Source organism: Lygodium microphyllum, chromosome 16 (assembly GCF_053477565.2).
Source record: "Lygodium microphyllum isolate KBCC chromosome 16, Lygodium_microphyllum_v1.1.10, whole genome shotgun sequence".
NCBI classification, from domain to species: Eukaryota; Viridiplantae; Streptophyta; class Polypodiopsida; order Schizaeales; family Lygodiaceae; genus Lygodium; species Lygodium microphyllum.
The window spans coordinates 131,816,480-131,888,568 of NC_141150.1; the positions used below are offsets into that span (position 1 = coordinate 131,816,480).

Here is a 72,089-nt window from a genome sequence, read left to right on the forward strand (position 1 = left end):
CTTGCACACTCAAAATTTCGATTTGTTAAAACTTTTAACATAAAGCTTAAAGCTAAAGCTTATTAAAGCTTTAAAATTTCAATTTTCAATTCCCATAGTGGTTGTTCACACTGAACCAACCCTGAACCACTTTTGCAACTCCAACAAGCCCATGTCCGTACGTGCACTCTGACAGAGATAGTTTCCAGCAAGCAAATTGACACGCACAATCTATTTCCCATTTGGAAGAAAACCTTTATCAATTACCGTACCCGCAAAAGAAGAAAGATCGTAAAAAGTCATATTTTTTTATAAAAAAAGCAAACCTTGTAAATCCAAACTTGAGCTACGCTCATCCCTCTAACAAGATTTCGAGCGTGTGAGGTTGTTTGAAATTTTGCAAGATGTTCGATCAAACCATAGAAGATTTTATGGACCAAATGTGATTTATTGCAACCAACGATGGAGCAAAATTTGGACCTAATTATGATGTAGCTTCAAGAGGAATGAAGAGCACATCAACCTTTGCAAGCTCAACTGGTTACTCTTCAATGATATATTGTCAATCAAGATGGACCGCAACCCGAAGATGTTATACGATGTACGATCGATGCGACACTTGAAGCATAAACTATCAGGAAAGAAGCCAAGATAAGTAAAAGAAATTTCAAATTCCGTACTTTTAATGGGCTACATGACGGAAAAACTATTCTCACTTTTATTAGTCAGTTTGATGATTATTTCCATGAAGAACAGTATGCCGAAAAAAAAGGCAAACTCAAATGTGTCACTAACCATTTATTAGACAAAGTATCATTATGGTGGATTGTTATCTGCAAGAGTATTGATTGTCCTACTACTTGGGAGGCTTTTCAAAAGAAATTTTTGCAGAATTTTCTTTCACCTCAAATCCATGAAAAAGCAATCAAACAGTAGAATCTTCTGCAACAAAGAGATCGTGAGCCTATTCCGCAATACAGTGAGCATTTCTGGAATGCCTTATTGCAACTTCGAATGCTTGAAGATATACCTGAGGCAATCCACAAGTGCAAGTATATCTCTACTTTGCTTGGTCACTTCTATGGAGGTGAACATGTTCAAGCCAACGACTCTGGAGGATGCAATTTATTTGGCCCATGATGCTAAAGACAAAATTCGTGGACGAGAGAAGTGACCACAACAATTTCCAACTAACAATAACTTCGGTACAAAGCATTTCAATTCTAACTTTCGAAGATTCAATCAAAATCGCTTTGTTCCTTTTTCTTTCCATAAATCCTGGACATGATCCCTTGCTTAACTGACCAACAAAGTATCAAACATCTTCTTAGTCAGCCACAAATCTCCGACCATCATATCAAACGGGCTGCTTTTATTCAAAGTTTTCATCCACTTATCCAATATCAACCCGGAAAAGAGAATGTTGTTACTAATGCATTGAGTAGAATACCAAATATCCATAATATCTCCGTTGTATCTTTTGATTCCCTTATCCCTATGAAAGATACCTATGACCAAGATCCCAATTTTCAAGCTGATTGAAATAAATTAGTTGCTAATAACTAGATTCCAATTGATTCATTGTCTTATTCTAATGGATTTATGTTTTACGAGAAAAGGTTATGTGTAAATGTTCCATTTAGATCATTTGTGTTGCACGAAATTCATTGTTCCCCATATCAAGGCCATAGAGGTATTATTTCTACTTTACGTACATTGGTTGAAGATTTTTACTGGCCACTGATGAAATCTGATGTTTCTAACTTTGTATCTGAGTGTTTAATTTGTCAAAGAGTTAAGCAACACCATGGTAAGCAATATGGTTTCTTAATGCCTTTATCAATTCTAGAACAGCCATGGAAACATATTTCAATGGATTTTATAACTGGTTTGCCTAACACCCAAGCTAATCATGATATGATTTGGACTATTGTAGATCGATTTAACAAACAAGCATATTTCATTTCATGCAAGAAAATATTAACTACATCTCAAGCTGCACAATTGTTTTTAAAGATTGTTTTCACTGACCATGGTTTGCCAATAGTTATTATTTCAGATCGTGCTTCTAGATTCTATAATAACTTTTAGACTACATTGTTTGCTATTTTAGGTACAAAGATTGATTTCTCATCTGTATTTCATCCTGAAACTAATGGGCAAACAAAAGCTACCAATAGTACAATATTAGATCTTTTGAGTGCATACACAATTTCAAAACCACAAACATGGGATACACACTTGCATTTATTTCAATTTGCATACAATAATACACCATATACAGCTACAGAAAAAGCACCTTTTGAAATCATTTATGGACATAGATTGCCTACACCTATTACATCATTGTCAAACAAAGTTAAAGCTATTGATGATATTGCCAATATGCATGCTACTATTTTTACTGAAGTCAAAGACATGATTGTGAAAGGCCAGCAATCATACACTAAACAAGCTAATAAGAAAAGAAAAGCCATGAGTTTGAAAGGTGATGATTATGCTTGGTTACATATTGAAAAGCAAAGATTACAAAGTGTTGAGAGATACCCTATTGTTAAGATAGCCCCTAGATTTTATGGACCTTTCAAGATTGTTCACAAAATCAATGACATTGCATTTAAATTAAAACTACCCCAACACTGGAAAATCCACAATACTTTTCATATCAGTTTGTTACGACCTTTTAAAGTCCAATTACATGTTCACCCTGTTTATGAAAACCCTCCTTTGTTAAAAGAAGAAACTAAAATCCTTGAACCTGAAATTATTCTAGATATTTATTTTATGACCACTAGAACTGGCCTTCGATACTCTAGATATTTGGTTAAATTTAAAAATCATCCTATCGAAGAGGCCCAATGGATGCACGCTCGTGACCTATGTGCTTATCCCTCACTGCTCGCTCCACATTGAGCTAATAGCAAGTGAGGACAATTGCTATCCCACCTCGGGGGTATGATGCCAGAAGGCATATTCCAAGGTGGATTCTGTGAGGTTTTACGATGGATTCTGTAAAACTATATTTATTTGTTGGGGCCCATACACAAGGTGGTTTCCTTGTGTGAGAAGTTAATGGGGATGCTTGTCCTTTTTGGGTGTCATGTTAATTTAATGTGCACGTGGGTGATTCCACAGCAGGTGATTCTACAAAATACATATTTAAATTAATGGATGTTTATGAGTTTAGAGTGCACTCATATTAAATTAAGGTTAGGATAGAGTTCCAACCTATTTATTTATTTTGTAACTGAAGACTGCTAGGTATTCACTTTTTTCGATTTAATTTTATTATTTTTTAACAATTGTGAATGCTTCAATTTATATGCAGAGCAGGCAGTGGTGGCATTGGGAAGCACTGGGTGATAGCATGTGTTCAAATTACCTAGAAAACATTATCATTTTTTATGGGCACACGGCTTATCATTAAAGGCGTGGTGCTAATATTTATTTAGGCATGCTTATTTATTGAAGCGCTTGACAAGCATTTATTATTTTGTATGCGCATGGGTGTACGGTTTAAACATTTCATTATTGGATATTGTATTTGGGCATAGCCCGACTTTTGGGACGCCCAACTGCTTTATTCTTTATTTGGACAAAAGCAAACACAAAAGCCAAAGCATGCTAATTGTAAAATGGGTTATTTTTTAACTTTGAGATGAATAAATTTATAAATACATGCCTTGTGAAGAGCTCACACAAGGCAAGGGGGGAGATTGTACCCAATTTGTATTTTTGCCTCATGTCATGCAGATTCTTTGTTCTTGGAACCTTCCGGCGCTCGCTACGTATGCATTCAGCATCCGATTTGTGCACCAGGTAGGGAAGGAGGCATATAGCTTCCTAGATGGGTTTTCAGGCTATAATCATGCAAGTTTACCTTGACAATATGCACAAAATAGCATTCGCCACTAAATGGGGATATTCGCTTATATAGCCATGCCATTTGGGCTGACTAATGTCCCAGCCACCTTCCAAAGCCTCATGTGTGTGATCTTCAAAGACATGCTCAAGAAGTGGTTAGAAGTATTTATTGATGACTTGAGTGTTCATACCAATTGGATAGAACACCTAGAAAAGTTCTAACAATCTTTGAAGGGTGTAAGGCAATATGATCTCTCATTGAACACTTTGAAGTGTGAGTTTTGGGTAAAACACGGTTGATGGAATTGCCACAAACTTCTCAAAAGTTATGCCCTAATTTTTAGACCATTATACAAACTATTGATTGTATTTGAATGGACAAAGAAGTGCCAACAAGCCTATTAATGGCTTAAAGAGGCTCTAACATCGACATGGATTTCCCAATGAGCTTCACAAGCAAGCAGTTCACTAATGCAAAGATAAATTACTCAACCTTGTGCAACTAGATGCATTGCCAAATGGTTGCTACTCTTGTTAGAGTTTGACTTTTCAATGGTTGTGCACAAGGGGAAACAACAATACATGGCAAATCACATATACCGCATAGCCACAAAAGAGTCTATTGCAGAAGACATCATGGATGATTTGCTTGATGCTCACTTTTTCAATGTATCTAGCAAAAAAGAACTTTATAAAACAAACCTCACACTATACTAGGAAGATGATATAGTGTAGATTTTGGAGAATGGGATCCTTGATCACCCCAGTGAAAAAGCTAGATTGAGATGGCTCATCTTAAAGATTCAATTAAACCAGATGATTGTAGGACAGCTTTATTGTTAAGGGCAAGACGGGTTGTTAAGATGGTGTGTCAACAAGAATGAAATACACGATGTGCTCACTAAAGCACATGGTAGAATTGCAGGAATTGTGGTGGCCCACACCATTTGAAAAGTGAGGCCTTGACTTCATCAGACCGTTAGTCTTGCTACTTAGTACCCACAAGCAAAATACATCATAGTAGCCCACAAACTACCTCACAAAGTGGGTAGAGGCTAGGGCAACAAGGAAAAACCATGCAAGAACCAGTGTCAAGTTCCTTTGGCAGTAGGTCATCTCTAGGTTTGGCTACCCCATTGAGTTGGTTAGTGGCCAAGGCACTCATTTCATCAAAGAAGTAATCAAGAACCTATTGTCCACCTTCTTGGTCATCCATAGAAAGCCATTACCATACTATCCCCAAGCCAACGATCAAGCGGAAGCTACAAACAAAATCTTGGTCAATGTGTTGACAAAAACTCTCTACTTCGTGAAGCAATTGGGACAATAAGCTAATGGTAGCCTTGTGGGCATGCGGTATCGCACGGCCTATAGAACAACGATTGGACAAATGCCATTTAAGCTAACCTATGGAATGAAAATGATCTTGTTGATCGAGTTCTTGTTCCAAGCTTGTGGATAGCTGCTCAAAAGAGATGGGAAGGCCAGGTGGCATAGATTGAACATTTAAATGAATTGGAAAGACTATTTGAAACTCAATTTATTGCCGCACGTGCTCATTTGCGAAAAGAAATGGAGGAAGGCCCAGTTTGACAAGCATGTCAAACAACGCGACTTTGAAAAAGGCGACTTGATCTTGCTATATTTGACTTGATCTTTCTATATTCGATCAAGGGTCATAAGCAAAAAATGAAGTTTCGTGGATTAGGGCTATTCAGGGTCTGTCAAATCAGTAGAACTAGCAATGTGGAGCTTGAAACACTAGATGGGGGGGGATTGGCTTCTTCAATGGAAGTTGCATCAAGAAATACTATCCATTTGCACACCCACTGCACGAGCCCCCTATGCTGCTGCCACCTATCAATATACGAGATGTGTCAATCGTTGAAATTGACTTGGAAGATGAGGAACCTATTGCACTAGCTTATCTACAAAGCTAGTGTTATGAGTGCATCAGGCCACGTTCCTAATGCACTAGTTGATGAGAGAGTTGACAACAACATGCTCGCATATTAGGATTATTGGCCAACCATAGTTGATCCCCCGACCAATGCAAAAATCAACCCGTATGGGAAAAAGCCATACTTATTGCTAGGAAAGTGCAGGATTGTGATTACTATCAAGACTGGATGCCTTCCTGCTATCTTTTATGTGCCTTAGCTAGACCTATACCACCGCTGAGGTTTTCATATATCACCAATTCTAGTGAGGGGTAAACACATACTACATGAATTAAAACAAGCTTAGACAACCAAATGGAGGCCTGTAAGTGAGCTAACCATTGGTCAACACATCCACACACTATTAAACAGTAACATGAGCTATGGAACTCTAATCTCTAGACCACCTAAGCCTTGCACACACTCTTGGAAAAAACAACATAGAGGGTGGTGCTATGGTCTAAGGACACCTATAAGGCCACGTTGGGTTCCCAAGACCTTGTTGCGTGCAAAGGATACTATGAAGGTAACTAGTGGCTATGGCTGCCAAAGCACCCCATCATGAACAAGACCATAACTTCCACTCCTCCATCTGCCAAAAAAACTACTAGTGACCTATTGGATTGAACTTTACGCTTCCTTGTAGCCAGCAAGGCACCAAGACCCCACAACCAAAGCCAAAATGAAACGACTCCACGACACCGTAAGCAAGAGCCAAAAACTCCCCATGCCACCCACTGCCGCCATCTCCTCACAAGTGGAGGCCTAAGTGTTTGAAGGCTACAACCCTCCCACACACATCCATGTAAGCTACACCACCAGACTCCAACTAACAGACTTTGGAGACAACTACGCCTTCACCTCCAAAAAGTGCACCAAACACCACTATTCCCAATTCACCTACGAAAACCACATCACCTCTAAATGTACCAACACTAGATGCAAATCCTCCAGCAAGGTCAGGTAAAGGTACATCATTGGTAAGTAATGTAAAACCCAACCACCTCTGTTGAGTTATTTCCCCCTTACCTCAAACCTTCCATTGTAGAGCTTGTTGTAGACATGGCTACTAATATTGGTGAGAATATTGTCGACGGCATTTGCCGTCTTGACAATACCTTCATCTTATTCACTTGCAACTATGACCGCTTAGACCTCGGCTTATTAGATGAAGACACTTCAATGGCAGTAAGAGGCTTGCCTTGCTATTGGAAAGAATATGAATTCATCTTCACCAAGCATGATTCTACTCTCGAAAAGCTCATCGCCACTGAAGTTAGTAAGGAACAAGCTATACTGTCGAAGAGCTCTTCACATCTTTCAAAGGTAGCTGCATGGAAGCCTCCAAGACAGAAATAGTAGACCTAGAGAAGCTAGCCGCATCAAAACATGAATTTCTTCAAAAGTGGTTCACCTTACATGCACAGTGAGAATGACCCAACTGTCAAATAATGACAAATGTGGAGCAATGATGAGCCATCAAGACCACTGAGTACAATCACTGACACTGCACCCACTTCTTACTATGTGCTAGCCATCACATGTAACACTCCTTTGGAAGATCATGTACTGCTACATCCATACTTAGATAGAGTTCTATGTGAGAAGGAACTACACATTGCCATCCACATAAACAATGGGCGATTTTCACATACATGCTCACTTATATCACACATGTGAGCATTAGATTAAGTGACATGGACCACTATGCTGCTATGGAATACAATCCAAATTTCTATAATTGGCTTTTGTAGAAAGGTTGAACAAAATCTCCTTCGTATACATATCGTGTGTCTCTCACCCATTCACTTGTACAAACTTCATTTCCTTCTAATTTTTCTTTTTTGTTTGTTTCTTTTTGTTAGTCTCTAATAACATGCTATATTCAATGTTCCACTACCCTACCATCCTCTCCCTTGCAAATTAGGAAGCATTGCTAATTTTCTCGGGAGGGGAGGGAGTGTTCAAATGCAAATATAATCATTTCAATTTTACCCATTCCATAGCTCTATTGAAAATTCTTAAATTCTGACAAGTAAAAGATGTAAGGTTATGTATAATAGTTGAAATCTTCTTAACCATGATTTTTTCAATTTCTTATAGGCATATCGAAAATCGCCGAAGTCAACAAAAAGGTGATCCTCGAGAGATGTGGAAAGCCCCAAAACCCTTTCACATATGCAGAACAGGCAAAGTGCAATATGAATGCAGACATCTTGCAAAACAGAGACCTCGGGTACATGCAAATACAAAATCTCAGACAGGTGGTGGACAATGAACAAAAGACAAAGGAATTGGTGGAACTGTGGTCCTTAACAAAGTATGTGGAAAAATTTGGAGCCAATGTCAACCACCCGAAGTGCACTAAGTTCCTTGCAAATTACAATGGACAAAAGAAAATAGGGACCCCCATCACGATGTAGACTATTAAAGGGCTACAAAAGGTGAAGATTCCACTTTCATCGGGTTTGGTGCACAGGGCCCTAGGATTGCCACAACGCCCTTTCAAACCAAAGACAAAGAAAGATGTGGTGGCCTAGTTCAATCTCATGAAGTAGCAGATGGGCAATGATGGAATCAAGTTCGAGGCTATATGTTGAGTGTTGAAATGACTTGTTTTTTGGCTGATTTTTGTTGTTTTTGAGAGCTGAATGGTTGATTTTATGAGATGATTGATTGGTTTGGAAGTGGTTTGAGAGTGTTTTGGATGATATTGATTGTGTTTTGGAAGTTCATGATGTTTATTAGTAGAGATATGAGGTTTTGTGATGTTCTGATAGGTTTTGATTGGTTCTGTATACCTTCTATATAGCTTCTGTTTTGTTTTGTTTTGTTCTGATTGTCTTCTGTAAGGAGGGATGGAGTATTGATTGATGAAGATTGAGATATTGTGAAAGCTTATTGAATAGTTTATGAGAGTTTGGAATGGTTTGAGTATGAGTTATGAGGTTTTGATGACCTTCTGTAGGTCTTCTGTAGAGCTTCTGTCTCTATTATGTTCTGTACTGTAGCTGTTCTGGTACTGTTCTGTATGCTTCTGTATGTGTTCTGTTGAATGAGAGTGTAGCTTGGGAAAGTTTTCTAGCCTTAGAAAGAGGTGAATACAAGTGTAAAAGAGCTGAAAGAAGTGAAAGAAGTAGCTGCTGAAGACTCAAGTAAAGACTGGAGTGAAGTGACAGTAGTGAGCTATGAAAGGACACTGTAGTGGCTCTGGTGACTCTTCATATCAGACATACCTCTTGGGAGGGGTATCCACGACCTAAGAAGGATTATTGAGAGTGATTTTGAGAGATTGTAGTGAGGATATGATGTATTATTGATGGAGAGAGAGAGAGAGAGAGTCAGAGATAGTCAATTCTACTAAAACAGAGTGATTGTATGTAAGAGATTGAGAGAGAAGACTATGAAGATATTGAAGATGAATACTATGTGATGTATTTCCATTCAAAGATGGTGTATTCCTTTTCTTTCTTTGTTATATTGATGGATTTTGTGAAGATATTGAAGAATATGGTTGATTCTATTAAATCCGTGGGAGATCTACATGATACTGCATGAAGATTTGTTGTGCTTGGTGTTCTTTTCTTCATTGTGATCATATAAAACATAATAAAAAATCTTGTTGATGTTACAAGATAGATTTTCTTGCAAGAGAATTCCCTTTTCCTTGGTGTTCCTCTTGGGGCTCCATGTTTTTGGTGCGTAGCCGGGGAAACTTGCCATCAACAAGCACCAGAAGAGGCTGAAAATGAAGGAAATGGCATTGCCCAGAAGAGAAGAATTCAGTGGATGTTTGTAAAGTTCCTTCTTCCACTGAAGAGTGGAATTTCTCATAATCATAGCCACTTTCCACAAGAAGTTTATCCCACAATGGCGGAAACATATCACCATCATGATGCATGCTCTATGTGGTGGACAATTTCCTCTTTCTGTTGAAGTAACAGAAACTTGCATCTTGGTGGAAAACTGTTTGGGAACAAACTGAAGAGCAGAAACAGAGAGAATGACCATCCATGGAAGATTTGGCATTCATTGAGAAGTTTCTAGACATCATCAAGTGGGAGATTGTGAAGAAGCTTCAGGAGTCTTGGTCTGTAGAGGTTCACAGAGACAAGAAGGAAAAGAGTTGGAATTTGTTCGTGGATGCTCAACAGCAAGATACGTGGGATGCTTGGTGCACTGATAATCTTCTGTTTGTTCAATTAGCAACCCACTGGAAGTTGGTAGACAGAGTGTTCTTCACAACATACACTGTTGAAACCATCAGAAGCTGGCATTACTATGATGATGGCACCACTACAATGCTCAGACATATGCATTTTGACACCTTCAGAACCGAATACCTTCCTCTGTGCAATGGCATGAAAGCAGAATTCAGAAACGTTGAAAATGAAGAAGTAGAATAAATGTTGGCAAGAGAGTCCTCCAGAGACTGAAGCCTTCTGTTAACCCTCTGTGGAGCACTAACAACATAGTGGAGCCAACCCCCTGATGAATGACGCAATAAAGAGGCAAGCATTAGAACGAGTCCAGAGGTACGTGAGAAGAGAGAAAGCAAAAATCAGAGCCGAGAACGAGCTCATCATGAATATATGTATATATAACGTGAGTTCAAAATAAGGGGTTTTTAAAACACCATTTTTAACATACAGAAGGGTATTATATAAAGGGATTACTTACAGATTGAATAGAAAAGGATTGTATTTTATTCAAGAAAAATTTATACATAAACAGGAGAAGGCTGAAGCGCGACAGGAGAAAGCCACTAAGAGCCTCGTTGAACTTGAACAAAGGTTGAAAGAGCAAGATTAGCAAATTGTGCAACTACAAAAGGATGAGGAAGAAGTAAAGCAACTGAAAGAGAGGATACTCAAGTTGGTAGAATGGTGGGAGGAATCCACCAAAGGGTAGGAGGACCTTAAGAAGATCATAACCACACCCACCCATGAGAAGGAATGGCTTCAACGAAGCAAGGAAGAGCATGTTTCCATTATAGAAGCTCTAATGAAGTGCTAAGAGCAAGGGCTAGAGTAAGCTAGGAAAAATATTGATAATTGGGGGATAGAAAGCTCAGGACTCATGCAAGACCTTGCTCGCAAATTGGCAAAGGTAAAGCATGACAAAAATATGGCAAAGGGTAGATTCCAACTGGTTGAGAAAATGATGAAAATCCAGTAGAAGAGCTTTGTGAAGACCCTCACTAAGGTCACCAACCCAAGAGAGGAGGACTTGATGGAGAAACTAAAGAGAAAGCTCTAGTTGGCTAGGGAAGGCCTATAGAACACCTTGGTGCCACTTTCATAGCTACCAGAATATGAGCCCACTCGAGACAAAGTGGTTCAACAACTTGAACAAGAATGCCTTACAAGGGAGCAACTAGTTAGATTGGGCTTTGTGATTCCTGAGGAGCCTACTTTCCCATTGCCGCTAATGGATTGGGATGTGGAGGACGTTGCTGAACCATCCCAGAGACAACAAGAGCCTGAGGAATCATCCTCTTCAAGTGCTCGCACAAAGACCCAAACAATGAAGGCAAAAACAATTGAGTGAGACAAAACTAAAGTTGAGGGCCAAACCACAAGTGCCTGAGGTGACCTTTCTAAGGGAGCCCTAAGAGGTTAGCATACACATTGGGAGGAAGAGCTTTTAGCCCTAGAAAGATTGGGGGCTTGGAATGCACTAATGACCTACGTCTTCAATAGGGCAATCAAGCTCAAGTAGGTAATGCTAGCGAATGTCATGAGGCAAGTGATTGAGATTGGGGCCATACTAGTTCTGGACCAAAAGTTGCAAGACCCAAACTATCTTAGGGGAGAAGAAGCAGGATATTGGTAGAAAAAGGTATTTGAAAAACATAGACTAGTGCTTGGTTTCGATTCACAGCCACCCTGGAGATAAGCTATATTGGAGGAACATGATGAGGCTTGGATGGCCTTCTATGGAGCATTGCCTAAAGAACAAGGACACCCTATGTACCTACCCTATCCACGAAGGCATGGAGTTTACTACAACCTAGTTCATGGGAAACAATGTAAAAGCTAGAAACCTTGAAGATATCCTCAAGTTCAAAGAGCAAGATCAAGCTCCCTTATTCAAAAAGTTTGTAGACACATTCCGAATTTGCCTAGACCGAGCTTTTATGGAAACTTGTAAGTATTTGAAGCTCATGATGTTATTGCTAAGTCAAAAGAGAGCAACAGAGGAAGAGGGTCTACATCCCTTGTTTTTTAATGTGAATGCGAGTATAGACAAGTATGTTCATACTCAGAATTACTACACTACTTGCCTTCTCCCTGAATCTTCTGGAGGATATGAACGAGAGCCTATTCACTAGTTGTAACCACCCCTTCTTGCCTTCAATAATGGTGAATATCCACCGATCTGTTAAGGGATACACAATGAGCAAATCTTTCTTGGAAAAATCCATGAGACCCTTACTCCTATCAGCCCAATATCAAAGGAGGGGCAAGGAATAGTTATGTAATATTACTCCCACAAAAAGAAGAAGAAAATAAAATCTTTACTTTCCCCACTTTCCCTCATATTCATTTAGGGTCCTCAAGGGCAGGACATCCAAAGAAATTGGCAAACGTGTCTCCTTGAATACCACCCATTGCACCAAAATTTCTCACCAATTGGGTCCTCAAGTGTGGGATGGATCTAGGGAATCTCGATTCTCCCAGGACCAACCCATCTCCCAATCGATATCTGCCCACTAACACCCTGTCACCCCATAACTTTTCCCTATGGGTATCTTGAAGATCTAGAAACATAATCAACAACCACCCTTTCCTTTAATAGCAAGTAACCTCTTACCTCCCCATGTAGGTCCCACAAGCACCTTCGCCAGTGCCAAGGGACTGGCACTTGTCTAGGTGGGGGTAATGTTAACCTTTTTGCAAAGAATCCATAAGAAGTGGGAAATAGCAAGCTACTTGAGTACATCGAGGGAAGCTAAAGATTAAAAAAGCAAGAGGTACAAAAGTTGAGGAGCATTCAAGAATCACAACCTCAAGGAATAATGATTGCATCTAATTGGGGAAAATACAAAGCCCGGAAGAAGAGTGCTCATCAAGCTGGAAAAAAGAGAGAGACAAAACTAACATAAAAGTATTAGGCGCTCTAGAAAAAATAGGAATTAAGAAAGAGGATCAAATAAAATTTTGTAAAATTATTTTTGAGTGCCGGGCTCACTCCTATGCAAATTGTAATTAATGCACATTTAATGGCATGCGAGTGAGTGACTTTGGACAATGAGACAGAACACTAGGTTCAAAGAGTGGGCATCAAGAGATTACAGGAGATGGGCACCTTGAGATAAGAGGTCGAGCCCAAGTTTAAATTCAAAGGCCAAATATGTATGATGGGAAACCTTATTGTAAATCATTGCTATGACTAATGCAAAGCAGGCTTATCTTATTATTCTCCACTATCTTTGCTTCCATCCCTGTGTAGCCATCTCACACTTGCAGAAGTTCTGAGAGATAGGAGAGCTTGTGAGCTTGCTCTTGGTCTTTGCTACATTACTCCATTGCATCCCCTCACCTTCTTGGGATCTTCCCAAATTGTAGGGTGGAAAGGTAGAGACTATGTTGCAAATATAGAGAGCTAGAGGGGTTTGGGAGAGGGAGAGGGAGAGAGAGGAGATGAACTTGCAGAAACTTGGAGGAATAAGCGACAGAGGCTGTATCCTTGCTCACGAAGGACGAAGGGCAAGAAGTGTGGAGCTTGTCACAATGTGTGCTAGTGGAGTCGTTGAAGCTTGGAAGCTCGCACGGATTTCTAAACTACATGAGGTGAGTTCTCTTGTACTGACTAATATTCATGAGTTGTCTTCTTGCTTGACAGGTTGCGAATCCATATTTGTGGCAAGTCAAGATGGTAGGAAACCTCGCAGGGTGAGAGACCATGAGCGAACTTGATATAAGGGAGCGCATGATTGATATGCATCATTCCATCTAGATCTGGCACATAGGTGAAGTGGTCCTACACTAAAGAAGTTAACCTTCAATGAACATGTAAAATAAAATAATGAAGGGTTATAAAACACAGCTGCGAGACTCTGAATTCTAAAAAAGTGTTTCAATATAAGATCTAAAGAAAAATAGTAGGAAAATAAACCTTGAACTTAAAACCAACCTTGGATTTAAGTAAAAAGAATGGCTTAGAACCTCACAAATGAGTTAAGATTCAATGCACACAATATAATTCTTGTAATAATAAATCTTGCTAGCTACTGTGACAACTAGAGTGTCATTGCCCTTAAGGGCAATCCGATCATCACACCACATATACGGCATGTGAGAGACCACTTTCACTTTTCCAAAGAGCAAGTTAAGCTAGACACTCTCTGCCTAAAGTTTGTGCCTTCATTAGACAATTTACAAACATTTTGACCAAAGCAGTCAACCGAACGATGCTTCAGTACCTTCTATCCATGATCGGATTGGATACACCCTCCCCTACTTCTTCAGATTGATTGACGAGGAGAGGATGCTTCCCACTTGCTTTCCCTTCCAGTTTGAGAGGGGACGACTACTTCTCTTGATAGTGACAATGATGATGCTTATAGTTTTTGGACATTCATTCATTCATTTATTCTTTTGTATTGTACTTATGGACATTTGTAACTTCATCTGCATTGTCAGGATGACATGATTGTAAAAGGGCACTTGGGCAAGCGAACAATTCCCTTGCAAGGACACTATCCAAGTGGCACCATTACATTGCATTTTGCATGAGCATGACATCTTGGATCTCTTTTTGCATTACCCCATGCATTGGCATTCTGTCCATGTAAACATGCATCTGTGCACATCTATCCATTTTCAGTCTTTTGGAGTGGTCGACTTTGTATCCACCATATTCATGGCATTGAATATGGCAATCTCCAAGGCAATTCTCCCTAGCTTGCTTGCTTGCATTGCTTTTCTTACTTGCTTCACATCTTTGATATATTTGTGTCGCCCACACCTTAGGCATTTTTGCAACACTGCATTCAACTTAACTAGATTTTCATTTTCAAAGCAAGGTAAGATATCATTGATCATATATTGAATTGTGTAAATATTAATACCAAGACACAAGGCTCTCACTACCGTCTCTATGCCTTTAACCTTTTGAGTGCTCAGCCTCTATAATACCTTGATTGCAAAAGCTTTAGATATACCTCAACTATGTTGGCTTCAATATCTCAATTTGCTATGGAAAACTTCAACTTTATAGCTTTGTGTGTTACACATTCATATAATAAACTTCTGTCAGCATTTTCATTCACAAGTAATCTAATCATCAGCATGGTTTTGCTTGTAGCAACACTATTTTCAAAATTAGGCAATGAAGCATCTTTATCTTAACATTGTATACATACGATGAACTCACAAAAATATGGCGTAACTTGCAAGTGCAATCACCCATGATCCTAAGTGTCCATACTTAATTAAATTGCATTAAAACTTCACTTTTATGTTTACAGATTTAAGGATTCACACCAATAGACATCATTACATGTGAATCCAGCTCTTCTTGAATCATTTGTAGATTAAAATGAGGCCCTTTAAGTTCAAATGCCTTCACCTTTTATGACCTTACTAGAAAAGTGCATGCCCACATATTGAGCATGCAAGGCTAGTTCATAACATATTCTTTACTCTTTATTTTCTCTCCCTATATATGGTAGGACCATAATCTAACATTGGTTCTCCTCTCTCTTCTCTTTTCATTTTCTTTTGAGGATCTTATGTAGTGCTCAAAAAAACCAAGCAAATTGGTACCTTTGGAAAAGATCATTGAAAGTTTTGGAGAGATGATTTTAAGCCCCATCCCACCTAGTGTCCAGGGGGAAACTTGAAAAATTGCCATGATTTGGAGGTGGATGGTTCCACCACTAACAAGCTTCTAACCCCAACTCATTAATTTGCTCAAATTATTAGTAGGACTCATGCTGTGCATTCTTAAGCATCACACAAAAGATCTCATCGATTAACAATGGTAGGCCATGTGAAAAGCTATGAAATCCTTGCAATTCCACACGTATTTGTAAGGCAATTTTCCCCTTCCTACTTTGTGAAATGTTGCGAGTGCTTGTGGTGTAACTATTATACAATAGGTTTAGGGTTGGGATACGCCCAAGTTCATTGTTTGCACAAGTCAACATGATATGTACTCATGGATGGGCTAGTTCACAAGAACATAACTTGGCGATACATTTGATGGAAACTTGGAGAGATTATGTAGTACCCTAAAAAATCAGAATCATATGTAAACTCCGATTTAAGTCATTCCATGTGGCCTTCCAAAAACGGGATAAAATCTCTCTATGGAGCCACTCAAAGCTCTCTCTCTCTCTCTCTCTCTCTCTCTCTAATCTCCTTATTGGGTGTTTATTGGGATCCGCCTCAAGCTTCAACTGGCATGCGTATTTGGGAATTTACAAGTAATCACTTTCTCTCTCCTAAGTTGATAAAACTTGCAGGTGACGAGGGTCATAGTAGAGCATTCTATTGACCCTGCTCGTAGATGAGGAGGGACGGGGACGATGGTAAAAGATCTAGTATTTTGGGGAACAATGATAAAAGGTTATTTGTTTCCGGCTTTTGTTTTTTCCCTCCCGTCTTGCGCTGCTAGAGAGAAAGGGGGGCTCGAGGGGGAGGCGGGGGGTGGTGCGCGGAGAGGATGTTTTGCGAACTGCAGGTTCGTCCGGCCTGCAACACCTCTTTGCATCCTTGGAGGTAGCCTAGGGATTCCTCTCTGGAGCTTCCTGTGCGCAGGATCCATGGACCAGCTCACCTTCTCCCTCGATGTCGCCACCGAAGGCGCAGAGTCCTTGCGGAGGATTGTCGTGAAGAAGATCTCCGAGCTTACGGGCAGCTCCGCGGATGATGTCCTTGCGGTTAGTTTCTCTGCAATTCGTTCCGTTTGGTTTTCCTTCTTTATTATGCCTTAAGCAGAGCGCATAAATCCAGGCAATAGATAGAATTGCAAATCCAATCATAAGCCGCAGAAGTGCTCAAGTGCTCTAGAAACGTGATAGCTTCGTCGTGAATCGATTCACTGGCAAGAGCAACATTGCTTAACGAGCTTAACAGTGCTGAGATATGCATGAAGTGCAACTTTCCTGCCAAATGCTGTGGCATCCTTCAGCAGATTATGAGCTTACTGGAAAGTCATGGGTAGCATCCTTGCAGATCAACTTAGGGTAGAATGCATCAATGCTGTAAATCAATGCCATTTCTGCAGTAAGAATATCAGATTGGTCTGAGAGGCTGTTGACCTGCAACATCGAAGAGGAGGAATTCAAAATATGGGTGTTTGGCCGCCAATGATGCACTGTACAGTATAAGAACTTTTTAGAGCTAAAATTTCAATATGAATGAAGTAGTTTTATTTGCAAGAGTATATGGATGTTTGTTTAGCACAACAGAAAATGATCAAAGAGAACTTTACATACAATCACCTGGCTAATCTACATTATCAGGTTGAGTTTTCTATGAGGAGAAAAAAGGGGAGTCTATGTTGCAGGTGGAATGGCTTTCTCATTTTCTGAAGTGATATATGACTGTTTCGTCCTTGATACAGGGTCAAATGCACAACATTGCACAGTGGACTTAGGGTTTGAGCTTAATAGTGCTACCTTTGTCCCAATCTGGCTGGAATATGCCGAGAGCAATGCTACATTTCTCTTATTTTATTTGATGCATAAGCCCTTGCAGTTATCCGTATTTGCACAAGTACATAATTTTAAATGTAAAATCGATATGGCATTGCATGGTGGGCTTAAGAGTTTCCTAAAGTGATTGAGCTTCGTGGTGCTGCTTTCGTCCCAATCTGGCTGGAACATGGTAGGAGCAATGCTATATTCTTTGATGCATAGCCCCTTGTAGTTATCCATATGTTGATTATCTGTAGTTATGCCTTTTTGTATGTAAAATTGATACAAATAAATTTGATAGATATGCCCTTTGGTATTTGTACTTATGGATGTACTTGGTTCTTTTGTAGTTGTTGGTGCATAGGTCCTTATGGATATACTTCTACATTCTTTGTTGCAAAGGCATGTGTAGTTTGATTGCTGTGTGGTACTATGACTAAGTTTTTGATGCTAAGCATAGCTTATAGTTGCTTATCTAAGGCCATAAATGTAGAACTGCCATTCTAGCTGACCATGCAAAGTTAACATGACTTTCGGCTGCTCAATGAAAGCCATTTTCCCAAGTGTCATAATATTGTTGTGACCTAAGAGAGTAGTGTTCCTTCTAGCCTTGTAGTGATCACCTAGTTGTTTGTAAAATTTGAGACTTCTTGTTGCATTACACTTCTCCTTTATTGTGTTTCCTTTGTTAATTTCTCCTTTTGTGTGTACACTTCTCAATGAACTACACATTTTTTCTATCTTGAATCCTATGAATAGTTAAGTGTTTCATGTAGTAAGAAAGTAGTTGAGTACATGAGAGCTTTTTCTTATTGTAGTAGTAGATCCGTCTATGTTCTACTTAGTAGTAGAATGCTTGCAATAGAGTGTGAGAAATTTTTTTAAAGAGCAAGCTAGATTTGAATGTTTATGTATATGGTGCGATGTGTGGTGGTTGTTCCATTGTTAACCAAAATTTCACTTACCAAAGCAAATTGAAGTTGACCACACAAATGATGACTACTCAATGGATGTATACTTCATTAATGTTAAAAATTCAAAGGAACAACTTGTTTATATTGATGTGGTTATTTGCAATGAATCACTTTGTCTATCGTGCTTGGTGGATGACTAGAGTCATTTCAAATTGCTACCACAATCCGCTTGGTTGTGAAAAGGCAATCCTCAACTTGTATTCTTTCAATGACTTGACGCCACTATTATTCCTTGAGGAGAAATCTTGCATTAATCATGCTAGTAGGGCCTCAGGTGAGTGGGCTGTTGTTGTCCTATTTAAGAGCAATGATAAGCATCATCACTAAGGTGGTATGTTGAAGGGTAAAACTCACTTTTTGTTGCTTAGAATGCGAAAGATTGTTATAAAAAGAAAGAGATGTAACTATTCTATCTTAGTGATGTTAAAGCTGTAAATGCATATCCATTGGGAAAAATTAGCAGCTATATCTCATGCAGAAATCATGATAGACTATAGTATGAATTAAGGTAATTGTTAAACTTTTCGCTTGTTAAATGTTGTGCTTCAGCCATAACAACATATTTAAAATTTGAATTTCAAATGTTCAATAAATCTTTAATTAATACCTTTTTTTTTTCCTTGGAGTGAAACGGATAGGTGAAACGTTGCATAGTTAGACGTTTTAGTAGTGAAATGTGCCTTGCATTTCAATGCTGGTGAAACACATTTCATGGTTACCGTGGATACGATGTACATGACATCCTTTGGCACATGCATCATCTATGTGAGCAAGCGAGTTTCATAACACATCGTGTTTGGTTAGTGGTGCTTTCAAGCACATAGGTTAAGCTTGCATCATCCTTAGGTGGTTTGTTGAAGGCTAAACCTTAGTTATTGATGCTTTGATTTCAAAAGACAATGATTAACAGAATAAGAATTGTGACTATGCTTGAGACTTGGTCATGTTATTGAGAAATGTCGTAGATGCATATGTAGTGCGAAAAAATAGCTTAGATAGATGCTATGATAGATTGGCTGTTTATGGTATGATGTACTTATAATATGCTTTGGTATATGCATCATCTATGTTAGCACTTGTGTTTCATAGCACATGGTATTTGGTCAAGGGTGGTTTCAAGCACATCATGTCATGTAAGGGGCTATTTATTTATTTGCAAAATACACCCAAGGAGGGACTTGTCACGTAAGTGAATAATACTTTTTTCCCCCACTAGAGGTATTGACCATGTGCATATTGTGGCAATCAATGGTGATGTTTATCACCCTTGCATAATTTTTACATACGAGAGGATCCTCTGTCTGAATCAACGATTGCACTTCATCATTGTTGAATGGAACATTTGGATGACAAATGCATTGCATGTGATAATCGATTGTTCTGTTGGAGATATATTGCCATTTTTGGTGCATTGAGAAATGGTCTATGCATGCTTGATGTTTATAAGGAAAAATAATTGCAACAAGATGTTATGGCTGTAAAGTATATATTTGTTAGAGATTTGGTCACCTCCAGGACAGGCACAGGCTTTGTCAAGGCAGACTCGAGCAGCTTAGGCAGTATCATTGTGTATTGGAGCAGGTTGGGCAGTTTGTGCAGGTCATACAGGCAGCAGGGCAGTGATTTGGGCAGGCAGGCTGCACATTTATTGCAGCCAGGTGGACCGGTTTTGCTGCAGCCAGTCAATGACCTGTTACATGATTTTATTATTTTTTTGCTATTTATAGAAGGCCTGCCCATGGTCATTTTTTACTTGTTTTTTGTGCAGGTTGAGAGAGATCCGGCTGTTCATAAATTCATAACCTGTTGTACATATTCTGCCTTCTATGTTCAATATTCATTCTCTATAGTGTTCATGATTCTATTGTCTCTTTTTTTTTTCTTGTAATGATTAGTTATATTATATCAAATCACATGAGGAATACAAAAGTCTTGACAAAGAAGCTGAAGAAATTGAAGTGAGCCAAGGAACCAAGTCCTTCCTAGGAAGAAGGCCAGCACGCTGAATGAGATATTGTGGACGACCCTTGAGCCTAGCAATATGTCCTTGAACACTAGAAGTTGAGTAAAAAACAAATATATTTTGGGCCACTGAGTTGTGTCAAGAGTCCTAAAATTAGAGAAAGCAGAACAATATCTTCATATTGGTTGTGCTGAAGTGGGATATTTTGCCTTAGCAAAGTCCTAGCTAAAGGGGCACAATGACGGCATAACCATATCTCTCCAAATACTAGACAGGAGTGTCCAAAGTTTTTTGGCTAAAGGGTAGGAAATAAATTTATGACAAGAGGATTTCATATTGGTAGTAAAAAAAAAGGCCATTTGAGATTCAGTGTTTTGAAGGGGACCAACTGTGATTACTCAAATTGAGCATTTGACCAATGCTTGTAAGAGGGTCTTGATCTCCGTCAGCCCCGAGAGCAATCTCTGCAGTCAGTAGGCTCAAATCTGTTAGAGACAATGCACAAAGACTGCTGGAAACTCAGCCTATTTATAGGGTGAAAGTAATGCCCATAAATGATCAGGTCGGCTGCATTTAATGCAGCCGACTGATGTAGTCGGACTGTTGCCACGTGGCACTGTTGACGTGGCCATGTCCAGGAAACGACTCTTAACAAAGAAGGATACCAAGAAGGAGGAGAAAACTACAAAGGACTCAAAAGCGGTGGTTGCTCCTTCGTCAATGACCTTTCTTCATCTAATACCTTGAATGGATCTCCCGAAAGATTTGAGGCAAAATATATCTTTTGGAAAACACGGGTGTGGCCCTTTTATGTACACCTCAAAGTAGCCCAGGCTATCATGCTACCTAGGCTTATCTACTTTCTACCACTTTTGCCTTGGAGTACTCCTTCTTTGAATGCACTCACCAAACATATCCGTTTTATATTGTGGAAAACGACTCCTTGCATGTAGGTATCTCTTGGATTTCTTGGAGCCATGTTTGCATCCCGAAAAGCATGGGTGGTGGGGCAATTTTGGATGTACAGACCCACATGGTGGCCCTTCGTTGGTCACTCTTTAGGGCAATGTGTAACACTAGCATACAAGCATCATGGTGGCACACTCTTAATTTAGATACTCACTTTTCCACATCCCCCTCCATTTTGGTAAATCATTTGGTTTCTTCTTGAAGGTTAATTATTTAGAAGGCCCGCTGGCATCCTACAGAGGATTGTTTGGAGGCAAATTTCTTTTAGTTGGAATTGTTAGTGGTGTCGTGGTTGCAATCTTGGGTCGGCAAACAAGAGGAGAGGCCCAAGTTCAATCGTACGGCATGTTTGGGCTTTTCTTCTGTTGTGGATGCCACTTTGATGAGCCGTGGGGTGGTTGATGTCGTTCTGTATGGCGAGGAGACTTTTCCGAATTCTTGGTGAATGTTGCGACTTATGGGGCTGGATTGAAAGGTTGATGCAGCCTATGCAACCTTTTCTTACACTTGACTTGGATTGATCTTTGCAGGGTTGGGATCTTGCTAGTCGTCTTTGTCTTTAAAAGGCTTCAGCTAACTAGATGTATCATCTCTTGAGTAAGGACAAGCATTGGCTGGCTACTAAAGCCAATGCGATTTGGGGCATGCATAAATCCAAGGCTTAGTGAAAAATGACATTGATGGAAGGATGATTGAACAAGACCCTGTTCAAATACAAGGTTTTTCTTTGGAGACTGATCATTGGTTGGCTTCCCCTTGCTTCGGCCCTTTCTAAGCGCTGAATCTCAAATGACAGCTGCTTTTTTTTATACAACCAAGGTGGAATCTTCGCATCATAGATTTATTTTCTATCCTTTGTCTATGAAAATCTGGGCATTTCTAATAGATATTTGGCAAGGTCTATCATTGTGCCCTTTTGATTGGGTTTTTGCGAGGGCCAAATATCCCATCTTGGTGCAGCCATGTATGAAGGTCTTATCTCTTTTTTTTAGATTTTGGGGCTATTGGCATAATTGGATTACTCGAAAATGCTTTCGTCTTTGACGTGACACGGGCATCTAGGAACATATAGTCAAAGTCAAGGGTCTTCTACATTGGTAGTTAGATCTTGTGCAGCATAATAATCTTCTCCCTAGAGAGGATTTAGCTCCTTGGCAGATGGCAATATTTGCTACTTCTTTGTCATGATTTTTGTTATCTTTTAGTTATTTGATCTTGTGTAAAGTGAGTTTATGCACGGTGGCCTAGAGCCATCTTGCATCTTGTAATCTCGTACTGTTTTTCATTATTAATACAATTAACCTATTACGAGAGAGAGAGAGAGAGAGAACACAAGACAATGAGCAAGAGTGAGCAGCAATCCCACACTCAAAAGGAGTTTAATAGGACTTAAGAAGTTAGACCTATCCCTAACTCAATTGGAGTTAAACTAACTCTAGAAGTAGTGATACAACTTATTAACTTAGTTGTGTCTACATCACACACTAACTTTAGGCATTGTGTTGGCCTCACCTCAACAAGGCAGCTTGTGACTAGCTCGTATGTGGATTGCCGGTGTTGGGATTGTTGAGATATCGAGCTTCACTCGTGATATGCCAGGGTGACCGTTGTGCATTTATGTCACCGACATATCAGTTGTAGATGCGGTTGGTACACTGCCCATGAATAATAGCTACATGACAGCTATCCTTATCTACTCTAGTTCGTGGCTCAGTTAGTATGCCACCTTAGTTGAGTTTGGTTTGAGACCCATATATAGGGTTTTTCTATTTCTTTGTATGAGACTTCTTTTTGGCTTACACAACTAAGAAGAAGAAAACTGTTTTCAGCCTTCACCTTTGTGTATATTCCCCCCATTGTGCAAGCAAGAAAGCTACAAGTGAGACTCCTTCCTTCTCTCCCACAATCTTGACATGGTATCAGAGCCTTGTTCGTGGTAAGGAGCTCAAGAAAGCAAGCCAAGCTCGCGGTTTTTGGTAAGAGGAGCAGTGTTGCTTTCATTTTCTGTTTTGGGAGCAGATCTCTGCAAGTAGCACAACCGGAAATTGCAAGAGTGTATTGTCTCAGGTTGAGACGCCCTTCGCGGTGAAGCAAGAGGGCAGTATATATTGCGGGAGAGGGCTTTAGCCCTTGGCGACCCTTTTTTAAAAAAATTTGAGGCCATTTCGGGGCCTGTTTTGAAGGCGGAAGTTTTTTGCACGCACTCAGAAAAAGGCCCTGTTTTATGCTGTGCGACCACTGTTCTACAGGTCGGTGAAAAGTTACCACAGAAATTGCATCGTATGCTTGTGTGCAGAGACATTGGGAGTTACAAAATCATCCTTGGTTCCTGTTTATGCAAAATCGTCACTAGGAAGTGACTGTGTGGTCAAATACCACTTTCGCCAGTTTTGTAGATTTGCCCTTGTGAGGGTGAAGCTGTGTTTTTTGCAGACAGATTTTTTTGCAGTGTTTTGTAATGGCGTCTGATTCTCTTTCACAGATTGTCACTGAAAAGCTTGACAAGAACAACTTCTAAGCATGGAAGTTTAGAATGACGAATTTCCTTATGGGAAAAGGATATTGGGAATTTGTTGCAGGAAATGAAGAAGAACCAGTTCTTCCTGATGTTCCCAATCAACAGTAAATGCATGCATTTAAAGCATGGCATGAGAGAGCCAGAAAAGTTATGTACTGGCTGTCTATCAGCATTTCAGACTCTATGATTGTGCATATTCAAGATGCAAGTACGCCAAAGGAGGCATGGGATACTTTGTCAAAAATGTATAGCACAAATACGCAAGCCAAGAAAATGCAGCTCAAGCAAGAGTTGCACAATGTGCAAAGAGAAAATATGAGCATTAACGACTACCACATGAAGGTGAAGAAGATTGCAGATGCACTTGCTTCCATTGGGTCGCCAGTGGAAGATGATTTAGTTTCTGTGACCTTGAATGGTCTAAGAAAGGATTATGCACAGTTTCGAACATCCATTTCCGTCCGTGAAAGATTTCCTGATTTTGAGGAGTTGATTGCTCTTTTAATTTCTGAGGAGCAGAGAAATGGTGGTGCATCTTCTTCAGGAGGAACTTCAAAAGAAGCTGTCTTCTACTCAAATACTGGAAGAGGTAGAGGCAGAGGTAGAGGAGGCTGATTTGGAGGCCATGGTAGAAATCAGAATATGCAGCAAACTCAAGAAAACCAGTTCTATGGAGGAGGACGTGGTAACTCTAGAGGCAGGGGGAGCCAAAGAGGTCGTGGTGGATGGCAAAGAGGCTAAAATGCAAACAGCAATGTTGAATGCTACTACTGTGGTAAAATAGGTCATATGGCTAAAGACTGCTATAAAAAGCAGAATGACATCATAAATGGGAAATTGCAACAAGGGAATTATGCATCTTCTAGTAGACAGGGTGATGACAGAAATGAGCATTTGTTTATGGTGCAGCACATGAACAATTCTGTGACAAGTGCAGAAGAAAGCAACGATGTATGGTATGTTGACTCAGGTGCATCAAACCACATGACAGGTCATGCAGAATGGATGGAGGATGCAAGGAAAATGGAAAAACCAGGATTTGTGGAGACTGGTGATGATACTGCACATCCTATTGTGCAGATTGGAAAAATTCATTTGTCTATGCAGGATGGGAAAAAGAAATATCTGTCTAATGTATTTCATGTCCCGAATATCACTAAGAATCTGGTTTCTGTTGGTCAAATGGTTGAGCAGGGCTTGCAGGTCACATTTAATCCTCATGGATGCTTTGTTGAGGATATGAAAAATAAAGATCGCTTGATAGCAAAAGGAAAGAAGAAGGGCAGAATGTTTACATTGGATGTAGACATGTTTGAATTGAGTGCAGCAATGTTTGCACATGGGACCGGTGTAGTTGCAGATATTGATATCTGGCATAAACGCATTGGTCATGTTAATGTACAGCGACTTAAATCAATGCAGGCCCAAAATATTGTTGCAGGATTGTTAAAATTCAAGGTTGCAGAAATGCATAAGATATGTGAAGCCTGTCAATTTGGAAAACAGGTAAGGAAACCATTTTCTAGACATGTTCAAGAGAGTAAGAAGCCATTGGAATTAATCCACTGATTTGTGGACTACTAAAGCTGCATCTATTGGAGGCTGTCATTATTTTGTCACTTTTATTGATGACTATAGTAGAAAAGGTTGGATGTATTTTATGAAAAAGAAAAGTGAAGTTTTTGGGCATTTCAAAACTCTTAAAGCTATGGCTGAAAAAAAAACAGGTCTACAAATAAAATGCCTAAGGTCAGATGAAGGGGGAGAGCACCTCTCAAATGAGTTTGCAAGGTTCCTGCAGGAGCATGGCATAAAGCAGCAATATTCATGCAGTCATACCCCACAACAAAATAGAATTGCAGAAAGGAAAAATAGGCATATTGGAGAGGTATCTCGTGCCATGCTCAATGAAAAAGACCTGTCAGATTTTTACTGGGCTGAAGCAGTTGCTACGGCAGTCTATATAATGAACAGGACTCCCACTGCAGCAATACATGGGATGATTCCAGAGGAGAGGTATACTGGTAAGAAACCAGATATTTCTCATTTGAAAATTTTTGGTTGCATTGCCTATGTACATGTGCCAGATGAGTTGAGATCCAAGTTGGATTCAAAAGCTGAGAAGTGCATCTTTATTGGTTACTCTCTGCAGCAAAAAGGGTATAGATGCTATAATCCTTCTACTCATAAGTTTATAGTGAGCAGAGATGTTGTTTTTGATGAGATGAGTAGCTGGTATAAACCAGTAAATGTGATTAATGATGTAGATGCACAAAATGGTAATGCTGCACAGAATTCACAGTAGCAATCACAAAATATTAGTGGACCTGGAGCGTCCTCTAGCAGTGGTTCACATTCTTCGCCATGGACAGGCAGATTGAGATCAGGAGAATCTTCTCAAAGCAATGCAGATAGTGGTATGCAGGTATTACGAAAAGGAAAAAAGAAGGTTGATCAGCCCATGTTTGATGTGAATGCAGGTCACTCTTATGTGAATGGTGAATCCAGTGGCTCAGAATAGAGCATTGATGATGAGTTGGGTATTCCTTCTATTGTTACGCCTGGAGTAAGGAAGACAAGGGACGTTTTGAGAGCACCTGGGAGTGAACCTATTTTGCGCAAGTCTACGAGAGCTAGGTATCCAGTGGATAGGCTGAAATATGATGGATTTACAGCCATTCACTATGCATATATGGTCAAAGTGATACAGGAACCAGAACCCACTTCTTTTGAGCAAGCCATGGGAAAAGAAAAATGGGAGAAAGCCATGGATGAAGAAATGGATACCTTGGAAGCAAATGCTACATGGGAATTGATACCTTTGCCTAAAGGTAAGAATGCAATTGGCTGTAAGTGGGTTTATAAGGTGAAGCACGATGCAGATGGTTCTGTGAACAGATACAAGGCAAGATTAGTAGTCAAGGGGTATGCACAAACATATGGCATTGACTATGAAAAAACATTCAGTCCGGTTGCAAAGATGACAATCGTAAGAGCAGTCATTGCTATGGTTGTATCAAAGGGATGGTCTTTACATCAGATGGATGTAAAGAATGCCTTCTTGCATGGTGATTTGCAAGAAGAGGTCTATATGGAGCAGCCACCAGGTTATGTGTATGCTGTTCATTCTGAGTTTGTTTGCAGGTTGAAGAAAGCCTTGTATGGCTTGAAGCAAGCACCTAGAGCATGGTCTGACAAGATAGGACAGTATCTTGTCACTCAGATTTCCAAGGCAGATTTCTCACTTTATGTGAGAAAAACAGAGAAATGTATTATGCTACTTGTCATTTATGTTGATGATTTGATTATGACAGGTGACAGTGATGAAGATATCCTTCATGTGAAAATGCTATTGAAGGAGAAGTTTGAAATGAAGGATTTGGGAGAGCTGTGTTATTTCTTGGGCATTAAGGTGATTAGATCACCAAGTGGGATACAGCTCTTGCAGAGGCAGTATGGATTGGACATGTTGTCCAAATATGGGATGACAGGCTGTAAGCCTATTTCAGTTCCTTTGGAGCAGAATGTGAAGAAGATATCCTTCATGTGAAAATGCTGTAAGCCTATTATGACAGGTGACAGTGATGAAGATATCTTTCATGTGAAAATGCTATTGAAGGAGAAGTTTGAAATGAAGGATTTGGGAGAGCTGTGTTATTTCTTGGGCATTAAGGTGATTAGATCACCAAGTGGGATACAGCTCTTGCAGAGGCAGTATGGATTGGACATGCTGTCCAAATATGGGATGACAGGCTGTAAGCCTATTTCAGTTCCTTTGGAGCAGAATGTGAAGCTGAGCGCAGATGCAGGTGAGCTTTTGGAAGACCCTACTATGTACAGATGCATAGTAGGAAGCTTGATTTATATGACTATTACCAGGCCAGATTTGAGCTATGCTGTTGGATTGGTAAGTCAGTTTATGCAGGCTCCAAGGAAACCGCATTTGGATGCGGCTAGACGTATACTCAGGTATGTGAAGTCCACATTGCAGTATGGACTATTTTATGAGACTGGGGTTCAGATACAGTTGCATGGATACACTGATGCTGATTGGGCTGGTAGCATTTCTGATAGACGATCTACCAGTGGATGTGTGTTCTCTTTTGGGAGTGCTGCAGTCACTTGGGGCAGTAAGAAAGAGCCTACAGTTGCCTTGTCGAGCACAGAGGCCGAGTACAGGGGTGCAACAATGGTTGCATGTGAGGTAGCTTGGTTGCATAAGCTACTTTATGATATGCATCAGCCTACAGATGGGCCAGTTGTCATTTATTGTGACAACATGAGCAGTATACACTTGGCAAATAACCCAGTCTATCATGCTAGAACAAAGCACATTGAGGTGCATTATCACTATGTGCGGGAGAGGGTTTTACTAGGTCTTATTGATCTAGTTTATGTCAGCACAGAGGATCAGGTAGCTGATATATTTACGAAGGCATTGGGCGCAGAGAAGCTGCGCAAGTTCAGAGACTTGCTTGGTGTGCAGGAATTGGGATTGAGCTCGAGGGGGAGTGTTGAGATATCGAGCTCCACTCGTGATATGCCAGGGTGACCGTTGTGCATTTATGTCACCGACGTGTCAGTTGCAGATGCGGTTGGTACACCGCCCATGAATAATAGCTACATGACAGCTATCCTTATCTACTCTAGTTCGTGGCTCAGTTAGTATGCCACCTTAGTTTGTTGAGTTTGGTTTGAGACCCATATATAGGGTTCTTCTATTTCTTTGTATGAGACTTCTTTTTGGCTTACACAACTAAGAAGAGGAAAACTGTTTTCAGCCTCCACCTTTGTGTGTATTTCCCCATTGTGTAAGCAAGAAAGCTACAAGTGAGACTCCTTCCTTCTCTCCCACAATCTTGACAGGGATGAGCCATCCCCCTTGTGTGTCTTGCATTCGGGGCAAGCAACATAGAGGTTCGATTTCTAGCAAGGCTTTTAGGCGGTCTAAGGAGCCGATGGAGCTTTATGTGTGGACCTATGTAGACGGAGTTCCTTAAGGGGAGTCTTCATTTCATGTCGATTATGGATGATTTTAGCAGGATGACTTGGGCTACTTTGTGGAGTTGAAGTTGAGAACTCTCTCTCAATTCAGAGATTAGCTTATCTTTGAGGAGAAGCATTTTGGGCGGAAGTAAAAGATAGTTAGATCCAACAAAGGTGGAGATTTTGTCTCCAATGAGACGTGGCTTGTTTTTGTGCGAAGCTGGGGATTCATAAGGAGTATGCCAACATCAATCTCTTACGAGAATGGAAATTTGAAGTGAAAGAACAGGAGTGTGATTGTGACAGCACGGACTATGATGGAGCATCGACAAACACCTTAGTATGTATGGGTTGAAGTAGAGGCTATGATAGCTCATATTCTTAATCGGTCACCCACATCAGCCGATACTAGTATGACTCCATTTGAGGCTTATATTGGACTAAAGCTAGATGTATTTCAAGGTATTTGGATGCGATGCTTATGTTCACATTTCGAAGAAGACTAGAGACAAGTTTAAGCTCACATCCAAGAAACTAGTGTTCATTGGTTGCAATTCCCAATCATAGGTGTATATAATCTATGATCTAGTCTCCTATGATGTCTATAGGAGCAAAGTTGTTTGGTTTGTTGAGGTTCTAGTTGTAGAGGGGGGTGAAGAGCAACCTATTCTTGGAGAAAATGGTGACAATTGGCACTTGAGCTAGTGCCCTTGGAGCCTATTCCTATTGAGACTCCTACAAATGAGGAGATTGCTTCTCCACTAGATGCCCTAGTGGTGGGTGTTCCAAAGACTTTTGTAGAGATAGAGCAATGGGGGGAGTATTATATAGCAACATGGAATGGGTGGAATGAGGCCTTGGAATGTCGGAATGCTGATCCCTAATGGTCAGGGGCAGGAAATGCGTTCCACTGGGGTGGAATGCTCCTTGCCAGCCATTCCACAATCTTTCATGCTTGGAACATTCCAAGCATCCTATTCCATGTTTGGAATGGCAATTCCAAATGTTCCATGTTAGTCGTTCTCACAACATTCCAAGCTTGGAATGTTCAAAGCTGCCCGTTCCAGGTTGGGAATGGCCATTCCAACTCCTTTTTTTTTGGAGAGGGGAGGGGAAGAACGGGGGGGGGGGGTGTTTTTGGTGGGCGGAGTATGATGTTTGATGTACTAGAGTCTAGTATGATGTATCTTTTTGATGGTTTATTGAGCACTCAAACATTGCTCAATACATTAGTCTGAACTTTGTATTCAGTCCGAGTTTGTACTCTATGTGGATGATCTCATTTTGTCAGATGACCATATCTAGATGATCACATAGACTAAAGAGGCACTTAATGAGTTTGAGATGATTGATATGAGTCTTCACTTCTTTCGAGGCCATGAGACATGATAGATTGATCTTTCTCTCCTAGAACTGGTATATACAGGAGCACTGATTTTGAATTGGAAGGAGTGTTGCACTATCTCTACTTATATGAATTTGAATTGGAAGGCTTTGGCTCATGTTGATTCACTGGTGGCAGATGCTTCTAGATATTGGCAATTGACTGCATCACTGATTTGGCTCTTAATACTCAAATTGACTTGTGCTTTCCAATTGGTTTGCTTCCAGGGTTCATGAGTGAGCCCAAGAAGGCTCATTGGTAGGCTGCCTTGAGGATTCAGCGGTTCATGATGGGGGCCCCCAATCATAGCTTATTTTATCCAGCAAATGTAGGTGGTTTGGCTTTGGTATTACAATGCTGGACAAACTCGGATTGGGCTGGTGATGTTGATCATATGCATGCTTTATCTTATAAACAAGCCATGCACTATAGGAAGAATTATCATATGGCTATTGCTTTTGCTTGAGTTTGATATTTTTGCATAAAGGAAATTAGCATTAGTAGGCCGATCAAATGTCTAGATTGACAAGCGGAGAAAAGGCCAGTGGGGTGGATGATAACTTACCTGGTGCCCACTTATTCCGACTTCAATAAGAGGCCCATTTGTTTAAGGCTGATCTTACCCCTTATTGGGTGATGATAGTGTTGACATTGTGACCAACAATGTGTCGTGATCATGCTTGTTTTGGTCTTTTCAATTTTTGCAATTTGTTGTTTTTCAAAGATGATATGGTTATTGACTTGTGGAAGTTAAGTTTGTCTCAAGCTGTCCACACCCTTCCTTTGGCAGCTATCTTAGTTTGTGGTGTTGTCCAGCTGATCGTGATGCCTAGGCAATTTCATTTTGGAGGTCTTCTTCACATTGGCATCAACTCTAGATACTCTAGATTGCTGCATTTTGAGTCTACACAGCTTGGCGGTCTATTCTTCATCATCTCCATTTCTATGTTTGCTGGTTTCACTCCTTGGCTTGGTATAGCAATTGTCTTAGGCTGTCTACATGAAATACGTGTGTTTTTGAGTTTTCTTCACTCCTGAAGGGCTGCCCAGCTGCAACCACTCACACGGAGAGATTTATATTGACATTCTTGGATTTTCTTCTCTGGTTGGCTCCTAGTAGCCGTCTTGATAACAGCCATCAGCTTGGAGAGATTCAGCATCTTTGGCAGCTCTTGAGGAGTGTGTTTGGCTCCCTCTACTGCTGCCCTTCATCTTCTAGTGTCTACTTCCACATTCTATTACTTGGGGGACTATGTTTTGCTTGCTTCATAGAGCAGCCCTTTTCCTTGTCATCGATACCTCTGCCTGAAGGACTATTTTACTCCCTTCATAGTGTAGATTTATTCCAGGTACTGCCGCCTAATCAACCAGGACAGTGCAGTTATCTTTAAGCTCTGCCCTGTTGTATCAACATGATTTAGTGTCCATTATTCTTCATTCATATTCTTCTGTGTTTTGAGTTTTCTTTGTTAGAGTGTTCACTGTACACATTGCATTTCTCCTTGCAAATCCTCTGGTCTCTCAACATGATATTAGAGTATGCCATTTTGTCTTTTGACAATACTTTTGATGATATGCACGATGGAAATACATTATATATATATTTTTAAGGTCTATACTTAATCTTGGGAGTTGAAGCAATATATATTGTACTTCAAACACAGGGGCAAAAGAGAGTTGAATTGAGAACTTAGCACTAAAACAACAAATAGATAACAAGCCAATATTAGTCGCCTTATTTGAAAAGTGGTGTGTACTAAAAAGTAGTGAATAGCGACAAGACTCGAGCAAGAAACTAGAGGATAGTAATTATAATTGAAGTGCTCATCTCGTTCTTGGCATGTGAACCAAAATGATGCTCACTATTATTAGAGAACTTGCAATCATTGGTAATGACATTGCCCTCATCGTCATCCTTGAGCTCACTAAGTCTAACCTTTACAGTAGAGTTAGAGATGTATGTGTTCTCATGGGCCGCAATGGCAATGGAGGTGCTCCTTGAGCCATTATAATGCCTCGTGTAGCACCTAAGAGCTCCACCAATGGCTAGGGCCTATGGAGGTTGATGTACATGTGGATGCTTGACTATTGGTGGCACAAGCTTGAACAATGATTCTTGATTGAGCATGAGTGTGGGGGACTCATAGATCTATCTCATCTACCTCCAAGTAGAGGTCTTGGAATATTTGTTCCTCTTTCGAATCACAGTCTTTGTTCACACTTTTGAGTGTGCTTGTTGAGAGCTTAAGGTCATCTATATTCATCTATAAATTCTAGATGAAAAGAGTAACTTAGATGCTTAATTTTAAATGAGACATCAAGGTATGAGTCACAATTCATGACTAAACACAATTCAACTAACAAGTATACTTGTCTCACCATGGTGATTTCATGCGAATTATATTGCATACATAAATCGGAACGATATTGCATGCTAAGCTTGTTGCATATCTTTGTATGTATGAGGGAATAGATAGACCAATCTTCTCACTTACACTCGATGAGCAAACCTAAAGCATGCCCGAAAAAAGAGCACAAGTTAAAGTGGATTAAGATTCAATGATGAGTTTTTGCCTTTGCTTCAGATCTTCCAAGTGGGTACATGATTAGGGACGGCCATAGTTGTAGTTGGGGAGAATGTAATGGACTTGGTAGTCCCCATATATGTGTGCTCATACGCTTGCTAGGGGATGGGATTGGCGGAGGAAAATGATGTGTTAGGACTATGTGAGATAGGATTTTTTTGTCTTTTTATTGTTTGTTCTTCTTGGCTTCTTGCCCTCCTTGGTCTATCTTGTCTTCATGCTTGTGGTTTTCTTTTTGTTTCGGTCCTTCATTTTCCTACTTTCCTTGGATTGATCTTCTCGTTTATTAGTTGCACTTTGGCTTCCATTTGTATATGCTGCTTTGTAGTTATTATCAGACCCATAAATGGTGTGCACACACCCACCCACACACACGTGGATATGTGTGTGTGTGTATGTAATTATATATTTAAATGATAAATTGTAGATTTAGGTTTCAAGATACAATGCTTTGGCTCTGTGTTTTTCGGGCATACATGATTGATGTGGGCATCACTTTGCTTTTGATATTTCTCTATGGCTTCTTGGCATATATCAATAAAAGGATCAATACATTGCTTTGGACATAGCTCAATGGCTTTTACACGGATCAACATGTAGATTTGCTCATGGGCTTTCAATATTTGTGTTGATATGGAAGTACATCATTGGCTTAGAGTGGAGTGTAGTTGATCATTGGCTTGATATTGACTTTTGGCTTTTGATACAATGCTTTATATATTGGGCTCGATAGTTGGTGGGATAAAATACTTGGGAAATGTATACAATGAACTTGAATGCATCATCTTAATGAATACAACATTGCATTGCGCATCTATTTGTGGCTTACTTGATTGTATGTGCTCAATGCCTATATGTGATTGTGGATACAATGCTTAAGAGTACAAAAATCCCCCCCAATATTGGTATGGAAGTACATCATTGGCTTAGAGTGGATTTGGTCGAGTTGCTCATTGGCTTGATTTTGACTGCTTCGATACGATGCTGATGTGCAGTTTTCTTAGTTGAGAGCGAATGTGCAGAGAGTTGAGAGAAGTAGAGTGAGAGATAGCATGACACTTGATGTTCGGTACAAAGACTAGTGTACCACTTTTAGGTTTTGAATATATATATATAAAGTACAACAAGTGAAGGGTGCATTCACACCCATAGACCCGAACTCGGCAAAAAGGCACGGTGAGCCTTTATTCCCAACAACCTCCCATCTAAAGGCAACATGCTTGAAGGTAGAGGAAAGAATCAACTAAGTCTATGTATGTACAAAGCTGAAAGACATATATACTATCCAACCCCCATCATCTGGCGGCAATGAGCAAACCGCTTGGTTGAAAGACCCTTCGTAAGAAGGTTTGTAAGGTTATCATCTGTATGTACCTTGACAAGCTCAATGCCTTTGCTATCAAGTACATCCTTGATAACGTGATACTTTACCTGTGTGTGCTTTGTCTTTGCATGAAAGACTAGATTTTGTGCTAGCATGATAGCACTCTGATTGTCACAGTGGAGGATAGGAACCTCTGTAATCCCAAGCTCTCTCACTAGACGTAAAAGCCATAAAGCCTCTTTGCATGCCTCTGTGGCAGCCGCATATTCTACCTTTGTAGTAGACAATGCAACACACTTTTGTAGCCTAGATATCCAAGAGACTGTTCCTCCTGTGAACATGAACACATATCCTGAAGTAGACTTCTTGCAGTTAGGATGGCCAGCATAGTTTGCATCCGTGAAACCGACAACAGATGACTTCTGCTTACCAAAGCAGATACACAAATCCTTTCTGCCATTAAGGTATCTCATGATACCCTTCACTGCTTCCCAATGCTTTTTGCCAGGATATGCCATGTATCTGCTAACCATTCCCACCGCAAATGCAATGTCAGGACGAGTAGCAACCATAGTATACATCAAGCTACCAACAGCTGAAGCATAGGGTATCTTAGCCATTTCAGCCTTTCCATCATGTGATGTAGGGCTGTTATCTGCACTAAGTTTCACATATGGAGGCAATGGTACACTAATAGCTTTCCCCCTCTCCATATTGAAACACTGTAGAACTCTCGTAATATACTCCTGCTGTGATAGAGAAAGCAGACCCTTTGATCTGTCTTTGAGTATACGTATGCCAAGAATGTGATTTGCCTCATCAAGGTCTTTCATATCAAAGCTATTGTGTAGACTTTGCTTCAAGGAGTCCAAGGCATGAACATCCTTGCCTGCAATTAGCATGTCATCCACATATAAAACCGAGAGAATAAGGCTGCCATCTGCTGCCTTCTTGGTGTATAAGCAGTGATCAACTTGAGAACGATGAAATCCCTGAGATTGCATGAATGTATCAAATTTGTGATACCATTCTCGTGGTGCCTGCTTCAGTCCATAGAGACTCTTGTTGAGTTTACATACCATGTGCTCTTTTCCCTTTGCAACAAAACCATTAGATTGTTGCATATAGATCTCCTCATGTAGATCACCATATAAGAAGGCGGTTTTTACATCCATCTATATGAGTTCCATGTCCTTAGATGTAACCAAGCCCAAGACGGTTTGTAAAGGAGTCATTTTGACTACAAGAGAAAAGATTTCATCAAAATCAATTCCATGTTTTTGCTTGTACCCTTTAGCAACCAAGAGTGCCTTGTACTTGGGCAAAGATTAGAAGTGACTTTCATTTTGTAGATCCATTTGTAGGGTAGCACTTTTTGTCCTTTTGGTAAATGTAGCAAATCCCAAGTGTCATTCTTCATGAGAGATTCCATTTTTGATAGCATTGCTTTTTGCCATTTCTTACTATCTTGTCTGTCCATTGCTTCTTGGAGGCATGACGGCTCACCACAATCTGTTAACATGACATAATTAGCCACATAGTTTATTCCAGGAGCAAATCTATTTGGCTGTTTTTGCACTCTGGTCAACCGATGGACCCAGTGGTCAAAATTTGCTGGCTGTTCAGCCTACAAATCTGTATATTAACAACTTCTTGTTCTGTAGGTTCAGTATGCTGTATAGCTAGTTTAGGTTGTTCCAGATGCACATGTTCTTGCTGAATTTGTGGGACATCATGGGCAAGATCTTGCAGATAATTTTTAGGGACATTTGTAGTAGGTATTTGCTGCTGTCTAATGGGCATTCTTTGTTGTCCAATTGGTACATTCTCCCGGAATACAACCCTTTTGACCTTCTCTGTTCTTTCGGGCTGTTTGTTCATGCGATCTTCTCGAAAGATGACATCATTGCTGCATACTACTTTTCTTTTCTCGGGATCCCATAATCTATACCCCATCTCACCTTCATCACCATATCCTAGGAAAATACATTTACAGGACTTTGGCTCAAGTTTGATGTGTTCTTCCTTGCGTATGTGCACAAATGCCTTGCAGCCAAGCCAAACACTTTCAAGTGGGCACACGAAGGTGGCTTGCCCGACCATGCTTTTTGAGGGAGACCCCCCCCCCCCCCCCCCCCCCCCCCCCCCCAAAAAAAAAAGGACCTGTTTGGTGACTGATTAATCAAGTGTATGACTGTCATAACAGCCTCTGCTCAAAAACCGTAGGGTAAAGCAGCATACATGTGACAACATTGTACGGACCTTGTCTTGAATGGTCCTATATATACGCTTTGCAACCCCATATTGGGGTGGATTATGAGGGGCAGTAAGCTCCCTTTTAATCCCTTTGCTGTCACAAAAGTCTTGAAAGGCTTTGGACACATATTCCCCACCATTGTTAGAGCGAAGGCATTTTAATGTCTTGCTGGTTTGATTTTCAGCGAGTGCCAAGAATTTCTTAAATTTATCCAAGGCCTCATCTTTGCGACGGATTGGATAAACCCATACTTTTGAGTGTGGTATCATCAACAAAGGTAATGAAATACTTCTTTCCCCTAAAAGATAATCTTGGCATTTGACATACATCTAATGTACAAACTCTAAGGGTGAAGACTTTAGAGAAATAGATTTTTTGTGCGACGTTTGAGCATGTTTACTATAAATACAATGATCACACTGTTCAAAATCAGCATACCTCAAAGATGGTAAAACCCAAACCAGAGAGCACTTTGTTGCAGATTGACTTGTGTGTCCCAACCGACTATGCCACAAAGAAACACTTGGCTGCTCAGTTATGGCGATAACATGGTCACACACACTAGATACATGCAAAGAAGGACGCACCTGAATCAAGTATCCAAGTGTGCATATCATCCTCAGAATCTGCAATCAATGCATGTGCATCCAAAAAAGAAGCAAGAAGTACATCATTATCATGAGTGACTACATTAACCTCTTCTATTTTCACATTGCTCTTTTTGGCAGGCTTGTCATCCTTATTTTCAGCCTTGTTGGCTTCATTGTTTTTGTTTTTGCCCTTCTCTTTCTTCAGTTGAAAGCAATCCCGTTTGTAGTGCCCTTTTTTGCCACAATGATGGCACTCCACATTTTTCCCACGAGATTTGCTGCCTGCTTTGTTTTTAGAACTGCTCTTATGCTGAAAATCTGCCTCTGGTGTGTAATGCATTTGAAGACTTGTTTGCTGAGTTATTTTGCCTATTGAGTTCTTCCATGAGCAAAGAACTCTCTACATCAGAGTGTAACAGCTGAGCATTCAAATTACTCAAAACTGTCTTGAAAGTATCCCAACTTTCAGGTAGAGTGCATAGCAAGAAGGTAGCTTTGAACTCTTCATCAATATGGAAATTCAAAGCAATTAGCTGATTGAAAATTGAGTTAAACTCATTCAAATGTACAGACATGGCTGTACCCTCTTTCATGCAAAAGTCCATTAGTTTTTCAGCCAATAAGCCTTGGTGGCTGCAGTTTTTCTGAGCATACAATTCTTCAAGTCTTTGCCACATTGCATATGTTGAATTCAGCTTCTCAATGTTAAGGAGCAAGTTGTTTGACATTGAGGGCTCAATGGTAGAGCAAGCAAGCTTGTCCAAATCATCCCACTCGTCTTGTTTCATGTGGGTTGGTTTGATTCCCTTTGTTTTGATGGGCTTTGCATGTTTCTTTTGCACCAAGACGTTATAGCATTGTTTTTGCCAAATTGCAAAATTATGTGCACCCCCAAGTTTCTTAATGTGCAAAAGATTACTGCTATCACTGTTTCCAGCCATAATTTGCAATCCCAAATTGACTAACCAATTACCAAAGGCAAGCCCAAATGTGACACAAGTGACTACAGTACACAAGAGTACCAACCAGCAATGAAAATCTCAAGATTGCAGAAATTTCAGATTTGCAAATAGATTTTCAGAATTAAAAAATGTTGTTTGCTGCACTCCTCAAGCAATTTCTGACAAATTTAGAGACCAAGCCACCAGTTACATGTGAAATCCCCAAAATTTCACTGCAATTTCTGCTCCAAAGGCATTTCCGAGCACAAATTTGACAATTTGGATCAACAGCCTCAAAATTTTAGAGGATAATTTGTTCAGATTGCATCAACACATGTATCCAAGTGCATATACAAGGCAAGTTTTGCACAAACTGATGAAATTCTGCAAAAGCCCCAAATTTGCAATTTCTGAGTCGGATTGTCCACTTCTGCATTAAAGTTCCCAAATCCGTGAAAAGCCCCAATTTTCTTGGGTAAAATTTGACTTTATCCCTTTGCGTGTGAACGCCCCGTAAAGTAATTGTAGAAGTTAAAGGAGAGAAAAATTGATGACTATCAGGTCAGGTTCGTGATTTGTCTAGTCATGGGTGACCTGTCCAATAGGTTGCCGCCTCTCCACGTGAGTCAGTTCTTCTGGTCGTTGTGTCTTGGCGTTTCGTCTGCAGCCTAGTCGTCCCGTCTTGTTGTCTTGTCTGCAGCCTGCTTGTCGTGTCTGCATGCCACCGTCTGCAGTGGTCGCCTAGGACTCGCTTGTAGCGTGTCGTCTACCGCCTGTCCACATGGTGTGTGATTTGCCGACTAGTTTGACTGCTACCTGTTGGCTTCAAGAAGCGTGCACAACCCGTGCTTTGATACCAGTTTTATGTACAGTTTTCTCAATTGAGAGAATGTGCAGAGGGTTGAGAGCAGTAGAGTGAGAGAGAGAGAGCACGACACTTGATGTTTGGTACAAAGACAAGTGTACTAGTGTACCACTTTTAGGTTTTGAATATATATATATATATATATATATATATATATATATATATATATATATATATATATATATATATATATATATATATAAAGTACAATAAGTGAAGGGTACGTTCACACCCACACACCCGAACTTGGTAAAAAGGCACGATGAGCCTTTATTCCCAAGAGATGCTTTATATTAGGCTTGATAGTTGGCTGGATATAAGACTTGGGAGGTAAAGCCAATGACCTTGCATGCATCATTTCGATGAATACAACATTGCATATGTATTTGTGGCTTACACGACTGTATGTTCTCCAAGTCTATATGTGCTTGTGGACACAATGCTTGAGAGTACAAAGATCAAAACACACAGGACTTACATCAGCTTGAGAAACAATCAAAAGTACCTTGCAGATTTGAGTCTAGGGGTTTGATGGAAGCCAGTTGGAAGTAGGTGAGAGATGTTTGAGAAGAGGAAGGAGCACTAGGCTTTGATACTATGTTAGAAGTGGTGGAAGCTATATTCAGGATCAAATGGGATAGGATTCATAAGAGAGAAATGGTGATGTTATTGCCCTCTCCCTTTTCTTGTCTTTGATATGAGTGCCTTTAAATACTTTTGCTTACATAGATTAGGGATTTAAAGATATGCTAAGGTTTGCACAGATAAAACACAAAATGTTCAAACATGGCTGAAACACAATAACTTAGACAATAATGCAATAAATGCAAACCCAAAATGTAAAATGCAAAACGCAAACATAGACACAAATATAGAAGAAAACTTTGAAGTGAATGAAAATATGTTGTAAATGAAGGAAAGAATGTACACGATGCTCAAGGGAAAAGCTATCCAATAGTCGATGGCATTTCGTCTGCAGCCTAGTCGTTGCGTCTTGCTGTCTTGTTTGCAGCTTGGTCGGTAGTGTTTGCGCGTCACTGTGTGCAGTGGTCGCTTGCTGGTCGGACTTGCTGTAGCATGTCGTCTATCGCCTGTCCACATGGTGTGCGATCTGCCGACTAGTCCGATTGCTACCTGTTGGCTTCAATAAGTGTGCACAACCTGTGCTCTGATACTAGTTTGATGTGCAGTTTTCTCAGTTGAGAGTGAATGTGCAGAGAGTTGAGAGCAGTAGAGTGAGAGAGAGAGCACGGCACTCGATGTTCGGTACAAAGACTAGTGTACCACTTTTAGGTTTTGAATATATATATATATATAGTACAATAAGTGAAGGGTACGTTCACACCCACACACCCGAACTTGGTAAAAAGGCAGGGTGAGCCTTTATTCCCAAGAGATGCTTTATATTGAGCTTGATAGTTAGCTGGATATAAGACTTAGGAGGTATAGCCAATGAACTTGCATGCATCATTTCGATGAATACAACATTGCATATGTATTTGTGGCTTATACAATTGTATGTTCTCCAAGCCTATATGTGCTTGTGGACACAATGCTTGAGAGTACAAAGATCAAAACACACACCACTTACATCAGCTTGAGAAGCAATCAAAAGTACCTTGCAGATTTGAGTCTAGGGGTTTGATGGAAGCTAGTTGGAAGTAGGTGAGAGATGTTCGAGAAGAGGAAGGAGCACTAGGCTTTGATACCATGTTAGAAGTGGTGGAAGCTATATTCAGGATCAAATGGGATAGGATTCATGAGAGAGAAATGGTGATGCTATTGCCCTCTCCCTTTTCTTGTCTTTGATATGAGTGCCTTTAAATACTTTTTCTTACATAGATTAGGGATTTGAAGATATGCTAGGGTTTGCACAGAGAAAACACAAAATGTTCAAACCTGGCTGAAACACAATGACTTAGATAATAATGCAATAAATGCAAACCCAAAATGTAAAATGCAAAAACACAAAATGCGAATGGCAAACATAAACACAAATATAGAAGAAAACTTTGAAGTGAATGAATATATGTTGTAAATAAAGGAAAGAATGTACAAGATGCTCAAGGGAAAAGCTATCCAACAATTGATGGCTCTTGTGGGAGTGGGCTGAGGGAGTGGTTGGAGTGTGATCTCCGTCAAAAACAGATCTTGAGTGCTGTAACCACCAATCAAAGCTGAGATGATGCAGAAAGTTGAAGGGCAGCAGGCTGGAAACCAAAACACAGCAGTGTCTAGGGCTGGACCTGGTAAACACAGCAATGTAGGGTTGCCTTAGGATGATGGCAGCTGATCATTGGAGGTTGTAGGAAGCTGGGCGACAGCAGAGGAAGGTGAAGACAATGTTGACTAGGCCTGCACTGCTGTAAAAACAAGTTGTATGACGGTTTGGGAAGAGGTTGGTCAACATGGCGGCAGTAGTGTGGATAGGGCGCCAAGGGCTGGTGATGATTTGACAGCAATTGCAATGGGTTGGACAGCTAGTGGAGGGAGAGCTGCTGGCTAAAGCCTACAAGACTAGGGATAGAGGCTGAATGGTGCCAGCTTGTCTATTTATAATGTCGAAGGTGTTGAGCTAAAAATTCATTAGGCTCAATGAAATAGCCCCAAAACTCAAGTTAATTAATTAATTTAAACCTTTTATTAAAAAGAAGCACGGTCTTAGAGAGTTTTTGTGTCCCTCATGCAAACCCTAATTTGGGAGGCCCCAAACTTTCTATAAATAGACAGGTTGCCCTTCCATTTAGTTAATCTTGTTTTTGTAGATTGCAAGTGCTATAGCTTTGCTGTCTATACCTTGTTCGTAGTGTGTTTGCCGCATGAGCATTGTATTCTATCCCTGTTTGTAGTGTGTTTGCTGCATGAGCATTGTATTCTATTTAGAGTCATTCAATTTCTTATTCACTGTGTTCATTGTCTTTGAGTTACCCTAACCTTGACTATGTTTTTTTATTAGTTTGTGTTATTGTCGTACGATAGTGTTTTAGTTTTTGTGTTAGTGTACTTCATCAATTATGTAAACATGTGATATTTGCAATGTAGCAGAATATTCTAATCTATTTAGGACTCTCCAAAGGTCAAGAGGTGGAGTGAATATATGGGTCCTTCAATAGAAACATAGAACTCCTTTTTATAGCTTACGGAATTTGAGTCGTGGACATGTTCCATAAGCATCAACATTCCTGTTCCAATTCTTGTTCCACAAACATGCTTAGTATGACAAAGCTATCTTAGGGTGTATATGGGCAACCTAGTCTAAATCACTTTTAATCATATGAAGTATTCTGCAATTCTACATTTGAAGTCATATGTTTTGAACCTTGTATCATCTTGTCCTGCAAAGCTTGTCAATATATCATAGTGACCTAACGTTCCCTAATATAATTAGTGCTCTCGTTCCCTTTCTGAAAAGGAATCTCATTCCATCCATACATTCTTGTTCCATGTGACTATTGGTGCATCCCCTTGATTAGGACCCATTTTAGGCTGCTGGTCCATGACTGGGTGCATCCCCTTGATTAGGAGTCATTATGGGCTGCCCCTTCAAACTAGCCCCTGTTGAGCTAAAATTGCATTATAAATTGATTAGCTCTTTGAAATAGCCCCAAAGCATGTAAATTTCCAAATGTTTCATTAAAAGTTAGTGCCCAAAATGGTAGCATGCTAATGCACTAAGGTTGTTTGTTGAATTTGATGTGGATTTGCTAATGCTAATTTACCCCAATTATCCTTGCACTTTGGATAGGGAGTGAATACAAGCCAAAAGAATTAGACTAGGATTTAGTGGGTTCTTGGTTGATAGAGATAATATCTTGTAGTGTATGGTGGATACTCAATTAAATCACGACCAAATGTAAATCAGTCTCTTATAGAGAGATCGCTATGTGTTTTGAATGGGAAGTATGTGCCTTGTAAGTCTTGGTTGGAACAATCGTGTGTGTGCAAAGTGTGTCTTACATAGATCTTTGACTAGAGCTTTCAAAATCGTTACACTTTACTAGGTCTGGAACTATAGAAAGCCCGTTGTGAGCTAAGTCGCATTTTTGGATGCTTAGTATATGCTTTTGTGCCTGTGCCAAATCAGCAAAAATTAGAGAACAATGCCATTAAATTATTTCTTTGTGGATTATAACTTAGAGAGCAAGGGGGTTGTTTCTTAGAACCCCTTAATGGGGTGCATTAGAGATTTTGCATTTTTTGAAAATTGCAAGTAACATTGCTTGAATGCAAAAATTAGCCTGTAATTGACCTGCAGGATGTGTTTGAGATGCTTTTGCCTCTCTATTCTGTGGATCCAAAACTTGTTTCATTAGTTATTGAAGGTTATGGATAGTCAAATCGGCCACATGTGCACGATGAAAATCTGCCAAACCTGTAGCAAACTAATGCTGAAAGCAGCCTTATATACCCAAGAAAGATACTGCACTAGTGTAGGATGTCAAATCAAGATTTGGATGAAAGTAGAGAAACAAAGCAAATTCCACTGTTTGATAGCAAACAAACTTTCCCTTTACATTCTTATACAAGGGCTGATACTCATCACCTGTAGGGACATTTAGTGTATGTTGCTTTTTTTGTTGTGGCTGGGAGTATTTGATAGTAAGGAATGGTGGTCACCTATACAATTAGACTTACATGCCATTCACAAAAACGACACTCGTGTTAAGCTACTCAAAATCAGCTGAAAAAGATAATCTCGGGTTGAGGGCTAATTTCTTTGAGCTCTCATGTAGCCCTAAACTTATTCTAGATAAATTGTGTTTATGAAAATCATGAGTTTTTGGTAGGACAATTCTTAGAAAGTTCTATTAGAGAGAATCATGGGTAGGTCACTTCTTTTGTCATGGATCGTCCCTAATCACAAGTTGCTACCATTAGCCTTTGCCATCATCTCATTGCCATTATCATCATCTTTAGACATCAACCTTCTTGAGGCCACTCTCTGTTAGTCCATTAGCATCATCTGTTGCCTCTAGAGTGCATGGTGATTGGTGTTGCTGCCGGTCGTCTGCATGAGGAGCTGCCACTTTGTATTTCCACTGTTGGTTGTTTGTGCTAGGTGTTGCAACATTTGTGTTTTATCTAGGAGTTGTTGCCCTATTGTTGTTAATCTACATTTTGTTGTCTGGAGGTCCCAACTTTGCATAAGTAGCATTTTGCCTTGCTTCTGGTTGTATTATTATTTGGATTCATCATAGACAACCTTTTGCACTTTGGGTTTCTTTTTGCTTGGATCTTTTTGATTGCTTCCCTCATCATTAGCAACACCCATATGGTTAGGAATTGTTGTGCTGGCTGCCCTCTTTGCCATTGTAGCTACGTGGGTTGCCTTTCTTAGATCCAATATCAAGTTGCAATGTTTTGTTGTGTTTCGAAGGATGGCACTCCTTAACTTTCCTAAGTTTGCTCCAAGTTGTTGGAAAATCCTTCGCACCTTTAGCATTGCTTGTATCACACCTAGCATCTTCGGTTTTGAATTCTTTTAGCAATGGTGTTCGTATCTTCACAAGGATGTGAAATTTTGATGATTTGCTTAGCATTTGATTAAGTGGTAATCAAATGTGCAAATGTGAGGTGCACATGGGATGTGCCAATTAGCTATTTCATAATGATAGGCCAATGATCTTGAGAAATCACTGGATGTCCAAGGCAAAGTTGTAACAAGTTATTAGATAGGTACTAGGTTGTACTTGGTGTTAGATTTTGGCCTAGAAGATTTTATTAGCCATTAATATCAGTAGTGACCTTAAGAACTAGGCATTAATTAATTAATTAATTAATTAATGCCATTTCAGGGGCTAATAAATGCTTCAAAATCAAATTGGCCTAGCTAATTTAATTGTTAGCTAGTATAATTAATTTTATGACCAAGAATTAATAATTAAATTAATGTTCAAAATTAATATTTTGAAAATTAATTTAATTGGGCTGAAAATTGCTGAAAAATGCAATTAGAAAGCTACCACTCAGCAAAACATCCCCATGCAAGTGAGGCAAAGGGTATTAGAGGTTGTTGGAGCCTCATTCCAGCATTGTGGAGATTGGGAGAGGAAGAGAGAGAGTTGCTAATTAATTTTTGATTCCCACTTCAGGGGCTAATTAATGCTCATGAATACTTGGATGATAAATTGGTCTAGCCAATTTAATTGTTAGCTAGTATAGTTAATTGTCTAATTAAGAATTAATAATCAGATTGGTGTCTAGAATTAATATCCTGAAAATTAATTTAATTGGGCTGAAAATTATTGAAAAATGCAATTAGAAAGTTGCCACTCGGAAAAATTTGCCCATGCAAGTGAGGAAAATGCTAGTAGAGGCTGCTGGAGTCTCATCCTAGCAGTGTGGAGATTGGGAGAGGAAGAGAGAGAGTTGCTACTGAAATTTTCTAGCCATTGGTGCAGTTAATTGCATGTGGAGTTTCTATTGATGGTGGATTGCAGTCAATCAGCCATTCATAGCAGGGTAGCATTAAATTTCAGCCAATTTTGGCGATGAAACTCTGAAATTTCTCTGTCTCTCTCTCTCTCTCTAGCTTCCTCTCCATTCTCTCTGGCAATGGCTTTCCTCAAGAGATCTCAGCCAAATTCATTCCCAAGAAGGTGTAATTGAAGAATTTCTGCTGCTAAATCCTGATATACAGCAGGAGAAATTAGGGTTTGGCAGCCACCTTGGGAAGAGCACTCAAAAATTGGGGCTTAGTACTTGAAACTCAGCAGCTTAAATTTGGAATTTCAGAGAATCCCAAGAGGCCGGCCAGCTAGCATTAAGTGTGGGGCAGAATCTGCCATCCAAGGAGCAAATGGAAGGGCCAATCCCCAAGTAAACCAAGGGGCAAATTGGTTTGAAGCTTGTTGGTTGTTATGGACAGCAAGATGTATTGAAAATTGAAGGAGATCAGGCTGGTTCACAGGGTACTTCAACCTTTAGCAATACAAGCATTTGTATTTTCAGTTTATGTGAATTTCATGCTTGCTGTAATTAGTGCCTAATCAAGTTATTTTCCACCCTTTCCAAGAAGGAAGGCTGGTTTCATGAACACTCTACGGTTTCTCTTCTAACCCTAGTTGAGCCTCACAAATGGCAAACCAGAATAGGTTGCTATCAAAGAAGAGGACTGGGGAATTTACCATGGTGTGATCCAATGATGGCACATGTGACGACTTGGCTGTGATTTTTTAATCTACGAATGTTTGACTCATGTATAATCTATGAATGGTTATGTGAGTTCTTAGACAAAATATGAATCCAAGGTTCAATGCATGGAGTATCAGAGTTTATGGAAGGAATAAAGTTGTTCATTGTAAATCAGTGGATCATTTATCTGCATGGTTTTTCTTACTTATTGTACTTACCGTGTCATAGTTTATGGAAGGCACAAAGTTGTTCATTGTAAATCAGTGGACCATCTATCTTCATGGTTTTTCTTACTTATTGTACCTACTGTGTAGTGCTCTTTGGAAAGAATCTATGCGTGAGGTTCTGTATGTAAAACATTCCCACTTTTTTCATTTCACTCACTGGTTGTACCATTGTCGACTTGATTTCTCACCCTATCCTCTTTGTATTCCATACTTTGTGTTCTCTCTATCATGATTATTCAGTATTTGTTTTTAAAAACTAAAGTGTGCTGTTTCTGCAGATTATACTAATGTAAAATTTCATAGCATACTGTTTTAATTTGTAGGAATATGTGGTGGTTCTTGTGGGTCATGGTAAACAACGGATGCAAGCTGTCAAAGATCTTGAAGCTTTTCTTGGTAGCCAGAGTGAAGCTTTTGTTACATGGTGAGCCATAGACATTTCAAAGCTTGCTTTGAATGATTTGGTAAAATGGGCAGAGTCTTTGTAGAAAGTAAGTCTGCTGTACTAAAGCTTGTGTTCAAGAGTTCAAAGCACAGTGCTGGTACTTGCTGAAAGTGGTTTGTTTTGGATTTGAAGTACGCTGAAAGTGTGTTTTTTTTTGGATCTGAAGCATTCATGGCTCGGATGCAGGCTGTGGGATCATTTGGGTTCCAACATACACTTGTACACAACTTTAAACAAGAATAATGAGAAAAATGAGCCTGTGGTGCTTGAGAGGACTACAGAGTCAATCCATAATTCTACATCTGGTACAGAGGTCTGTAAAGTGCTCTGCATCTATTGCTAAGCCTGGGTTGCTGGCATTAACTTTACTTAGATTTGATTGACATATCTGAACTTACACTCTTGTTTTGTAGCCAGAAGAAAAGAGCCATGTGCAATTATCATCCATAACCGTTGAGGGTGGAGGACTTGTCAGATTTAGAAGGAATCCTGCTAACAATGTCAGGCCAGGAGAGGAGACAGGTAAGGTACCTCTTCTCTCTGGGAGAGAGAAAACATGTCCAACTAGTGAAGAGTTGGATGAAGGAAATACCAAACCTAACCAAGGCCTTGTTTCAGCACGCCCATTAAAGCGACAACTATCCCCTGAATCAGGGGTTCAGTCAGACAGGACCACTAATGCAAATTTGTCCATTAAAAAGGTTAGTGTATCCAGTAATTGACATCGTATGGGCTATATCCTTATTCATATTATACATGTGTGGGATGGGCTTCAATTTGGGAGGGCTGATGTATCTTACAACTTACTATCTTTTACCTGTCAGAGGCATTCCTCTCCTCCTCGAGTCAATGCCACTCACCGATTACTACAATCAGCAGTACGAGAGGCAGTAGCACATGCAACAGGCTATTCAAAGCCTCCAGTGTCATCCTTAAAGCGGTTGCGATCAGTTGTTTCTACTGATACTGGTAAGCGCTTACTTCATGTGCTTTGACCATGAAACAAGTGATATTTGTCTGAGGCTTCGTCAGAAGAATCTTAGCAGACATAGCAAGTGCATCAATGATGCTGGCTAGATGCAAAGTGGCTTGAATATCTCAATCACCTGGTAGATAGTTAGCATCCTGCATTATCTTATGCAACTCAATGTTTGTATGGCTTTTTCCATAAATTCTACTCAATCACATTTAGTTGCAGTATTGCCATTGTTATTTGCTGTGTGACTGTTATCTAATCCAATTTAAGCTTACCATCCAGAGAATTCTGAGGATGTTGCTGTACAGCAGCCTATCAAAGAGATGTCACAAAGCAGTGCAATCAGACCAATCAAGAGGGCCACTCCAGCGATGATGATGGCCATGAAAGCAGCAGCTGCTGCGGCAGAAGATGCAACTAGTGCAGTTAAGCCAAGGAAGAGGCCTATGCCAGCAATGATGATGGCGATGAAAGCTGCTGCAGCAGCAGCAGAAGATTCCAACAGAGCGAGGGGTAGACTTGTAGGTAGTTCTTCAGATAGGCTAGGAAAGATCAAGGAAGAAGTAGCTCATGAACAAGTGATGTTTCGGCAAGGAGGAGCTGTGGAAAGTAGGTTTACTGGTCCAAGCGATCATGGATATGAGCAGAGAGGACAGAAAAAGGCCAAGTTGGCAAGTTATAGCAGGTGGAGTGATGGAAGTACAGATGAAGGTGTTGATGCAGCTGATTATACAAGGGAATCTCCTGGCAGGGCTGTTCATGAAGTCAAGGATCAGAAGCATTGGATGGTTGAAAGGGATACTGAGGTCACTGTAAGCAGTGACACTTATGAGGATGGCAAGCTAGAAAGTGCAGATGATAGGATGGAACAGAGTAGAGAAGAGTCTGTAACTGTGGAGTACAGGCTGGCACAGAACATCGAGGGAGTCTCTAAAGATTTACACAAGCAGAAAGGACCTAATGATGCTTCAGAAACTAATCCCTCACAGAAGATTGTAAACATTTCTGTCAATGTGAATACTTGGAAGCCTGGGTTATATGAAAGGATGAAAGATACAGCTACTTGTGAACAATCAGTAGTGCCAGCAACAACACAACAATCACATGAGCAACCAGACAAGGCTGCAGTAACTGATTTGCAAAGTGTAGCCACTGCAAGTGAGCTTGGCGATGTGATAAAGGATGAGCAGGTTAAGTTAGTCTTCCATAGGCTCTTGAATCTTGGTTATGATGATTTTATCTCAATGTAATAATGTGCTTCACTCTGTGTAAATCAGCATGCACCAGCAATAGTCAAACAATCACGAGAATCACAGCTTGAGAAGCAATCGGAAGTAGTTGTAAAAGAAGTGCAGAGGGTGACTTTGCCTGCTATTTCAGGTAAGTGAGACTTTACTTAGGTAGGGTGACATTTGGAATTGCATTATGCCTAACCTGTAAACTTTGCAGTCTTTTGTTTGTTCAGTTTAAAGATTGTTGCAGGAGTGCTTTTTTTTTTTGGGGGGGGGGGGCGTGCGGCCGGGCAGTGTGAAGTCCCAAATCTGGACTAATGCATTTTGAACATCCTGAATGCAACCTTGTCTGTTTTAATGAGCGATCTTTGCTATCATAGGCCGGACTAAGATGTAAGAAAAATTGAAGACACTAATTAAACAAGATAGGATACTGTATTTAGTGAAATAGAACTCTTTTGCAACGGGAAGTGATGCCCTAATTGCAACGACCAACTTAAGAAGTTGACTGCTGATATTTAAGGTGACCTTTTTTGAAAAGTCTAAGCCATGCATTGGTCAATCATAGGACTATACGGGGCCTACGTTTGCTTTTGAGGCATATGGGCAGATGGGTTACCCTTGTGAACTCTTGTTTACGAAGTTGTGATGTAAGAGTTAGGCCCAACTTTTTACATGAATGCTATCTTACAGTGGCCACCGCTGACAGCCTGACATTGTTATCTTCCTAACTTGTAATTTTAGTTCTGAAATTGATGCCTCTTACCTGATGAGATCAGTTTGATTGATGCCCTTGACTTTTTCCCAAAGGTGGCCAGTTGCAAGCAATTCATTACATATTGCTGATCCAAGGGATCTCAAAAATGATTGGTCACTTTTTTGTAAGGAGTGTGCCACCTTCTCTTTACTTGTCCAGCCACAACCATAAATGAAGTGCTGCCCAGATTTTCATTTCATTTAATACTTTGAAAGTGTAAGATAACCATTAGAAATCATTCATATCCTGGTCCATGGAATTAGGATGTGAATTCTAGTTGGTGATTCTAAATATTGTTAACATAAGGGATAGGCTGCTTCCATGGATGGTAATTGTTTAGGTCACTTTGAGTAGTTTGTGACATTGAATGATAAATCTTTGCAGTGTTGTAAAATATCTATTTGTGTCACTTCTAAGACGTTTTTTGCATAGGTTCCAAGCCGTCCAGAAATTTCCAGGATGATACAGAAACACGAACTGTGTTTGTTACCAATGTAGGTGGCATGTCACCTTCAGTTTTTACTCAAATTCCAAAAAGGCACTTTTGGTTATGTTTTGAAAGTATTGTGAGGGATCTAGATCTATCCAAAGAATATTTGTGCTTTTGAAACCTAGAAACTATGGGCTACATGATTGTGTTGTCTAGCTACTATATTTCTAATGTTTTCTCTTGGTGGTTGAGTATAGATACATTTTGCTGCCACCAAGGAGGCCCTTACAACTCATTTTTCCCCATGTGGTGATGTGGCTCGAATTATCATGCTTAGTGATGGTGCAACAGGACAACCCAAGGGGTAGTATGCATGCTATCCATCAAGATCCTAGAATATTCAGCAATTTAACATGTTTTGTGGTATTCTAAAAAGTTGTTCTGCAGGTCTGCTTATATCGAGTTCAAGACTGTTGATGCAGCAGAGAGGGCTTTGACATTAAATGAGTCATCCTTCTATTCTAGAGTGTTGAAAGTAACCTCCTGGTTCTTCTAGCTAGTTAACAGTGTTCTCTTAAGTCTACCTTTGTGTTGAATTTTCTTAAACTCTTTCAGGTGGTTCGTAAGGATGCAGCTATTCAGGCTATCCAGGAACTTAATCCTCTCATTCACCCGGCCTTAATACGGCGGCCTATTCCTGTTACTGTACGTCTCCCTCTGCGGGGAAGGCTTTTGAGAGGGTCACCTTATTTCTTGTGCAGATATCCCCCAACTATGCCAAGACCTTACGGGAATTTTCCAAGTTTGCAGTGGAAACGTGATGCAGCAGGAGGGACTTTAAATACTTCATTGTCAAGTGTGAATAGACCCAATTTTGGTGTGCCTGTGCGTCCTGCTCGTTCCCTTTCCTATGTGAGGGCTTCAAACAGCCCAGTTGTGCCTCATCAAGGTGCAACTGTTGAACCTAACACTTTTCCTCAGCAACAAAGTGGGGATAATGGAGTGAAATCAGATCTAAGAGATTTTTCACACGAGCACAAAGTGACAGACAAGGATTAGTCCAATGCCCATGATATTTATCCTTGAGTACTTTGTATTTCTTTGAGGTTGATGGAAGTTGCTAGTCACCACGATTGGATGCATGCTATCTTTAGCCTTCGTTTGACGAATGTTGTATTTACCTCTTCATTTTGGGTGAAGGGGCCTTTGGTTTGTAATTCCCTGTAATTCCTGTTTGTGAAATCAATCAGTAAGTGCTTTGCAAGTTGTACAGAGTATGGTTGACATCTTTGTTTTGGTCTTGTGATCACATCTTTCTTCTTGCTAGACTTTTGAAAGGTGGAACATATTATTGGTGATATTGGAGTGAGCGTTGTTGAATAGTTATATCTTTGTTCACAGCTTACAAACATTGACTTGTATTGTTTTATTGATGCTCTGGTAGCAGCAAGGTGCTGCGAGTCTTACCTTGTCAATACTTAGTGATGCTACTGCTGGCCATGTGTATGTTTAGACAAGGTTCATGTTGGAAATTTTTGTGAAAAGAGAACCACAGGGTTAAGATTGAGTTTCGAGCAGCCTGCTTTTTGTAAGTACCACTGAGTGTTATAATGAACGGGTTGAGTAGTTTTGTATTTGTTGACAACGTTTGACGAATGATCTGTATTAAATTATTAAAGCTCTGCTAGCAGCACATATAAGAGGACATGGTGCATTAGAAAAGATTAAGTGGTTGATCTGGAATGCAGTTACAAATTTCCATATGGTTTGGGTGGCCGCAAGGGGGCAATACAAAAACATGTACCAGATGGTGTCAATTCATATTGAAGGCAATGATGATGATGCCCACCTTTTAGTGTTTTCAGGGAGATGTGAGAATCATAGAAGCTTGAACAGAGAAGCTGCCTCCAAAGCAAGTAGATCATTGGACACCATGTCTGCATTGCTGGTGCTTCCAACAATGATCAGCCATTTGCATCAGGAATTGTTATCGGAACTGAGAGTTCATCTCTGGCGTTTTTGTAGTAAGTGTGATCAGTGTGATGCAGCATTTCTGGCTAACTTGCAATACTTAATTTGCCTTTTATGGTAGTCAATGATCTGTGTGGGTGGCTTTAGTACAAGTGCAAGCAATGACACTTGAGGTTTGCTGAACTAGGAGTTCTCTCATGCTACAAGTGCTTCTTGTTCAGTTCTATTGCAAATGATGTTGCATCAGGAATTGTTACTGGAACTGAGAGTTGGTCTCTGGTCTTTATAATAAGTGTGATCAGTGTGATGCAGCGTTCTCGTTGAACTTGCAATACTTAATTTGCTTTGTATGGTTAGTCAATGGTGGGTGTCGGTGCTTTTGCTACAGATGCAAGCAATCATACTCAAGGTTTGTCGAACAATGAGCTCTCTTGTGCTACCAGTGCTTCTTGTTCAGTTATATCGCAAAGAATGTTACTACGAGAAACGCCATTGTTAATGATTATTATACTTACATAAGAAGTTGGGGGAAAAGTAGTCATTGTCATCACTTTAAAAGTTATGGGAGTCGCAGCTGTTCCTCTAGTTCAAGAATAAATACTCTTTAGCCAGTAAATACGAATTACTCCCTGTTATTGGGGGAGCAGCCATGCATTGTACTCCATACCTGAATGCATGAGAGTGCATGGTTGTTCCTAAGCAAGCTGAACGAACAGGATGCAGGAATGGAGGATGATGAGCTTTGATAATGGGGAGGATTTTAACATGGTTCTGGATGCTTGTTCAACTAGTCATAAGAGGAAGATAGGTGAGAACTAGAGCTATGGTTCTCAGGAAGAAGAGGAACATGAAAAACTTGTTAGAGAGAACTGTCTCCATTGGTTCTCACGAAGATTAAAGACACTCTCACGAAGATTAAAGACACTCTGGAGGCAAATCCCAAATCATTTCCAAGAATTTTGTGCATGTGCTCAAGAGGAACATGGAAGGGAGGGAAGAGGATGGTTCAATGAAGGGTGTGATCTTGGATGCCAAGAAGGTATCAAATAATGTGCTTTGGTTTAACTCTCAGGTGGCTTTGGCTTTGTTTAAAAAAAGAACAAGAAGGCCCCCAAAGGCCGTGCAGGTGGCATCCTAGTTCAATACAATGCTCGAGCAAAGGGTTGGTGGAGCAAATATACCACGGAGGTGGGGGATTTATGAGGTGGTTTTCAACACGGGGGAAGTAGCATAAAAGATTGTCATTCAAGAGGGGTTCTTATGTGGCCTAGACTTGGCTATGCCATGCATTGGCAGCCAACTGAATTGCGCAAAGATAGCATTAAAAGGGATATGCCATGGGGCATATAGGTTGAGATCTTGGATTTGTTGTTGGCAGGTATACCTATGGAATATGCTATCCAATGTTGTGTGGGGTTGGGGAAGTCCCTCTATGTGTTATGGACTTTCACGAGACTTTTAAGTCGTAACTTGTCATGAGGCACAAAATGGCATAGCGGAATGGCACGTGATATATCAATAAGGAATCTTTGTATTCATGATATCAAAAGATATAACATTGAGGCACATCTCAGGACTATACCCTCATGACGTCGCACATGTGAGGGTTCACCATTGAGTATAGGAAATCACACGTAGAGTGGAAATCAAGCAAAGCTCAGAGTCACTATTATTTCTTATGTAGGTGTTTTTGGCTACAATGCCATGGTATAGCTACAAAACTTATACCCTTACACTCACCCTCGCTTAATAGATTGTTGTCCTCGGCAATCTAAGGGTGGTTTTGTGACTTATTTTGGGATCTTAACACAACTTATGCTATGAAGTTGATTAGTGTGGGCCGGTCTGTTGACTCCTTAGTGTGTCTTAACACAGCCTTTTCTATCAAGTTGGTCAGTGTCCGTAGCACTACGACTTGGGGGTCCTAACATAGCTTATTTTATCAAGTTGGCCAAGGTCTACCCATCTAGACTTGGTTCTTTTTGTTCTTTTGCATTCCACTCCACCCTCGACTCAATTACATTTGAGGAGTGGAGGCTTCATAGTTCTAAATTGATATAGCCTGGTGCTTATGGCTTTGCATGCTAGCTTTCTAAGCATGATCCCAAGTCGTGTTGTTGGGGGGTCAATGGGTGGTGGTGCGGTTGTAGCCATGTTGTGCCACGCCTTAAGGGAGGTAGTCCATTGCATTGCTTCTTGTATTGTTCCTCCCTTTCTTTGTGCCGTCGCCTTGTTCCTTGGGGATTTGGGTCTCTTGGTTCGATTGCCAAGATGCTTTGCCCTCATCGCCTTGGGTTGTTTTCCTTGGCCTCCTTGTCAGATCTTTCTTGCTTGCCTTGAACTTAGACAAACCAGTTGGTTAAGCATGTCTTTTCACATGGAAGGTGCGGTTTTGGTGCATGGCACCGCTTTGGCTCTTCTTAGTCTTGTTTGGAGTTGGAGTTCTTGGAGGGAAATGGATTGAGTTGTCACACTTAGACCAGATTTTGGTTTGCGAAAGTAGAGGTATCTTTGAAGTTCTTGGGGTGACGTCCATATGTGTGGTACTTGGTGTGTCACTGATCCATAGGATCGGGATGAGAACTCTCTGCATTGCTTGCGGTTTGAATGTTGAGATCTCAAATCTTTACCAGCATTGAGTATGGCCCCAACAGGTTCCATAGTCCAAAGACATTCACCTTAAGAGTGAGTTGAAGGGTTCTCCAAGACTCAACTAGCAAGGTTCCCTTCCATGGCACTCAGTTACCTTGATTGGACCATATTGCGAGCACTCCCTCATGCTCTATCTTCTTTGAGGCTTTTTCCTCTTACTCATTTTGTCCAAGGCCATAAGGGTTTACCTCCTCGGGCTCAATGGTATAACCAATGACTCCATTGTTGAAGTGCACTTGGTTCCTACTTTGATCTGAGATGGTTGGGATGGGATGTGGCCTTGGATCAAAAGCATGGTTTGCTTCGTCCTTAGCCACGAGTTTAGCTTGGCGGGTTTGGAGACATCTTTATTCTCATCTCTCATCTTGGCTCTAGTGGCCTACCTCCGTTTCTTGGTGTTTGGTTTCGCCGCCTTCTACTTCTCATTCTCGTTCTCCTCTCTTTTCATCTTTTCTTGGTCTTTTCAGCCTACTTTACTTAGGTCTATCTTTTGCTCTTCTTTGTTTGGCTTTTTAGCTCTCCGTACTTGTTATTCTAACTTGCTTCCTTCATCTCTTTCTACTTGCTCAATCTTTTTCTTAACTTTCTTCTTCTTGCTTTTTTCTACTTGATTTCTCATAAGAGGCTCTAGCTTTTTTTTTCCCTTCTAGCTTCTTTCTAGATAACCCTCCTTTCTCTTCTATCTCTTTTCTTCTCCTTTTTTGCTTCATCTTTTTCTTGATCTTCTTTATGGCTCCATCTAATAAGTCTCTTTCTTCTTCTTTCCTATCATCTTCTATCTCATCCCATATTTGCATGATTCTCTCCTTCAACTCCTTTCCTAGTCTATAATTATCGAACTTCGAGGGTTTGGTTGGTTGTGGGGGTTGTCGGGCTCGATGTGTTTCAAGATCTCGGCTGAGATTCTTCTTGCCTTTCGCTTCTTCGGGTTGTTGGAGTAGAGGCGTTCCAAGATTTGGACTGAGCTCATCTCTCCCTTTTCTTCTTTCTTCTCTTGTAACTCTTCTCTTCTTTCTTTTCCTTCACCTATATCATCATCTAAGGTAGAAGTGTTGGCTCTATGTAACAGATGCCTTTCCGTAGGTGCTTTCGCCATTAAATTCTCACCTTCTAATTCTATCTCCTCATCTACTTCATCTTTCTCTTCATCAAAGGCATCTTGTGCTTCACAAGAGGGTGCTGACCTGGCCTCACCCTCAATCTCAATGGGTGGAGGTGTTCCAAGATCAAGATCGAGCTCATCCTTCCCCTTTTCTTATTCTAGCACTGGTTCTTCTTTTAATTGGGTTACAACTTGTGGGTGCAATGGTTTATCCTTTCGACATGTCCACCTAGCTTCATCTCCTTTTCTATATCCTAACTCCCATCATAATATTTTTTACCTTTAAATGCACATCCATTCTCCATCCTTCTCCCTTCACATAATATTCCATTGTTTCTTCCTTTTCTAAAACTTATTCGATTGGCATTCTCTGGGATAGGGGTAGTTAGTGTAGAGATATTCTCCTTCTGGGCAGTAGTCGATGGGAACATTTTCAGGGTAGTAGTATCCATCTTCTTTAGGAGGGTATCCATTGTAGAGGTATTGGTCTTTAGGGTAGCCTTCTTGGTAATAGTTTTTAGGATAGTAGTCGGGGTAGTAGCTATTGGCTCCTTGTTGGGGACGAGATATTCCAAGATTTGGGTTGAGCCCATCCTCTCCTTGGTCTTCATCTTCATCTTCATCTGACTATAATACTTCTTCTTCTTTCACATGTTTTGTTTTTTCTTGGCTCCTTAGTTCTTCTTTGGTTAGCTTTGCTCCATCCTTTAGCTCTTGGACCCTTTCGGCTCTCATCTACTTAAAGTATGTTTTGGCCCTCTCTTTGGCTCCTTCAGATCTAGAGGTAGTCTCCTAGTTCCACCTCAGCATGATTTTCTCTTGCAACTCTGTGTCGAGGTCTCGGGCCATCTTCACTTGCCACAACCTGGCTCTCTCTCACACCATGATCAATTGGTAGTCAACCTTCTCCAGGTCTTCATCCAGGTCTTCAGCCTTCTCTTCAGGATTGCACAACACATATGTTCCTTTGTGGATCTTTCTCAATGCTTTGATGGTCTTCTTTGTCTACTCGATTAGTTTGAGCCGTAGCTCTTTCTTCTTGTATGTTATTTTGAGCTAGTAACATAGCTCGTCTTCCTCTTCAAAGAAAGTGTCCTCCCACAACCTCAGCTCTCTCAAAGACATTTTTGAATGGTATGCAGAGCGTGTCCCTATCATGCATGGCTCCCTCTCAACTTTGTTGGCACATCATGTTCTCTTCTAGGTTTAAACATGTACTATGCTCAAGGGGACACCGCACCGTGTCGTGTCGTGTTTTGCATCATGTCATGTCGGGATTGTCGCATTGTGTTGCATGACGTGTTATGGTAGGATCTCCTTCGCGTTTGTGAGCTTGCTCCCCTCTCAAACTAGTATGCTCCATGTTAGCGTTGCTCTGATACCAAGTGTTATGAACCTTCATAGGAATTTAAGTCATAACCTATCACGAGGCACAAAAGGCACAGTGGAATGGCACACAAGATATATCAATAAGGAATCTTTGTATTCATGATATCGAAAGATACAATGTTGAGGCACATCTCAGGACTACACCCTCGTGATGTCGCACATGTGAGGGTTCACCATTGAGTATAGAGAATCACACGTAGAGTGGAAACCAAGCAGAGCTTAGAGTCACTACTACTCCCTATGCAAGTGTTTCTGGCTGGAATGCCGTGGTATAGCTACAAAGGCCATACCCTTATACTATGTCGCTTCATGGAATATTGACAAAAAACCTACATTTGTTGAAATTGACATTCCAATTGTTGATGAGCTACGGCTTAGACTGGTGTGGAGCTAGTTTGTAGGGGTGTGCCACCAATGCAGAACGTGGGGGCATTATTATAAGGAATGCCCTAAGTTGATTGAGGAAGATGAAACAAAGCTATAGGAACATAAGAAAGATGCTTGTGTCACAATTGCTAAAGGTAATTGAAATAAAGACAATGATCCATCGTTTTAAAAATCTTTATAGTGACCTAGATTTGAAAATACACAAGGAAGAAGTCTATAAACTATTGCAACTAGTGGGCAAGGGCTCTCATCCTTGAGGAGAATGCAAGTCTAATTGTAGAATTCACCAAAGCTTTGGAGGTTGCACTAGCGAACCTAGGTATCAAAAAGTCAGTCACCTGGCTAAGATGGGATCATGGTCCAACTCTTGAAGAATCACTAGAGTTTGGTGGTAGACTCTCATTGGAGTTTGGTGGTTGAGTCTATCTTGTGCATGTGTAATAATTACTAGCAAGAGGGGAAATTGCCAAACTCATGGTCCAAAAGTATCATTGTTGTTGTGCCAAAGTAGAAGCATTGTCTGACCTTTATCCCATTGGCGTCCAATATCATTGAGGAATGAGATATACAAGCTATTTACAAAAGTCATAAGTAGTGGGCTTAGTCTAGTGATTCAAAGACACATAAATGAATTCCAATTTGGATTTATTAAAGGTAGGAACCTAATAGATAATCTGTTGAACACAATGTTGTCTATTGAATGGGCTGAAGCCTCAAGCCAAAAAGGTAGTGATGCTACAGCTAGATGTCGAGAAAGTGTTTGACAAGGTGAAATGAGTATACGTCAGGGAAGTGATGTTGAAAATGGGATTTGATGCATGCTTGGAAAATCTCCAATACATGCTAGGAAAGCAAGGGAAGGCTTTTATATGCTTCAACAGTACTCTTCTAGAACATTCTGAAGTTCAAAGAGGGGTAAGGCAGGGGTGCTACTTGATCCCCCTCCTATTCGCCCTCTCCACACATCCACTCTTTTGTATGTTGGACCAAATGGCCATCCAAGTTTGTAAGGCATAAAATATAAAGGGAAAGAGCTCTTAGAGCAAGGTTATGCAGATGACTTGCTCATGTCCATTAAAGTTGAGCAAAAGCAGTAAATATACAGAGGATGACATCAACATGCTTTTGTGGAATGGTAAAAGGGTGGGGATGGGAATTCCTTTCAAGTATTTGGGATTTCCTAGTGGTATAGATATCAATGAAGGCACTAGAACTAGATGGGTTCTAAACAAGGTGAGGAAGAAAGTAAAGAGTTGGTCAAGTTGGACACTTCATATAAAACTTAAGATATTGCAAACATTCATATAACCCATGCTAAATTTCTATTTGCCACTTGTTTCTTGGAAGGCAAGGAATCAAAAGGAGTTTAGACTCATTGGTAGGCAACTCTTACTTGACCCCAATATCAATGCAATCTCTCAAACTATCCGAGAATAAGGGAGGACTATAGTTGTTAACATTGAGCATGGCAAGTCATTCACTTAGAGCCATGTTCTTGCTAAAAGCATGGCAATAAGAGGTACATTGACGTGATGTGCCCGACTGAAGAGCCTTCAATGGCACGATTTTTGGTGGTCCATCAAGATATTTCTAAGCGATGCCCTTCAGATTTGTTGTGTGGACTCACTTGACTCCACCTTGTAGGAGAATAATTTGGCCATTCTCCACAAGGATCTCTGTCCCAAGGACTCAAGGAAGCATGCAACCCAATAAAAAATTCAGCAATTCCTCTTACATGTCTATTTTGTTCTCGTACTTGAGTATTCCCAGCCCAATGATATTAGTGCATGAGCATGTAACAAATAGAAACAAATAAAAATATTTACATGTGTAGTACTACTCCAATGGTATATCCTATTCTCCTACCATTTGATCCATCTCTTCAATGCTATGGCACTATCTTGAGGTAGTCCTACTTGCTGCCACCAATTTTGTATAGCTGTGGAATTCCTCTTGCTCTCTTCAATGGATTTTAAAAGGTGCCACCTCTCACATAAATTCAAGTGATGCTTTCGAAGGTTTGAAGGAATGTATTTTGTTTTGTGCATTTGTAAGCTTTGTTCCCAGTGAAACAAACATGATCGCTCTCTTCCTTCCAACACATTCTCAAGTCCCCCCATTGAAAACAGTGTGGATAGCCATCCAATTTGCACTTGCTTCATTCTCCATAAAACTTACAAAGTCTGCAGGAGGGTGTCCACTCTCGAGCATCACATTATCAAGGCATCTCCAAAAGAGAAATTGTGTTTTTGTATCCTCTTCCTTTGTATCACAAATAGCAATTACCATGATCACCTTCAAGCTACAATAAAAAATACAGTGATTAGCAACTAAAATATGTCAATGAAAATTGATAAACAAGTAAGGTTCTCGAACGAACCATGGATCATACACAGAACAAGACATTGTTGCCCCGTCATCTATTATGTGTGTAAAGTCAAAGTGAGTCCAAGACTTGCACACATCTCCGTTTCCTGAGCATCGCATTCGATTTACCAATTCCACTCCAGAGCCAGGTCCTTTAGTAGACATCTTGAAAATGTAACTTTTTTCACCCACCCCTCCTTGCCCTGGAAATCTACTGCCATGAAAAAAAGGAAACATGCATCTTTTTTTAAACTCCAAAATGTTATCAAAGCCATCTCCAACAACACATGTTTCTTTTTTTTTTCTGGCATGTCACGATACTATTGAACCTGCAACCTCGACAAAAGGAAGTTTGTTAAACCAATAACAATGCTACAAACCAGAGTTTGCAGACTTGAATAACCAAAACTAACCTATGATTTTTAACCAATGGCATCAACTCCTCTAAAAAGTTTCTAAGCTCTTGTTCTCCCTCCACCTTTGAACCATTAGTTGTCAAAGATTCAATGATAATTTGTTTTGCTACAATCATTTGAATCTTCCTAGCACCTAGCACCACATTGTTGATTCACTTGCAAAACCGAGTGAACTAGAGATCTAATTTTTTTAATTGTAGCCATTGAAGTCCTTGGTTGCACATTGTGTGTGTGAGTGCCTACATGAAGCATCAATCTCTCCATGCTTGTGTCCTTTAGCAAAATGTAACAAACTTTGCAATTACAAGTTGCATAACAAGTGACAACTTTACTACAATAGTGACAAGTGATTGAATGTTTTTCTTCACTTGCAAGTATCCCCTTGCTCATTGTGCTGTTGAGATAACCATGAAAATACATTTAACTATGTTGATTGTTGCTCTCATAGTAAGGACAATTGACTTGATGACATTGCAAATCTCCAAGGCAATGGCTAATTCTTAAAGTAGCATAAGGGAAGATATTAGTTGGATAGGGTCTTGTCCATACATGACCATCATATTGTTGCTGCATCCCATCCATGTTTGAAGATGTGCCATATGTAGGCAGAATAACAAAAGCAACAAAACCATTGTACTCTCTTGGAATCTCACTAACAAAAAAAGGGCCTTCACTCGTATGCAATAAAGCCTTGAACTTCTTTCCTCTAGGGCTATTAGCAATCCAAGGTAAAATCTCTTTCTTCATTGGTGGAAATGAATGATAACTATCAAGTCCATCATCCAACTTATGTCAATAGCTAGAGTTGATATGGGTGTACAAAAAGCATTTGTTATAAGTGGTGAAGAAGTTTGAGATGACGTCTCTGCAAAGGAATCGGATGAAATGTCTATCACAGGTCTTGAAAGTGAATGAGCTTGTTTGCTATTTTCTACAGTGTATAGACCTTCACCTTGGTCCATTGTAAAGTGGTATCACAATGTACTATTTTATATTGACATGCAAGAGAAGAATCGAGAAAAAATTGCTTTGCACCATTGATATCCGATTGGCCATGAACTGCGATCTCTTCACTGTCAGTATCTTTCCATACCTCAGGGGCACAATACGTTCCAGTGATTGGGAGCTGATTGACCATGGAAGAGTAACTTCTGCCATTGTCTCTTACAAAAGCCGATTTGAAACTTAGCAAACAATGGAGCTATGAATGCGAAATATTATATCTAATAGCATACCTATTGTTTATCAATGTCTTTGAACATAAATAATAGTCAGTTACACACCTACCAAATATGGATTAAATGAGCTCTTACTCCATCGGCAAGTTCTTAGTGACGGGTGAAGTTGCGAATCAGTCTATTAATGAACCAAATCATTAAAAAAAGTCTACATATTGAAAAATCACAAGAGTTAGTTAAATATTTTTAAATAAAAAAAATCATGTCTTCTTGAAAATAAATTTATCAAGTACTTATAAATTGTTTTCGAGATCATGATGTAGCACAAATTTTTATTAGCACATTTTATTTTATCACATGTCAAGCACCGTCATCATTTACATATTTTAATATATAAATTTTCGATGTTCGAGAGAAACATTCTCTCATGATGGATGCTCAATATGCACCTACCTCTTGCCATTGGAAGTTGTGTGTAATAGTTTAAACATATCTTCTTTTTTGTCTTATGTTTTATTACTTCCTCCTCCTCCTCCTCCTCCTTCTTCTTTTTCTTTTTCTTCTTCTTCCTTTTCTCTTTTGTTTCCCTCTTCTTCTCTCCCATTGCAAGTTGGAAGGCACAAAGAAGAAGTAAGAAGGAGAGTTGCCCTTGTAACAAGCTCAAACAAGACCAACGTTCTCCATCAAACTCACCGAGTAAGCTCCACACTCCATCCCCATGGCTAAAAATCTATATTTCAAGTTTCATTTTTCCTCCATGACTGAAAAAATAGAAGAGGAGGTAGACAATGAGAGGACAAAATGGGAGGGAAGAGAAGGAAAGGGGAGGTAGAGAAGGAGATGGTAAACTGAAAAAATGGGAGGGGAGGAGATATTTGGGACACCCGAGGCTATCTTTTGTGTCAACGCATACAACTATCGGGGTTTGGGCGTAGCCCCCTTTGGAGGGAGGAGGAGGAGAGGGAGAAGGCGGGGAGGGGGAACCCTCAACACCGCCCGACTGTTTGTGTCCGTAGGGTGTTGTTGGTTTGAGGCCGTGGTGGCCGTAGGATGTAAAGGGAGCAAACAAGCTAGTCCTCTCATGTGGAAGTAAAGGCAGAAGGAGGCACAACTATTTTGATACCTCTATGTTGGAGGCCTCATGAAGATGTAATGCCATGGCACAGTTGTAGGCAGCATCCTCTATCTGTCACGTTGCCTAGGCATCATTTTTGAGGTTGTATGCTCCTAAAGTTGTCTATAGATCTGAGCAATAGCTTTGGAGGGTTTAAGAATGGTCATCTATCACCATCACATATCTAGGCGATAGTCCCTCCTTAAACCACTCCCCTCTCAGCCCCTCCTCCTTAAACTACTCCCCTCTCAGCCCCTACTCCCTAAACCAGTGCTCCTCCCTAAACTGCCCCTTAAACATCTCATATAGCCAAGTTACATACAAATTTTCCCCCCTTCATATAGAATGGGTGTAAACCGCACGAGTCCAAGGCATGAAAAATTAAACCATTTTTAAATCGTACACAAATCGTTCTAAAGAAATAAATGTGACACAATTTGGTTTTTATGGATTGGGAATTGTCAGATACTCAGCATTGTTTGCGTCAACACAGACATGAACAAGGGGTTGGGAGTATCCCCCTCTTTGGGGGTGCATGGGTAAAAATGTTATAAGGAGGTTCAAATGATTAACAAAATTTAATACATTTATTAAAACCAAATAACAAATGATATTAAATTGTGTTCTTTGCATCAAAAGGTCATATTTTAGCGGAGATTAATTAATAAAGCATGTGATTTAGTTAAGTTGTCTTCATTTTTAAAACGATTTATGGTTTGTTTTAGGGCTTTTGAGTATGGCTAGAGATCGATGTGGTGGTGGTAGGAGAGGTCAAAGCAAAAGGGGCCGTCTACGTAAGTCATTTGATCACTCTTTTATATTTTCATATTCTATTCTTAATGGTTAAGCAACTCTTTTAATGTTCCATATAAATGGTATATTCTATTTTCAAATTCTTTTCGAGACACATCAACTGTACACCCACCTACAACACATGTCTGCTACACTTTTAATCCTTTCATAGGACTAGTCTTGGATAGAATGAGCAATGATCAACAATTAATACCATTGGTCCTATATACCATAGCTCATTAACATTAAAAAAATGAACCAAAAGATTGGTAATGCTTTTAGTATCCTTGTGGGACTAAAGCTAAGGTCAAACAAAACATATACTAAGTTACATGAGTAAAGGATCTAGTAGATAGAATCAAAGAAAACAAGTAATGCATCTTTGGTTAAAAATAGGATTTATTCTTAAATGAAACACTTGAGGCACTCACAAGACTGCCAAAGATAGAGTAGCATTTATTTATATTGTCTCTAAACTCTTTGGTGAGTGCAAGTTTTCACTTTGATACTTAGGCTTGAAAGAACCTATTTCTCTTTAAGAAGGACAGACACCTAATGTAGCATGCAAGCTCATATGGGTTGCCATATTTATCTCTAGTAAGAATCCCAATCTCTATAGATCTTCTATCTCTTACAATGATAGGGGTGTACCCTTAGTAACAAGCCATATACCAAGAGCTAGTTGGGCTAATGTAGTCGCCCAATGGCATCTGCATTGTAATAATGTGAAATAATAAAAGCACAAAACCTTGTGAATCCTTTGCAAATACTCTTATGAGCACTTGCAGATCTAGGGTAGATACTTCAATCCTAAGTAATATGATGTGGGTAGCCACATTGTAGTATAATTTATTGGGATTAATGAATGCACCATTTCACTACTTGATTCCTGAAGGAAACCTAAACATGTGACTTTTTCTAAATTCTATCCACTAATTGCTCACAAATTCTTCACAGTCACTTTTACTTTGAACAACCCATAACAAAGCTCTTGCCTTGGCAACTACACTTCTCTTTCTCTCTTTGTTCAATGTAGCTACTACATTGTCAATCTATGGCTAACATAATCATCTAGTGAAAGAGAGCACAAGACAGTTACAACTTATAGACCTTTGCTCTTGAGCAATCCTCTAACTGGTAATCCCAACTTTATTTAAGACATTATGGGTTAAGTCAATGAGTGATGCGATTGAAATTTCCTCTTCCTATTTTGAGAGAAAATGATGCTTGATTTCTTATAGATTAGCATAGTTCTAGTATATCCACCCCTTAAGTTTGCATTAGCATGTGCACTCTAAAATATAGCCATGTGTACCCTATGTGTTGGAAATGCAATCGACACTTGCTAGAGAAAACTAGCACACTATTGGTGCAACAATGATGTGTTGAGACTAGGTTTGAATCCTAGGCCAAATGGAGTAAGATTTCCATAATTGGATAGACAGGAGGTCATCCATCACCTTAAGGTTTTGGGGGCTAGATGGCTAGCCCAATTATAGGAAACTTTTGGTTAAGTGTGCATTGGTGTAAAGAATACTAGGATGGGTGACCTCCTTAGAAGGGAAATCATAATGACTCCCACCCAATTTCTAACTTGGTATCAGAGATCAGGGGTTGATGAGCTTGGGTGGTAGTAGGATCTCAATCAAGGTGTGGCTTGGGGGGGGGGGGGGGGGTGTTGGAAATGCAATCCACATTTGTTAGAGTAAACTAGCTCATTATCGATGCATTGATGATGTGTTGGGATCAAGTTTGAATCCTAGGCCAAATGGAGGAAGATTTCCATAATTGGATAGACCGGAGGTTCCATCACCTTAAGGTTTTAGGGGCTAGATGGATAGCCCGATGATGGGAAACTTTTGGTTAAGCGTGTACTGGCATGAACAATACTAGGATGAGAGACCTCCTGGGAAGGGGAGGCATAAGGGCCCCCACCAGTTTTGAGGAAACTAGCTCACTATTGGTGCAGTGGTGATGTGTTGAGACTAGGTTTGAATCCTGGGCCAAATGGAGGAAGATTTCCATAATTGGATAGAATGGAGGTCATCCATCATCTTAAGGTTTTGGGGGCTAGATGGCTATCACCCAATTATGGGAAACTTCTAGTTAAGTGCGCATTGGCGCGAACAATACTAGGATGGGTGACCTCTTGGGAAGGGGAGGTATAAGGGCCCCCACCCAATTTCTAGCTTGGTATTAGAGCTCAGGTTGCTAAGCTTTGGTGGCACTAGGGCCTCAACCAAGGTGTGGCTTGAAGGGGGTGTTAGAAATGCAATCCACACTTGCTAGAGAAAACTAGCTCACTATCTATGCAATGGCAATGTGTTGAGACTAGGTTTGAATCCTACACCAAATGGAAGAAGATTTCCATAATTGGAGAGATTGGAGGTCTTGGGTGGCACTAGGACCTCAACCAAGGTGTGGCTTGAGGGGGGGGGGGGGGGGGGGGGGTGTTGGGAAATGCAATCCACACTTGCTAGAGAAAACTACCTCACTATCAGTGCAGTGGCAATGTGTTGAGACTAGGTTTGAATCCTACACCAAATGGAAGAAGATTTCCATAATTGGAGAGACTGGAGGTCATCCATCACCTTAAGGTTTTGGGGTCTAGATGGCTAGCCCAATTATTGGAAACTTTTGGTTAAGCACACAATGACGTGAACAATACTAGGATGGGTGATAAGGATCACCACCCACGTTCCGACTCCACAATGCAGCCGTGGTGAGGTAAACCTACTATTGCCTCATGCAAAACCAAGTACCTTGTATGGACAATAGCTACACTCATTCTTGAGTGCTTTGTTTCTACTAGATTGTTGTTGGTGAAAATAGTCCATTTTACTCGTGAGTCAATAACCATGAACTTTAATGTATTGCTTTAACCTTTGTGTCCCAAGCACAAACAACTCACTCTCAATTGCACATCTTTTATTTGCCATTTTTTCAAATTGCACATGTCTCTTTAAGTTTACTTACAAAAAATTGTAGCATTAGATAGGGATTTGACACTTTTGAACTTATATATATCATTTTTTTCTTTTTTACATTGAATTTTTAATTGTGTTAATAGATTTGGCACTTTTGATGTGATAGGTAGTTTTAACCATTTGAAGATGATAATGTACCATTTCATTACTTTTGTATCCACACACATGCGCACGTGTGCACACACATGCACACGCACGGGCAACACGTGCACACACACACACACACACACACACACACACACACACACACACACACACACACACACACACACTCACTCACTCTCACTCTCTCTCTCTCTCTCTCTCTCTCTCTCTCTCTCTCTCTCTCTCTCTCTCTCTCTCTCTCTCTCTCTCTCTCTCCCCCCCCCCCCCTTTGCACCCCTTTACTTTGCCCCATAAATATTAGATGTGGATAGTTGAGTAGGAACCTTACATGATCGTCATGTATGTACACCTAGTAGTCACATGAATAGGAATGTTAAGTTTATCATTATGCTCATGTTCATGAGATGAGCCTTGGGAGTACTAAAACCTTCAAGGCCTAGAGCCTTGCTAATGCCACCAAGTGAATAAAAAAGTGTCCTTCCAAGTTCCAACTACCAAGGCTTGAACCCACAACCCTAGGGTTAGAAAGGCTTAATTTTAACCATTTAACAAACTTAGCTAAACTCTCTTGCACGCACATACATGTGCACACACACACACACACACACACACACACACACACACACACACACACACACACACACACACTCACTCACTCTCACTCTCACTCACTCACTCTCACTCACTCTCTCTCTCTCTCTCTCTCTCTCTCTCTCTCTCTCTCTCTCTCTCTAGGTTTGGGATCTTGACTTAGAATTGAAATGTTATGAACAACTGTTTATGCAGTTTCTCACAAGGAAAGACAAGGCCACCAAGAAAAGTGGAAATTCAAAGGGTTGAAATAGGCCCCATCAATGCTAGCTATTTCATCTTGTTTTATTGGTGGCCTCAGCTTAGAAGAAGTTCATAAAGCACCTGATTTTGATGTAGAATCTATGGCAAGTTCAAGCAAAAGGTATGCTAGAGAGGACTATGGAATTTAAAGAAATACCGATGGTTGCTATGTGTCAAATAACTGTACGACGATAGTGCCAGAGAGAGCCTTCATAATCCAAAACTAAGGTTGAAATAGTCCACATTGATGTGGGATGTTTTAGGCTTATTTGTATTGTAGGCTAAAGCTGGGATTAAGAAACACGTTAAACTAAGAGATGCAACACAACTATACACCCGATGGTGGGAGTCACTTGATCATGTGAGGTAGAGCATCATGTTTCACCTAACATCCCAATATCCTCAAGTGATAGTAACATTGGTCTCTTGCATGATCAATTTGGTTGTATCATAAGTTGATTTCTTTGTGGCATGCAATTGCATTGTGTATTGATGGCTGTGGAAAAAATGAAAATGACACATATTGTGATGATGATGATGATGATCATGTGTGCTTGCAACTATTCCTTTTGCACATCCTCCATCTATATAGTCGCACCTTTAGCATGACGACTTTGGCATTTCCTTGTCAAAATGACACCATCGTCATTTTGTCTAGCAAATCTGAGACATAATATTATCATAATTTGTCACATGACTAAAGTAGTCTATGCTTGCACGGGCTACTTTAGGGGCAAAAAATTTTGAAAGAAGATTAGCCACATTTTGATAAGTTTATAGAAGATTTACATAGGATTTGCCAAAAATTTCATGGATATTCCATACGTATAGTGGAGTTGCTAGATTGCAACACTATCACACATTAAACATTATAACCTACAACATGGATCATTTGTAAGAATTACATGATACAATTCAATATATGAAGTAGATTGCCAAGAATTATAGCATTTGAAACAAGGTAAACACTTTCCAATCTCCTACAATCAAGTGATATCATGCCATCTAGCACTTTGTATATGACACCTCAGTTAATCCAAATCAAAGTGATGCAATGGAGGAAATTGCTATTCAAGTCAAGAGTGATGCAAGGTCAAATCTCTATCACAAAATGAAAGGTACAAGACCTCACAAATCTCCATCACCAAGAGTGCCAAGTAATTAATAGAAGAGTACAAGCCCTCAAGTGGAAGGCAAGAAATGTCGTATGCAATCTAATGGCTCATTTGTGGGCTAAAGTACCCCGTGCCGATGTGGGCTACTTTAGCAGCACTTGTCCTCAGTATCCAATTGACACATGAGGCAATATGTTCACCACTTATTCAATCACACTCACCGCCCTACACTTTCTTGATCTCATGAGACCACATCCAAATCATGCGCATCATGACCACACTTTTAACATGTAATCATCACTCGACTTAACTCCTCAGCCATTTTTTAGTCCATCAATCGATGACTTTTAGCTACCGATATACAAGTAGTGGTCCCCCGCGTCATAGTCACGTCTGACTAGCCCGATGACCTCCCATAACCATGTGGCCATGAGCGGCTGCTGTCTTAGCTTGCAAGCTCTTCCACGTCACGAGTGTGCTCACGAGCATGATTTTTGCCTCTATTGTGACCTCCAAGCACCGTCACCATCATCTCAATGCTCCTCCCTCAATAGCAGGGCGCTTGTGTTCTCTACAGAGCAGGAAGATCGGCACGCGAGGCTGTATATATACTACAATCTTTCATCGGCTATTCACTCACACTCACAGCCCCATTCATTCTTCATGAACCTAGTAGCCAATCGTGAATGGGTTTTGCCCATTGTGGTGGTTCCAAAGAATGGGAAGCTTTGCATCTCCATGGATTTCTAAAAATTCAAGACCAAAATCAAGAAGAATCATTTTTCCAAATTTCCTTTTAAGCATCAATTGTTAGATATTGCACGCTACAAAGCTATATTCATTCCTTGATGATGAATTTAGTAGATATAACCAAGTGTAGATCGTAGAAGAAGATCATTACAAGATAACCTTCACCGTGCAAAATGGGGAACTTCTACATATAGAACGATTTTTGTCTGGGCTATACAATGCATAAGCTACCTTCCATTTCATAAAGATGATCAATTTCCAAAATCATTTACATGTTTTCATTGAACTCTATCTAGACGGCTTTGGTGTCTTTAGCTCTTTGTGCAAGCACTAGGAGCATCAACAGTAATGTTTTGATTGGGGTAGAGAATCTGGGATTTCTCTCGACCCCAAAAAAAGTATTTTCATAGTCTCTTCTAGAGTACACAAGGGACACATTGTTTCTATGTAAGGGATAGCAAAATGAATTCAACTAAGATTAAGAAGATTGTAGTCTTGATCATACCTGCTAACCTCTTGAGAGTGTTCCTAGGCCATGTGGGCTATTATAGAAGGTTTATTACTCACTTTGCAAGAAAGGTAGTGTCCTTGCACAAGCTCTTGAGGAAGGATACTAAGTTTGTATGGACTCCTAATTAAGAAGAAGTTTTCAACATCCTTGAATAGTGCTCGATTGAAGCTCCCATCCTCTAATCTTTTGATTGGATGAAAGAGTTTCGTGTTTATTCCAATGAATTTCTTCTTTAGATCCCCTTAGATCTCAATTGCTAGTAGGTGATTGCTTATCACAATTTCACACTTACAAATTTTTATGACCATGCATGCACATCCTCAAAATCTAAAGCAAGACATGTATGTTAAAGCATTCCCACAAGTTTGTTTCTTTATCCTATTGACTATGTGTCATTTAGAATGCTCCCTTATCTCATTGATTGTATAACGCACAATGCTCCCTTATCTCATTGACTGCATAACACATCTGCAGACTATAAGAAATCTAGGAACTTAATTTGGCTACACAATATTCTCCATTCTTGTCATTCCCACATGGTATGCATTGCAAAAAAAAAATCTTGCTTTTCTTTTAGGGAAAATGCCAAGGTCTATACATTCACGTTTGCCTAAGCCTTTGCTCGACAAGTCATAACCATCCCAATGATTTCGGGAATTGTCCCTCAACTTGCACCACTAATCGAGGCTCTCTTTAGTCCCTCAATGTTTTAAAAAAATTTAATAAATAAGAAGAGTTTTTAAAAAAACTTTCTCTAATACCATATGTAACGTACTTGCTAAACCATGGCCTAAGGGTAAGGTTTTTTAAAAACTTGCTCTAATACCACATGTAATGTTCCTGCTAGGTTGTGGCCTAAGGGTAATGTTTAGTAGTTGGTCAAGGTTTGATCCCAATTGTTGCCATCCAAACTCCACTAGAATTCTCAAATTTTTCCAATTGGATGGCCATGGGTCTACTACCTCATAATGAAGCTCTTATCCTCGACCCACAAGGGTCAACTTGAGGGAACTTATTGACCTAATAGTCTCTAACAACATTGTAGTGTCTAGCCATGACGATCACATTATAATCAATCGAGATTGAGAGGAGACTAATCGCCACACTTGGTTCAAAGAGAGTGAGAGACAAAGGGGAACATGTCTTGACCCCTCTACCCATAAGGCATAATCTCAACTCTAGCCCTAAAATGATGCTTAACTAGGATCTGAGATAGTGATCCTAGGAAGTCTTTGATCAGTCCCAATCCTATTTTCCATTAGTTGAAAAGAACCTAACTAATTGGGTCTAGAAGCCTCGAGAGCACTCCCAACATGGAAGGCACTCACCAGTCTCCATGCATGCACTTGGCATATTTTAGTTGTCTAAGTAGAGCATACTACGGACGCTATGTGATAATTAAAACTAGCTTCATTATTTAAATCTAACACAAGATTCGTTACACTTTCAGTTTTATATATATATATATATATATAAGCAAGTAAGACAATTCTTTTCCAAACAAAAGTCTAACTGGGACAAATACAATCCCATTCTGCACATAAGATCCATAAGTACAGAAGAGACATGCCTTGCTAGAGGACTATCACCCTAATCATAGACCTCGGCTCCCAATGCCCACTGCCTTGTACATATATAGATTTCTTCCCTATCCTAGGACCAATTAGCGAGCATTACCAAAATTGACCAGAGCCCCCTAGTTCTTGCTTTACCATAAGAGGGAACCTTTTGCGCATGACTTCCTAACTAGACATTGGCCATACACTCATAGGTTGGTAAACATTGGCTTGGGTATAAGAGCCCCAGTGAGGCCCTTAGGGTGGTGCAATGCTGGTCAATTCTATTTGGCATTTGAAGCATGAACTAAATTTAGAATATTTCAAGGTATAAATCACAACGAGAGTTTTTCAAGTAATACCATTCCTTTCCTAAATTTAGTGCTAGCAACCATTCTTTTCAAAGAATTTGTGAGAGTATGCTACTTTTATATTTTAGAGAAGCGATTTATTTCACATCCAAAACAAGAGAATCACCGATATCTTCTCACTAATAAAGTTTACATGTGGTCTAGTTACAATTATAATGAAATCCCATGGGGTCAAAATTTTTCATCTCATATTCCATATATCCCCTAAATGGCTTAAATCTTAATGATGGTTATTAAGGAACCCTATGCAAGTGGTTTTAAATTAATTTACTATTTTTTTCTTGCCTTGATTCCCAAGCTTGACAATTCACTCAGCATTTTCCTAAATAAATTTATTAGCCTTTGCCTAGTTTCACTATTGCTTTTTGTGAAAGGCTCACCAAGATTTTTCCTAACTAATACTTCAACCATGAATTTACTAATAAATTTCAAGAGCATAATTCCTATCTAATACTCTAAATGTTTTACCTAAGTTGTTCTTAGACAAATTTGGCTAGAATTT

At 40.0% G+C, this 72,089-nt stretch overlaps 1 protein-coding gene across 2 annotated transcripts; it reads left to right on the forward strand.

Annotated features, from left to right (window-relative positions):
• Positions 1 to 16,389: 16,389 nt before the first annotated feature.
• Positions 16,390 to 51,239, forward strand: LOC148023444 (uncharacterized). Of its 2 annotated transcripts, none has more exons than XM_087696416.1 (12): positions 16,390 to 16,674; positions 46,474 to 46,574; positions 46,782 to 46,908; positions 47,009 to 47,117; positions 47,214 to 47,296; positions 47,420 to 47,564; positions 47,842 to 48,761; positions 48,849 to 48,951; positions 49,993 to 50,054; positions 50,248 to 50,354; positions 50,438 to 50,525; positions 50,606 to 51,239. In XM_087696416.1, the coding sequence occupies exons 1-12, from the start codon at positions 16,558 to 16,560 to the stop codon at positions 51,047 to 51,049; spliced, it is 2,406 nt and encodes an 801-aa protein (XP_087552542.1). In that variant the 5' UTR covers positions 16,390 to 16,557; the 3' UTR covers positions 51,050 to 51,239. The 2 variants fall into 2 exon arrangements, with proteins under 2 accessions (XP_087552542.1, XP_087552543.1); XM_087696417.1 differs by having other exon boundaries at positions 16,392 to 16,674; positions 47,854 to 48,761.
• The last annotated feature ends 20,850 nt before the right edge of the window (positions 51,240 to 72,089 follow it).

What these genes read in the sequence shown, in the direction of transcription:
- LOC148023444 (XM_087696416.1), top strand. Translation starts at nt 16,558, where the DNA reads ATGGACCAGCTCACCTTCTCCCTCGATGTCGCCACCGAAGGCGCAGAG. An exon ending in AGTTGTTTCTACTGATACTG is followed by an intron (nt 47,565 to 47,841) that starts GTAAGCGCTTAC and finishes ATCCAATTTAAG; the next exon opens with CTTACCATCCAGAGAATTCT. An exon ending in GAACTGTGTTTGTTACCAAT is followed by an intron (nt 50,055 to 50,247) that starts GTAGGTGGCATG and finishes GGTTGAGTATAG; the next exon opens with ATACATTTTGCTGCCACCAA.